At 34.1% G+C, this 72,089-nt stretch overlaps 2 protein-coding genes across 2 annotated transcripts in view; both read right to left on the minus strand.

The window, feature by feature from the left end:
* The window catches only part of LOC110724248 (protein CASP-like), an 18,341-nt gene extending 3,997 nt beyond the window's left edge, over positions 1 to 14,344 (minus strand). The window contains exons 1-10 of the mRNA XM_021903661.1: positions 13,974 to 14,344; positions 13,706 to 13,816; positions 13,430 to 13,608; positions 12,583 to 12,732; positions 11,806 to 11,894; positions 7,872 to 7,981; positions 5,155 to 5,249; positions 4,824 to 4,879; positions 3,832 to 3,997; positions 2,009 to 2,101 (exon numbers count right to left, since the gene is read on the minus strand). Coding sequence (XP_021759353.1) covers positions 2,009 to 2,101; positions 3,832 to 3,997; positions 4,824 to 4,879; positions 5,155 to 5,249; positions 7,872 to 7,981; positions 11,806 to 11,894; positions 12,583 to 12,732; positions 13,430 to 13,608; positions 13,706 to 13,816; positions 13,974 to 14,061 — 1,137 coding nt within the window. The 5' untranslated portion in view covers positions 14,062 to 14,344. The remainder of the gene's footprint in view (positions 1 to 2,008; positions 2,102 to 3,831; positions 3,998 to 4,823; positions 4,880 to 5,154; positions 5,250 to 7,871; positions 7,982 to 11,805; positions 11,895 to 12,582; positions 12,733 to 13,429; positions 13,609 to 13,705; positions 13,817 to 13,973) is intronic.
* A 24,668-nt stretch (positions 14,345 to 39,012) lies between these two features.
* LOC110724083 lies at positions 39,013 to 39,948 on the minus strand. The gene has a single exon (XM_021903480.1). The coding sequence runs from the start codon at positions 39,946 to 39,948 to the stop codon at positions 39,013 to 39,015; it is 936 nt and encodes a 311-aa protein (XP_021759172.1).
* Between the last annotated feature and the right edge of the window lie 32,141 nt (positions 39,949 to 72,089).

The following is a 72,089-nucleotide window of genomic DNA, read 5'->3' on the forward strand; positions in this document are numbered from 1 at the left end:
TAGAGGTAGAAGGCTTTTCATTCATTGTGGACTCTTCTGAGAAATAATATTTAAATAAGAAATATACACTAACAATTGCATAGATCATCACTTGGAGAACTTGATACAATAATGTAATAAAATTGTCATGCAGCTGAAGCAATAAAATGAAAATCTACAATTCCACAAGAAAAAGAGTCTATTTAAGGTGACAGCTGTAAGTTTCTTCAAAAGAAAGCTTCACATTTCAAATTTCTCTCTTCAGGTTAAGATCATTGTTTGCTAGATTCAAGAGAACCAGAAATTTGCACCAATTACCAAGATGGTAACATGTCATCAATTCAAAACTCGAATAAAAGAAACCACATGGTCCTCATGTAATTAGTTGTGGTGATAAGAGGTTGATCAATTTTCTATGCTTAAGCTTTCTGACCACTTGTTTTTCAGATCATAGGGAGGTGAAAAAACAGATTCTTCATGCCAATTGTTTTGGGTATTTTCAAGCTTCAACAATGAGTTTCAGGAAAGCAAAACAAGGAGATCCCTCGGCAAACAGCTTCTTCAGCCATCTTGTTGGCAATGTGGTCGTAGCTAAGAACTCCTATACTGGGGTGCCCTTGGCAAATTTCCTTGAGTGAAAGACTGTGTTCCAGCCTCCCTATGGGCTCATTGTTTCTAACGGCCCATATGGTACACATTACAATAGTGGTAATGAATTTCAATATGATTTTTGGAACACAAGTCTTGTATAAATGTCCATCTAATGGAACTCTATCCTCATTTATGGTTTTCCTTGAGCCATTCATACTCGCCCCTATAGTCTAGTAACAGTAATTTATGAAGAGGAGACAAGTTTGGGGATGGACAAGATTTTCCCTTAGTTTTAAAAGGCGCAAGGCGCAAATGGTCCTTGCAGCCTAGGCGCGAGGCGCAAGGCGAAGGCACGCGCCTTTTGTATGCAAGGCGCATGTATTTAGATATTTATTTCAAATTATTTTTTACTTTGATTGTACTTAATACCAATTAAAAAGATTCATAATAAATTAAATAATGATATATGTAAAGCTAAGGTAGTCTGAATTTGAAAAAATGTCCATCATTCTTCAATTTATAACTTAAATATTAGTTATTTTCCTTCAGGCGCAAAGGCATGCCTTAATAAAGGTGCTTTGAGGCGCACGAGGCGCGCGCCTTCCGTAGGTGACTGAGCCTCGCCTAGCTAAAGCCCATTCCCAGGGAGCGAGGCGCGCTTTTTAAAACCAAGGATTTTCCATGAGCGTTGTCATGCAAATTTCCTTTGTTCAATAAATATTGCAACATGTAAACTTTTAAGATTCCCAACACACAACTTTAACTATTATCATCCTAGTAATCTTTAAGTAAAAGTTATAAGACTTGAATAAACTGAAAGTATCAAGACCAATCTAACAGGATCCACATGACTGAGTTTATACATATAAAAAAGAAAAGATGGTCAAATGAAAGTATGTGTATGTATTAATGGTCAAATGGGAGTATGTGAATGTATTAATGGCCAAACGTTGCAATGTTTATGGAACAGAGGAAGTGTAAATAATTATCACTACCACCAAAAAAGCAAGCTATCAGGACATCACCTAGATTCTATTTGCCTGAAGTGAACACAATTGAAGCTCCATATATTCTTGTGTAAGAAGTGTTCTACCCTCCTATAGGCTCATAGGTCTAGGGTCATCCCCTCAAATGTATGTGTCGACGTAAAGAGATTAAGGTTACTTGTTTTTCTCCTTAATTGGAAGACTCTTGGTCCTATCACTTCTAAACATTTATTTTCCAATATTTTTAACCTTAGCTGAATCTGTATATAGACGCTTAGGTGCATAGAGACAGCAATAGCATTTAATGCTTATAAAATTTTTCAGCAAAGGCTGCTTGGCTTTTTATAAAACAAAAGGAGGTGGCATGGGGCTGTAATAAAATATAATGTACTAGTGTATAGATTAGCATATATATTATATCAGTCATCACAATAAAGTAGAGATGAAATAACCTGCAAAATTTTGACTTTTTTGCGCAAATCTTCAACCAATTTAGAAGTTGGTCGAGCCTGCAGCTCTTTCTTTAGCTCCTCAAGGGCAGTCTCCTGTGAATCCAAGAGTATTAAAATCCAATAAACAACCAAAAAGGTCCACATGTGATATTAAGGGAGGAACAAAAAGATATTGGTTAATAATGATATTAAGAAAATATTAAATATGGAAAATGAAAATTATCAACATTGAAAGATATATTTATGCCCCAAGTCGATCTAAGATAATAAAATTTAAAACCGAGGCCTAAACTAAATTACACTAAACATATCATTCATTATAATTTTCATCTTCCTATCCACAAAAACCAATACTTAGGAAAGTACTTTGAGCCTCAGAGGACCTTTAAACATTATGACCATTCCACTAAGGCTGATTCGTCAGCTAATAAGAATTTAAAGTATGTTGAATATAGACCAATTAATCAGAAGCATTGAGCCTATTCCACTTCATGAAATGAATGGGGCACATGTATCAAATTCTTTCACCAAAAGATTAAGTTTGGTTCTTCTTGAAAAAAATTAATCAAAAGCATTGAGCCTATGTACTTGAAGAAATTGTCCTAAAAGGAAGGCATAAGGCTCTGTTTAGTTCACCTAAATTATCCTAATATGATCTAGTCTAAGTTTTTCCTGATTTGATCTGAAATATGAAATAAGTCCAAAAATAAGGTTAACTAAATAGGCCTAAGTTTGGTTTTCCTACTTAAAAATCTTACTTCTACCCAATGTTGTTGGAAATTTAGGAATTTGCATCTTCTTTTTCTACTGCCTACACGTATCCTTAACTTCATTTCCAAAGTTCACTCAGAATTCAATTTATGGAAATCTCATATATGGGTTACAAACTTACAATCCCACTTTCTGATGCCAAATGGTAGGGAAGTGTAAATAGATTTATTGTTCAAAATTTTAAAATTTTAACGAACTCCGTTACACTATAGAATTTATTTAGAATCGACCTCTTAGTTTATTTTGTATATCAACAAAACCAAAATAAAAGGCAAAATAAACAAATCAAATGCCCCTTTTCACCTATCTTCTCTCCCTTCTCCTTTATTTCGATTGACACACTCTTACTACCCCACTTCTATAAAAATGTTCTGCTGTCCTTTCACCAGTCACCAGAAATAGCCACCAGCTACAGAAGAAAACAAGCAAACCCTTATCAGTTGCAATCCTGGAGCAACCATATGCCTGAAGGCTTGCCTCTTAATTTCTATCAAGCAAAGCCTTGATTAAACAAATCCAGGTTTTCCGTGAAAGAGATGGACTGCAATTTGTGAGAAGCAAGAGAAGAAAGTTTTTTTTTTTTTTTTTACAGAGACTAAGATGTTCCAGGATGGCAGTTGCTAGGGTTCGCAAGCAAGAGTAAAGATAAAGGTATGGTTAGTAAATCTTGAGAAAATAATGCACTAATCAACTCTTTTAACTTAGGTTTGTAATTAATCTCCAATGACTCCAACCAGCTTTGGTTACTAACATGTTCCTCCTGCTCAAGAGCAAAATAATGGATTCCAAGCAACGGAATGGAATTGTTATTTTTTTTTCGAACCTAAAACCAGTTATGAAATGCTATAATCCAAACATTTATACCCTACGTTGGCCACAAACAATATTCATTATCAAACAAAAATTTCGCTTCATTTCAAAAATCATAAACTGAAATTTTCGAAAACAGTTTCGGTTTATGAAAATGAGAATTTGTTAAAAAAACATGAATAAACTAAATTACCAGAACATTTAGATAATATAATGCAAATTTGAAACTATGACACAATTACCTTTTCATGAAGGAGAGCATTTAGTTTCTTGGTTTCAGAAATATGATGTTCCCTCTCATTTGATAAAGTGGTCTCAACTCTATGAAGTTCCATATTCAATTCAGATATAATCTTCTCCTTTGCACTCAAAGAGTTCTCAAGAGCACTATTTGGATCCTCAGTGTCACTGCAAACAAGAAAGATAGAATAGTTTGGACAATATAAAATTAAAATGACCTTAAAATAAAATTGCATTATTATAAAAGCATTTCATTATTGAGCATATTTAAAAGCCTTTCCAAATTTGATTAAAAAATAAAAAATAAAAAATAAAAAAAAAAAGACTCAAAGAAGGGAAGAAGAATGAAATCCATCACTAAAAAAACAAGGACATGTAAGGCAAATTTCCCCAGAAAGCCATATAAAAGTAAACCTTACCCTTCCAAATTATCAGGTAGTAAAATATCAGTGGTCAATTCCAAAGTCCCAAAATGAAATGAAAAAAATCCAAAATAATTCATAACTGATTCTTTTTTCACTTCCTCTCTTTTCAAATCAACTTGTTAGGAGGAAAAAGGGATCGTCGGAAGTAGGGTAAAAATACTTATTCCAATTTTTTGTGTAGTTCCACATAGAGGCTTGAACTTTTTAAAACCAAACACCACTTTCCAAAAATTCATATTGATCCACTCCAACCATGAAATTCTAACCATCATCAAGCAGGGCGGGTAAAAAAACAGCTTTACTGCCCTTATTTCTCCCACAACAAACAAACAAGAACGATACAAAAAAATAGATAATGCCCTTCCAAAAATGGAACATAAATCTCAACCTAGACAATTTGACCTTTCTGCAGTATATCATGTCTATGATATCCAAGTTTCTTTCAAACCAACTAAACATGTCAAATATTTCCCTAGATAAACTGACAATTTCATGGTAAATGATTTATTTTATTTGAAATAATGTATGGTAGAAGTTCACAATAAAACAGATTAAAGCCTATTGCTCACCTTTTCTTGTTTTCACTATCTTCATTTGCAGACTGTAATTGAGATCGTAGATGTCCCTGAAATGAAAATGTGGGACAGAAAGTTAACATGGAGATATCCTTAATAGAATCAATGAATTATTATTCTGGTTTAAACTAGGTACATAATTAAAAGAAGCATGCACCACATGGAGATACCCTTAATAGAATCAATGAATTATTATTCTGGTTTAAACCAGGTACATAATTAAATGAAGAATGCGCCACTGCTCAAAAACTTAAAAAACAACAAATGAGATTCTAGAGTAATCAAAATACTCCAGATTTCTCCAGTAGCACATGAGATGATTTACCTTCTCTCTCTCAAGACTTAGAAGTCGGCTTTGAGCACGTTCAACTTCATCCATCAAAAGACTAAGTTCTGACTGCTTTGTTGCTGTCTCCTCCTCTGCAATTCAAGTAGAGTTAGAGGAACAAATCTCCAAACAAAAGCATGCTGATAAACAGTATTCATCATAAACCCAAAGAAAACATAAAATCAACAGAACAAGTGTAAAATATATGTAAATCTACACGTACTTAAGTAATACATGGCTTACACTATCAAAATACATGGAGCCTAAGCAGGCATAGATTAAGGTTAGATGCTTAGAGCTATCTAATTATTTACTTTAGAACCATTAAAAAGAAAAAACCTCAAATGCAAACTTCATAGGCTAAAAAAAATTTGCACACAACTACCCACAATTTTTGAATTTTTATGCTCACTTGACGTAATTATTTATTTTCCATCTCTTCCAGCATCATCAAATAATTTTGTTTCATTACTATTTTTATATTAGATAAGTTTTTTTAAATTAATACTCTCTCCATTCCTTAACGTTCGTCCCATTTAACTTTTTTGCATTATTTCCAATGCACGTATTTGAGCTTGAACACATCTAAACAAATCTAACAAGATCTCGTGAGATTATTCTTATCTAATACTTCATCTGATTCTATTTACTTAACTAACATTTTTAAAATGGAGATGTCATATTACTTGACTCATACTATATTTGGTAAGCTTTGGTAGACTCGTTATCTAAATTACCCTCATAAAGTGCATATGGGGAGAACTTTTGGGGTAATCAAATACGCCATGTGCAACAAGGGCCACAAACTACAATTACTCTCCTCAAATATTGTACCAAAGGCTATGGGACAAGTAAATAGAAATGGAGGAAGTATTTATTATAACTTTCATTGTTAAAGTTTCTCTCCTCAAATTGAAGATTCCAAATGGGACAAACTAAAAAGAACAAAAGGCAAAGTTTGATGTTTAGCGTGTACTGAGTTACTTGTATGCCAAAAACTTAGAGCGAACGATACATGTATTGGTTTGATGAGTGATCATGGTTTCATATCTAGGCTGATAATGTAACATACATATCAACTTCCCAACTTTACAAAATAATATTTCTTAGGGAAATTCTCTTTGGTACTCGTGTTTGGGGTTGCGGGGTTTAGGTTTGGAGTTGGTAGCTGGCGGTGGAGTTGGTGGCTGGGCGTGTGTGTTGGTGGCTGTGTGTTGGGTTCCGGTGGGCGATGGGGATGGGGATGGGGTGGTCTGAAATGGGAGAGGGTGGGGCTGATTTTCTGAAAAAAAAATTTGTTTTTTTGTTTTTGTTTTTTTTTTTAAATTTTTTTTTGTTTTTTAATAACTAAAAAATAATTAACCTATTAATGGCTAACACGTGGCATATAACTTACAATAACCGGTCATCAATAGGTAATGAATCTGTTGGAAAAGGTGGGGTATAAAGGTTGGATTTTTGAGGAATAAAACGAAGGTTGGGATTTTTAGAAGGAAAAAGTGCAAAGGTTGGATTTTTCTTTTCCATTTTTCCTAAAATATATCATTAATGTTATGGTTAATATATTTTAATAATTAATGGTTGCCAAAGATAATTAAGTTTTTTGCATTTCACCAAAGAGAAAATTAAAAAAATTAGAGTACCAAAGAAAATTTCCCTATTTCTTAAGTCATAAACTCATAACTCACAACGGACTATTACATATAGATTTAGATAGAACTGAGAGGACCTAATTGAAAACCAATATGGGCCAATATAGGCCAATAAGGCTAACACTACCAACTCTTTCTATATTTTCACAATAAAGCACCACTTCTTACAAGTGCAGCCATTAGTCCATTAATACAACAACAATCATTACCACAATTCAAACCCTGGATTGTTAGATATGAGATGTGCAAAAACTTCATCTAGAATCGACTACATATATAGGTTTTAGTAAAATATAAATATGATACAACAGATTTAGATGACCTAATCCCCAAAAAGATGAAGTGTTGAACAACTGTAAGCTACACTTTAGCTTAGTCACGAATGAGGATATTTAATGGTTCAAATCAAAGCAATTTCATGTAAATAACTGATGGCTTTTAATTTAGGGCTCTAATAAATGTAATTTCCAAGTAATTAAATGAGGGCTTTCACTAATTTTGACTTCAAAGCCGAGCTTTAGTGTAGAGAAATTTCTGTCTTTTATTAGTTCTAACCTTTGTCTCTTCTCACTCTAATATGGACAACAAGAGACATTGAACAACTGTAAGAGGTGCCTCTTGAACAACCAAGGACACCAAGTGTGCAAGATGCAAGCTGGTAGTTCCTCGCACTTGAGGCACACTTTAAAAACTTAAGGAAAAAAATAAGCTCTTCTTTAGAAAGTACGAAGCGAAATTGTCATCTTAGTGTCACACTGTCACTTAATGTCTTAAATAATGTCTACCAAAGAAATACTTCAAGGATGATAAAAAATTAGCCTATATTATTATTTTTTATCATTTCATTTTCTCATTAACACCGACATTGGTAGTGCATTATCTTCCCAAGGAACAAGGAAGAATGGGGTAGGGGAATGGAGGCTAACATGAAAAAAAATTATGCTGCGTTAAACCATCTAGATCATGCTCAAATACAATTTGCACGGTAAAGTCCAAGCAGTGCAATGAATATTTTCCTTGGCAAGTAAAATAACTTTTATGATCTCCAGGAAAAGAGAGTACCTGATTGAGCACGGAGCTCAAACAACTGACTCTGGGCAAGTTCATGCAACTTTTGCATTGTTGTGACACTTTCTTTAGCTTGCCGCAATTGGTCCTGTAGAGACTGTTCTCTGCAACGAATAGGAGATAACAAGTCTCAATGATAGTACAAAGTTAAAAAGCTTGCTTGCATCATGTTTGCAACATAAATCTAATCAGAATTCAGAAGCAGAAATTTTAAGCCTATTTCTGCTATCTTTTGGCATTAAAAGCTTGCTTGGGGAAGTCAATAAGAACCTCAGCTCACAACCTTAAGGTCACGGGGTTGAATCCTGCTAGCTACAGAAGCTAGAAGGTGGCAAAGCCCTTACCTTGGATGGTAGGGCCCTGGCCCTGGCTCCTCTGGCCTGTTCATTACCTTTTAGATTTTCTTTTGGAATTTATACCCTTAATCCCAGACAACAGTCATATATCATGCTTAATTAACAACAGCAATGTAAAAACATATAAATTCCAGATAAAGGAAAATTCTCTTTTTCCACAATGTGTCTATTTGCCATTTTGTTTTACCTCTTCTATAGATGTACATGTACTTATAGCTCTCTAGCAGTCATCCATTATCAAAGAAGGCCATCTGTATTCTTCCCTGCCCAAACCATTTGCACCAGGTGGTGTTACACTTACACTGTTACTGCTTCTATTAACCAACTTTTAAGAAGTAAGTTCAGCCAAGATGTTTCATAAGGCTCTGATTATATGAATGTAACAAAGAAAATAGAGAACACACATGGTAAAGCTACAACATAATTCAATCAATTTCTTAAGTTAAACGAGAACTTTTATATTTGTTAATTAAGCCTACCAAACGGCTACAAAACGGGTGACAGAAATTAATGAGAAAATGGGCCTTGTTGCATTTCAGTTCATTATTTCCTTCAACAAACAAGGAAAGATCTGATTACTAAGGTTGAACTTCATAAACACACTCTAATTTTGAGGGCTCTAATCGCTCTGCAAGAGATGATACATAGAAGACCAATGGAATCAAGAATACACACAAATTAAAGCATTAAGATACAACTGAAGAAATTATACAACAAATGATAAATGAGTCACAGAATTGGAGGATTACTTCAAGCACATTTGTGAGACAAGCATATCGAGTTGCCATATGTTGCATGATATTTCATGCTAGAATACTGAATAGATACAAGTGATTTGCAACCCAATAAGGTGATTTTGTCAGAGGTACTAGTGACCTCACAAATAAGGTGACTAAAGTGATCTTAAATGGATAAGAAAAAGGAAAAATTGACAGGAATAATCCCAACTTTGCCTCATTCACTCAAAATAATCCCAACTTTGCCACAAAAATAATCCCAACTTTGCCTCATTCGCTCAAAATTATCTCAAGGCGAAGAAGGTCAGATCCGACAGCAACACCTTGTTTTTCCTCTTCGTTATCACGCCCGGTGGTGGTTTCGAGTTTGTTGGTTGATGGGTGGGAGCTTTCGGGTCAGGTTGTTGTGGTTGGGATGTAGTGTTTGGGTTACGATGGTTGTGGTAGAGGTAGGTGTGGAGCTGGTTGTGGCACAGGGGAGGTAGGGTGGTGGAGGTGGCTGGGTTGGTGGTGGCTAAGGTGATTTGCAGTCTTAATTTGGTTTTTTTAAAATATTTTGAAAGTAATTATTTTTAAAATTGTTAGTTTTAAATTAGTTAATTAAGTGTTATTTTATAACAAATAATCATTTAAAATAAAATCTTATTATTGACCAATCACGTGGTGATACATGTAAAATATTTTCTTTTTAAAAAAAAAAAAAATTACCCACTCAACAAGTTAACGGTCACTTGGGACCATTGGAAGCAAATTCATATTAAAGTTCAGATTGTTAAAAAATAATCGAAAGTTGGGATTATTTTGGGCGAATGTGGCAAAGTTGGGATTATTCTTGTCAATTTTTCCTAAAAAAAATGATAAAAGTACTCTTCGATAGAAGCCACTAAAAAGGTAGAAAAGACGCAAGAAAAGTACAGGGTAATGTACTAATGTGAACAATCAGAATTGAAAGATGATCTCGTGCCAAATATGTCCAACAATGGCCCTTGATAAATTACAAGGCACCCTAAGATCCACATCCAATGTTTTAGGGTGGTTTGCATGCCTCCTATACAAGTCATAGAGCCACAGCACGTAATCCAAAAAAAGGAACCCAAAATGGCCAATGCCTTCTTTTTATCTCTTGCTCTTGTGTACTCACCAACTCTCTATTTAGCATAATGCCAAATTTTAGATATACTCCATATTACGTTGTGAGGATACAGAATTTTTTTAGAATTTTCCTTTTCATGTAAACCGCTGAAGTTAGGTAGCATAAAAGTTTGTTAGAAATGTTAGAGAGCATGACTCCCTCTGGTTCTTTGGATCATAGACTTAGGCTATGGGAAAGGGATTCTTTTAATACTTTTGGTGTAGTTCCATTTACAAACACCCAATAGCAACTGCTAATGTTAAATTTCGTTGTCTCGAGATTTTAGTTGTGAGTTCAGCTCCAAGTGGAATTGGCAGCCACAGCCTCTAAGAACATCTCTCTTAAAAAGATTTTTTTTTTTTAAAATCAAATTATGTACTCCCTCCATCCCTTATCTACAAGTCTATTTCCCATTTTTCATGGGAATTAAGAAACTTACATACTCCTTAAAACCCATGATTGGGAAGTACAAATATGCATGTGGGGTTAGAGAGAGATAGAGAGAAAGAAAAGGTAGTCGGTAATTAATGAAGAGATGGAGAGAGAGAGAGAGAGTTGAAAAATAATGTCAAAAGTTCAAAAAAAATAAAAGAAAAATAATGACAACTCATCAAAAAGAGGGAAAATAATCAAAAAGTACATTCTTTAAATAGAAATAGGTATTAAGGGGTGGAGGGAGTAATTATCTTTTTTATAAGAGGACACTTTGTCCACTGGATGGTAGAACTTAATCGCTTACTAGATCTTTTACATAAGTGCTATTCCACAACACAATGAAAAATTATGGTGCAACAAAGATTTACATTCAACACTTCTATAGAGATTTACTTCTCAAGTAATTTTGATCAAAGAGAAGCCTAAAGAATTCATTGTCAAACTTCTGAGCACTCATTATATTACAAGAGGATATGCACAACTGTTATCCCCATGGTTCGAAAAAGCGGTTTGAGCATGGTTTCGGTCGCGATCGCGGTAACGTGTCACGGTAACGGTATTGATGCGGTTATCGCGGATGTGGAGACTGAATTTCAGTTTTATAATTTTATATGTTTTATCAATATTACAACTCATAAATTTTAAAAATTAATATTTTTATCTTTATCTAATAATTAAAGTTAGTACTCCATATTATTTTCAATTATTAGTTCAATTCCTATAAACTAAATTGTCTTAACGGTAAGTTATGGTAACACACTAACACATAAATAAAGAGTAAAAAGAAAACAACTTGTTAAGTTACTGGAGTAGGTCAAAAGTAAAAAGTAATGGTTTATAAAATGACGCTTGTCCCACATGGGCCACATCCCAACTCTCACCTATCTAACAGCTCATTGGTCACCTCACACCCCTCTCAAAGCACCCCTCTCTCTCCTTTTCTTTCTGTTTTTCAATGGAGTCAGAAGAAAAAATCACGAATTTATGCGATATCTCAGACGATTCATAGTTATATCGGTGTACCGGCCGATTCAGGCCAAAAATGCGGTGTATTTTAATAACCCGCATCAAATCACTCAATCTCGGTTCGGTAAAATTGAAAACCGCTACATCTCGGCCGATACGTTATGATACGGCTGCATTTTTGAACCCTGGTTATCCCACCTCTCAGTCTCGCAAAAGAGAGTTCAGCAGTCGTATAGATCTAGATGACAGGTACTAAAAACCAAATTTTAATATGTAATAAATATATTAGATTATCTAAATACCGTTCTTTAAGGACTTCCATCGTCTTCTGGTTCTCTTCTGCCAAACTTCGCTGCTTCATTTCCACTATTTCCTTTACTTTTTCTTCCATCTGAAGGTTTACCAAACAAAAGATAATAATTGGAAAAAAAAAAAAAAAAAAAAAAGAAAAGAAAAAAAAAGGATACTAGAGGAAACAAACGTAAGAAAAAAAAAACCACAATTTTTAATTTTAATTTCGCAAATGATTTTCCATATTAGAAGTGAATGTTTCACCTGCTACTCTACCATTGATATGCAAACACATACCCAGGCTTCTCCAAAATTTTATAAACTATCCATCATCAACAGCATAAGGATATCCATTTTTCCTTCTTTACTTTGTAAATATAGCCTTATTTCCAGTGGAATAAAGATTCCGACGTTAACGTAAACACACAAGGGATGAGGTATGTTAGATCTGGCATGTGGCATTAAATTTGGCAAGAGAGAAATATTTGATATAAATAACAAATACTTCCTCTTTTTTAGTTGACACTTTTCTATTATCACGTTTACCAACGCATGTTTTTAACACTTAATAACTTCAATTATCAACATTGTAAAATTATAAAAAGTGGATATTAATAAAATATACATATAGACGATTCAAACAAGATCCCACGTGATTATATTTTATCGTATGTATGAATCACAAAAGTGGTCAAAGTATAGCGTGTGAATAGTGTAAAAGACAAACAGTGTCAACTAAAAAACGGAGGAAGTACACTGCAAAAGAGAAAGCATCCTAAAAAATACACCTGTTGCTCTAATTGACGATTGCGCTCTTCGAGCCTCCTTATTGTTGCCTGTTGATTTTTCAAATGTGCCGATTCAGCCCTAAATTCCTCAAGCTCAACTTTCATTTTTCTGTTCTCAGACTCCAGTTCAGAAATTTTAATATCTTGGTCCTGCACGGAGTTAGATATTAGTGAACAGATACTCAACAAACATAAGCGTGAGACCAAACAAACATCATCAACTCTGAATAAGATACTAGTCATGGATAGAAAACCACTAATCCCAATAGTACTTTGTATAACATAATAAATCTTAAAGATCAATTCTTAGTTCTTACGAAGTGGTGTTGACCACTCACAGTACTTACCAATGCAATTTTTAATCAAAGAATATTCTTCTCATATACAAAGGATAGGCATGCATAAGACCCACAAACTAGATAGGCATATGACACAAAGAAAGTGACCGAATCCGCAACAAAACACATGATTGCATTTGCATATATAGACTACAGAGAAGTACAGTTATAGCAGAAGATTGCCTCGCCTGATACAGAAAGAACAATGTAACAACTGTGAAACTTTTCCATTTAAAACCTATGGTCAAGGCGAACATGTTGGGGAGTGAATTTACAAATTCGGTGAAAACAATAAAACCCTAAAATATGAAGAAGATGAAAGGAATTTGGACTCGAAAATATAGAAAAGACAAAGGAGGAAAGAAAACTCAAGTTAATGCACTACGAGTCTATGAGGGCTAACTTTCCCACACATTAGTCCAAAATCTATAAATTAGCATAAATTCCATATGACACATTCAGTGAGGAGACTAAATTATAAGATCTTAAAAGATCAAATAAGCACTCACAGCAATTGATGCAAGAGCAGGAAAAGGATCTGGAGCCTCATAGAGTTTCTGGTAGATATTAAGAAACGCATTTTCTCCGAATTTCGCACGCTTAGTTAGGTTATCAACTTCTTCCTGATATCCCTTAAGCAATGAATTAAATAAATTCAGTTTTTCCTCAGCCGAAGCTTTCTTGAAGCCTGCCCAAGTACAGTACAAACAACCATAAACCTACATGTTTCTACGAATTCGAATACAATTACTACAATTTCAACAAGTAGTGAGAGAAATTACAACCTCGAGTGCTCTCGGCGAGTTTACGCCGATTCTTCTGGCTATTCTCCTGATTTTCAGCAATTCGAAGCCCTTGTTCATCCAACAAACTCTTTTCCTTCTCTAAATCAAATTCTGCATTGAATATTCATCCAGTAAAACCCTAATTAAACGATCAAACTAACAATTTCCTCTACACTAACCCTAAAATCAATCGACGAATCATAAATCATCCAATTAAATCGAAATGCAGCATTAAAAATGAAAAAAAAAATGAAATCAGGAAAAATACCTTTCCAGAAATTGGCGACAACAGAAACAGGAGAAGCAGAAGATGAAGTCGAAATTTCTCTCTCCAATCCACTCGGTGGAACCTCCATTGATGATTTCGGATCTGCAACAAATGGAGGAATCCAAGGGTTTTGTGATCACGATTGATTCTGACTTAGATCGATTAATCTCCAACAATGTAAGAATTTCTGGATTTGTGAGTGAACTTCGAACGAGAATTAGCGCGGGAAGTTAAAAATTAAGATCTGATTGAAGAATTAGGAAGGAGTTTTGGCTGTTTTGGCAACAAAAATGTATCTGGGCTGCACTTCATCGTCATATTTTGGCTGCAAAATGATCCTTACTCATACAAAGTGTTACTCCGTCATTAACTTTTGCGTTCCAAATTTTAACATAGGTTGTCAATCGGGTTAGTTAAGTCGGGTTGGATTCGGATTGGTTCATGTGTTGAGAATTGGTGAATTACTATTAAGTATTAATTATGACTCTATGAGTAGAGATGTCGGTGGGGTGGGTCAAATAGATCTCGGTTTAGCTGGTAGTGGGGCGGAGATGTGGATAAAAACCATACTCATCGGATGATGGGTCGGTGGTGGATTTTAGGTTGTACCCGCCCCATCCCTACCCTACCTCGTCCCGCCCTATTCCATACCCAACCCTTATAAGATTAAAAATAAAATTATTGTTGTAAATTTATACTATTATTATGGATGTTCATTATGGCTTGTAACTCCCGCATCTTTATGACTCCTATTGTAACTCTTTTGTAACCCTCTTATATAATGACTACTTTACTACACTTTGTATCTCTTCATTGTCTTATAGGTTATCATATGCTCATGTATAAATATGGCATAGTTTAATGAAATTGAAGATAGAACACATTGCATTACCATCTATATCTTTCTCTACATTATTCTGTATTCTCTTTATTTCATAACACGTTATCAGCACCAAATCTCTAAAACATAGATTAGATTAAAGTTTTAATAATATATAATCATTTCCATAATTGTCTAGTATCAGAAGGTGAACGATGCATGTAGATCCATTCGATTCATTGACGAATAATTATTCGAATCTAATGATTATCTATTTGCCACAATTGATGACAACCTCCAAATTAGAGAATGTCAACTTCAAATTGCTATTTGTGTTGCTAATATATGTTGAATTGAAATCATACCTCAAAAGGTACGCATTTACCATCCTACCTGTATTATTAATTGATTTTAGATTGTCATGGTAAAATTTGCAATAAGAATTAATTGGATAGTGATTGGTATTAGTATTCTTTTCATATTTGTGTCGATATGCATATCTATATTCATATTTGTAAGTGATTATAAATTTGTGATAAATTGATAATTTGTAGTTCTTGTATTAATTATTGTGATCATAACATAGATTAATATTATATTTTAACAATTGCTCCAATCCGTAGGCCGTAGCATAAATTCCTCTTCAGTACTAATTCCTAGTTCAAGATTTTGAGTTGATGCATAAATTTTATGATATATAATGAGTTATTGAATCAAACTGAAAGGGTTTGTTAAACGACAATAGCTTATAATTTGGTATTTGAGAATACTAGCGTAGACCCATGTGCGCATTGCGCGCACCGATTTGCATTACGGTTGTGGTTGTATATTATGAAATTACTTGCCGAGTAGTTATTGTATTTAATGAATTAAAATTAATTTATTAATTAGTAATACTCTGTAACTTTATTATTACTCCTTGTAGACACCTAAAAATGGCTCACCAAAACCAAACCCGATGATAAACAACCTTTCGCCGCCACTATTGGTCGGGTTCAGTATTTAATCCCGAGAGTGCTTAAAAAATCGTATTTAATTGAATTCAATTTTTTGAATAGTCCATGGATCAGTCTTGATGTTTAGTCAAAGCATAGTTTTTCAATTTCAGCCCAAACTTATTTTATTTTATTTTATTGTTTTATTATTTATTTTGGCCCAAACCTTTTACTACCTCCGTTACAGGTTATGTGCAACGATTTGACATAAAGCAGAGATAGAAAATGTCTAATTGTTGCACATAACCTGTAACGGAGGTAGTATTTATTATTTATTTTAGCCCAAATAATAATAATAAATAAAAAATGGCCCGAGATTATCAATCGGCACTTAAAATGCTGAACGAAATTAGTGTTAAAAATGAAGTTAGACGGAAAAACGGACTACAGACTCCCGCATCACGGCATTTGTCCACCGTGTCACAGGAAACTGCCCCGTCTAACGGTGGGATTCCCCGTGACATGGTGCACCTGCTGTGACATGGGGAATTCCGTGTCCGTTCTGCGTAAACCCTTCACACGTTTTATTCCCCGTACCCTAAAATATTTCCTACGTCACGGGAATGTTCCCCATCTGACGGTGGGATTTCTGACAAGGTAAAGTCGTATCCCCTAATCAAAAGTAATTACCTAAGTCCTCTAACTAAAGTAGATAGGGAAGTAGGGTCGAATCCACAGGGAAACAAGTCTTTTACTCCTAATTAATTATTATAATCTAAATTATCAAGGTAACCAATATTGTTGTAAATAAAGACTTTACTACGAAGAATAAGATCGGAGGAAATAAAGTAGGGAGAAATTAAATATTAAAAGACCTAGGGCATAGGTTCACTAATAAACAATAATCCAGGACAAATCATAATAAGCAATCATCAAGCATTGATTAATCAGATTATAAAGGGCTTTTGCTACGTATTATAATCACAGAGTTAATTTACCGGTATTAAATCTCATCTGTCGAATCTCGACTTAACCATTTATAAATTAGTCCGCCTATTGAAACTAAGCCTAACATCAATTCTCATATGTCGAATCTCGAATTAATATTGCTAAACTCATACAATTAAATCTGGCCAATCCTAATTGCATAGCTTTAAATCGATCAATAGGAAATTAACCAAGCATTGATAATCAACAATCACAAATTTACCCCTTCATAATATTTATTAGATCCCCATAAACCCTAGAAATAAAACTACTCAAGCATCAACATATCTAAACTAATCAAATAAATAAAGCAAGACATAATCAAAGAAGTAAATAAAATAACTGAAATTAAAAGAGAAGAAATTGTTACCAAAAGAAATCTGGATTAATGAAAGTAATTAAGAACAAAGTTGAGAGAGAATTTAAGAGAGAGAAAATCTAAAAGAGAAGGTAATCCAAAATTACGTACATAATTCATACTTAAACACTCCTAAAACAAAAACTAAAACAAAACTAATCAGCTACTTAGAATAACACGCGCCCGATCGGGCCCGCCTTTTTACAACGCCCATTGCTGGTATGCTGCGCCTGATCGAGCCTACACTCACCCGATCGGGCGCGGCTCCTTCCTTGAGGCTACATTGCGCGCACTCGCCCGATCGGGCGTATGCTTTCCCGACCAGGCCCGGCTTCTTCTTCGAGGCTTGGATTTCCATTAGGCTCGATTCCTCGGCCCATTCCAGATTTCCTCATCGGGTCTTGATTACTTGATCCAATAGCCCCGGTATCACATACCGAGCCCTTAATCACCGGCTCTCACCGATCCTAGGCTTCAAGAATGGTTGTGTCCTTCTAGCTTCCGTAGTTGATCCATGAAAACCCGGAAAAATGCTCCAAAAGTGTAATTTCCTGTAAAACTCAACCAAAACTACGAAAACACTAGAAAACACAAATTAGTAATAAAAGTGGCCCTAAAGAGCCAAAAACACTACTAATTATGACCACGAGACGGGAGTAAAACACTATATAAATTGGACATATCGATTTCCCGTTCCACGGTGCCCTTTCCCGTGTCGCGGCACATTTTTTTTAGGGTTTTTATCTTTTTAGGGTTCTGTGTGTTCCCTCAATACATTTTTTCTATAAATACCCCCTCATTTCTGATGTACGGGGCATCAATTAATTCTCTATTTTTCTCTCCTCTATGCTCTAGCCTAAACACTAGCCTATCCTTCTTCTTTCAAAATTCCTTCTTCAAGCCTTCCAAGGAGTCCATACTTTACTCGTGGTTCTGTCCTTAAGCCAAGGCGTGAAAGTTAGAACTGTTTGAGGGTTTGGCCCCAAATCAACTCTATTTTTTTTTAATTTAATTTAATTATCGTTTTATAATTATTTCCTTGAAGTTACTAACTCGTTTATTATTTTATAGTTGCAAGCAACAGAATCAAAGTAAGAATTATGCTCTTTTTATTTCTATTATCTTTCTAACGATTTTTTATTGTTGGATTTATTGTTGAATTGCTTCAAGTATTAATGTTAATTCTATTATTGTTATTATGATCACAACATTGCATGTTAAAGGGAATATGTAATTGAAAATCACGCCTAATAAGATAATTTGGAAAACCGGTTTAGGTTCCTTTTTAATCTTGTTATTAATTCAAGTGATCACTAATATTTTAGAATTATGTGTTGCATTAATATTAAACCAATTTAGCTTAATAATAGTTTGGAGCAAATTGAATTTTTGTTTGTATGCCTTTGAGATCGCAAGAATGCTTTTCGCAATAAGAATCGAGTAGAGGCCAATACGGGCGAATGTGACTCCATAACTCACTTTGTACCATCATCCCCGATCCTCCTTTCGTGGTTCCGAACCATATGGAGTTAGTAATCTCATGGATTATGAATGGGGTGTAACCTTCACGGGTCAATCGTTGTCCCTTATCGTGGTTGCCTTTTTATGATCTGTGAACGGTTTACAAGTTCCTTAAAAACTTGTTGACGGCTCCCTACTTTCCTTGTCCCTAATCGTGTTATGTCAATTCCCACTTCCTATGAGTGCCAAACATATTCACACATGCTTTAACGTAGGCGCACTTCGAGCGACACCTACACTCCTTTTCTTGAACTTTTTTTTTATTATTTTATAATTAAAGTTCTATTCAAGTACAGAGAACAATCAACAAAAGTTGAATTGTAACTGCATAAAAACACAATCAAACGAACAAATATATTTTTTGGGAAATTATATGTAAAATTTAACTCAATTCGAATATCATACAATTCTACGATAAAAACCATATTGAGTTTCGCGGTGAAGAAGAAGGTGATGTTTCCATTGTAATCGAGATCGAATCGACAATAATCGGTTGAATCAAGCAATTAAACAACTCCGAATTTAATTTATCACTTTCACTTCATTTACTCTCCTCCTTCGTGAGCTTCAATTCAAGAACATTCTACTTGAAATATGCGCTAAATTGTATTTTTTTGGTTAGGAAAGGTTGTCGAATTGCGGAAACTTTGTTCGATTAGCTTCTCGACTGACCGAGTATTAAGCCTCATCCAATACTTTTTGTTTACTTATTTAGTTGCCATAATGCTATTTGTGGCGAGGGACTAAGAAAAGAATTTGCACATTTTGTAATGTTTTTTATGCTAATTACCTTAAGTTACATAAGTTAATCGCCCTAGCTTCTTAAGTAATCTTTCTTAAGTACTCTATCTTAGTATCTTTGTAGCATTTTATTAAGTCTTTCCTTAAATATTGCACACATCCTTTACCTCAACACTATTCAGTAGTTGATGTTATTCCGATAGTGAGCTTTTGAATCTTGACAAAGAGTAAGACATACAATGATCAACATGAAAAACTATGCTCAAGAACTTGATTGTTCACTAAATATGGCCGAGCAGTTGTTATTTGTGATTTCATCATCGATAGCTCATAAAAAGAAATTTTTTTTAAGAAGTGTTATATAAAGAAATGGTGTGAGGAGACTGATTACACAGCTTGGTTAAAGTTAGACAAAATAAGTAAGGAGTCTGAGAGTAATGATGGAAGATTTATTATTTCTAGCAAGTGAATGTATTAACTCAATTTCAAATTATACGCTATATGCCTAATTCACAGTACTAGTTCATTTCAACTTAAAAAGTTAAATTACTAAGAAAATGTAGGCATGTATCTTGATACTAAGCAAAGAAGAGTCGCACTTCCACCATAAAGAAGGCATAAGTTTCTTAGTTTGAGCAACAATTTTTAGGGCAATAACCACAGGAATAAAATATATCAACACCTCGTATGCTGGCACCAAAGGCGATGGGACTTATTTATGGTCAATACTCACTAATGCTTAATTGAATCTAATAATATTTGACCAAAATTAAGATAATTTAGAGTGAAATTTGACATTCTACAGCTCAATTAAATCAAATTGGAAATTAAATTCAATGACCTATGACAACTCAATTAAATATAATTGATTAGTAATTTCAATTCATTTACAAGAACATTACTCCATTTATAGTTTAAGCACCCAATTCAGAATGCTCAACAAAAAGAAATCAAACAAACCCCCCAAAATATATAAAAATAAGCTAATTATATCAATTTGTTAATACTTACCTAGAGGTAACTATATATAAAAGTATGGGAAGGTCACTATATATAAAAATAAGGTAATTATATCAATTTTAACAAATATTTACAAGGTCACTATATATAAAAATAAGATAATTATATAAATTTTAACAACATTTACAAGGTAACTATGTATAAAAATAAGGTAATTGTATCATAATAAATAAAGGTCGTTACATAAAAATAGATTATTAAATAGGACATACATGTAATGGCTAATGAGTCACTATAAGTTTATGTAGGATTTTAACCTACATCCTGTGAAATCACAGTGCTCGACCAATTGTGATAATAAGCTTCCAACACAACAAACAAAAAGACTACCTCATTTATTGATTACCATCCCCTCTTGCCAAAGAAACTCTAGCCTCTGCCACAATAGATGGATCACTTAGACCAAATAGACAACGCCTTTGTTAATTTGTAGACGTCAACATGGGAATGAACCTGCAAACCATGAGCAAACAAGCAAGACCGGATGATGAGTACAGCCATGACCAACAATCTTGAGAAATTACAGATTTTTTTTTTGTGAATCTAGATTAATACTCGGTAATATTCAAATAACACTTGTAATGCAGTAATATTTTTCAACTAATGTTTCCTTGTCAAACTGCATCACCCAAAAGAATTTTTAGAGTGACAAACTTAATAGTATAACATATCTAATCGAATGCTATGGAAAATGAAAGGAATGGTTTCCTTCAAACAAGTGTATTATTCCGATAGAGGGTTCGGAACTATTCAAAAGTTAATTATTCAGTAAGGTCAAGTGATCAGAATGCCTAGGTGGAGGTCGCTTTCGATCAGTAATATTAATGAATAATTAATATTACAGCTTAATCTTGACTGAATCCTTCGGGTCACACCCAAGAAACTAAAGATCCAACACGACGAATTAATCCGGAAGGAATTAATGAGTCGCTCAAGTAATATGAATTAAGATGTCAGAAATTGAGCTACGAGCGTCAAGCCTGAGCGTTGCAAGTCGAGTCGAATTAATAAAAGACAAGACGGTAAAATCAATAATTAATCAACAAGTTACCAAAATACCCCTAGCATCGGAATGCCCCGAGCAAACCGAGTGCTAGGGGCACTTGGGATAAAATGATGGCTAGCATGCGCACCACACCAAGCCTAGGCTGGCTGGTGCATGGTGCGGCATGCTAGCGCACCTTCGCTAGCAATGTTGCTAGCATAAGGCTAGCAAGCATCGCTAGCATGCGCAAGCAAGCAGCAGCATCAAGTTGTCATAACATTGAGCTAGCAGCATGCTATAGTGCTAGCACTGCTAGCAATGCGCGCTAGCTGGTGCAGAAAGGGATGGAAGCAGCACCCAGCCGCCCGTAGCAATGTGAGGCTGGCGCTCGCTACTAGCCCGTGTGACCAGCTGGCAGGCCTAGCAAAGGGGCCAGGCAGCCAGCTGAGAGCCTTGGCGTCCAAGGCTGGCTGCGCCAACTAGCGCGAACTGGTTGGGGCGTGCGGCAATGTGAGAGCCGGTTTGGGGAAGCTTGGGGAGTTGAGGAAGGCATTGTCCCTTCCCCTTATGGTCCTTACATAACCCTTCTTCCTATGAATGCCACTTGTTGATTAATTAGTTGTCGGCTATTTTCTTTTATTTTTGATTTAAAAATATTTTGGGTGGACGGAGCAAAGGTCATAATAAACCTGTCAATTTTTCCTTTTTTTTATTTGTTTAGAACTACCCGCAAGTTTGGAAACTTTTGGGTAGCATTACCAAGTAACGTTTTCTGTCTATTATAACGTTACTTTGGCCTAATTTTTCACTTTTGTCAACTACAATGGCCAACTAATGCTAAAATAAGCAAAACCCGAATTCAATTAAACCCCCAAACCTTAGAAATCAAAATCCCTAAATAATACTAAACTCATGAACCTTAAAATTAATCCTAATTAAAACCTAATTAGGTTAATTAGGGTAAATTAAAACCTTTAAACAAATTGGGGGGATTAATTAGTGGCAAAAGTGAAAAAAGTGGGCTTCAATAACGTCTTAATTGGACAAAAAATGTTACTAGGTAGTGCTACCCAAACATTTTCAAACTTGTGGGTAACACTAAACAAATAAAAAAAAATGGGTAGTTGTTCACAAATGACCCTATCTTTAGGGTAGTTCTACATAAAATTTCCTATCTTAAACATCATAAACTCATAAATTGGCAATCTTTCCCAATCTATTTACATAATTAAATCATAATAACAATTTTTCACTTTAAAAGATTTTTTGACTTTTACCACCCAAAAAAATCACGAAATTGTTTTTTACTACCAAAAATTTTAAAAGTTGTATTTTACCACTAAAAAAATTTTCTAAAAATTGTTTTTTCACCACTTACCGTCAAGAAAACCGTTAAATTTAACAGTTAAAAAAAACTCTTCGATTTTCATGTGCAAAACATGTTGTTCATAGGTTTAGGGGGCATTTTGGCCCTATGGATCTAATTTGAAGTCAGAATTGACAAAAAATGATCAGAAATGCCTCGTTTTGCGTGTTTCACGCAAACTGGGGTATTTTTAAACACAAAAAAAGAAGCATTTCCGATCATTTTTTGTCGATTCCGACTTCAAATTGGGTCCAAAGGGCCAAAATGCCCCCCCTCCCCCCAAAATCCCTAAAAAATTATGTATGTGGCACAAAAATCAAAGAATTTAAAATATTCCGTTAGGTTTTTTACGGCAGGTAGTAAAAAACAATTTTTAATTTTTTTGGTGGTAAAATAAAACTTTTTAAAAATTTTGGTAGTAAAAAAACAATTTTTTTTTTTTTTTTTGTGGTAAAAGTAAAAAAAATCCTAATTTAAATTCAAGATTATATAATGGTTAGGACTTGAAATAATATATATAAGAGAAAGAAAGAAGAAAAGAGAGGAGAAGAATATACAATACCCACGGCTGGCAGCAGGTGCGACGTCCAGACGGTGGTGGTTGTTTTCGGCCAGCAGGTGCAACGGTGGTCATGGTGGTGGAGCAGCGAAAACTGTTTTTTTCCTAGTGTACGTGAATGTATAGGGGAAGCAAGGATAATTTATTTATTTATTTATTCTACTGTGCATGAATCAGTAAGAAGTAGTAGCAGTAGTATTTTGGGGAAATTTTGTGGGTTTTAGTGGGGAGTTAAGGAATTGGTTTAAAGGCTTTAATGTTGTCAATGGGTTTTCTTAATCCTAGTAGGACTAGGATTCTTACTTGGCTCAAATTAGTGGGTTTTAGGACATAAGAATACATAGTACAAATAGATTAGTAAAATTAAATAATTTCTCATTTGAGTATTTCTCATTAAATATACATAGATAATTGCTTAAATTATATAAAAATAACTTATACAAATACATATTTATAAAAATATTCTCATAATTACAATAAAAAATAATTATTAATTTCACAAAATTGTGGGGGATTACATGTATGCTTTATAAGGACACCAGCCATGTGAATTGGTCAATCACAACAAAATGCTACTAGACAAGTAGTCAAGTTTCTTCAGGAAACATACAATATAGATGTTTGTGACTACTAACATTATCAATTAAAATTGGAACATAATCATGAACAACTTTTGTAACAAATGTCCACAAATTTTTACTAAACTTAAATTTTAAATTATATGCATATATATGTATGTCTTTAATAATGAATGTACATATATATAATTTCAACAGTACAACTTGTTTTATGTATAATATATTTATATAGGAATAATGCCACCATTAATCTCAACTTTGCTCCATCCGCCGATATTAATCCCAACTTCCGTTTATTCCCTATCACTCCCAACTTTGCACCCTATTAATTTTTATCACACTCAACTGACTTAAAGCCGGTCGAAGAGGTAAACCTTGCTGACTAAGGATTACTTGTACACGTGTTGCAACCTGATTGGTTAAAAAGTTCAGAAAAATTTAAAAAAAAAAACTAAAAAAAAAAAACAAAACCACCCAACAACTATCCCCCGTGGATCTGACCCCACCACCAACAATAGGCCCCAGCCACCCACGGCCAGCCATCCCCCTTACCCCGGGGCACCAGTCACCAAAGCAGCATCCCCATGCCCCCATCCATCTCTCTTCTCTTGCGCACTAAAGCCGGGGAAAGGAAAGGGGTGGAATTCAACAGGGAAAGGGGGCGGAATGCAACAGGGAAAGGTGGTCCAAATCCAATGGGATGGAAAGTGGATGGTCGGAAATCGACGGGAAAGGAAATGATGGAGAAATCTGGTGGAAAAGGGGACAAAAATGGATGGGGAAATGACAGGAAAGGGGGCAAAAATGGTGGGGGACTAGGGAAAGGAGAATGTAGGTGGTCGGAGTTAGCAACGGCTACCACCTCGAGGAAGCATCAGCGGCCACAGAAACTGCCACCACCAAGGCAGCAGCAGGAGCGGGTTAGTGTCGGAGATGGACAGGGAAAGGGGAGGGGGCAGGTAAGGTGGCAAGAGGAGGCAGGTGTAACACCCCCAAATCTCCCTCTACAGAAATACCAGTATAATACGTATAATTATACCGTAGAGATAGACTTGGGCATATTACCGCCGCGTAACTACGCAAGGCTACTCAAAATACTTAACTTGACAACAAAACTTGCAGCGGAAACTCAATTTTCTGTTATTAGTACTTATAAAAATAGTAACATTGTGATGAGTACTCAAAATAAAGACAAGACACATTCCTATACTAGGTGAAGCAAATCCCGGGACTCCCATATGCTCATTCATGACTCCACCTGAAAATAGTCAACACTGCTTACCATTACAGTAAACAGGGCGAACCAAAACAAATAAGAAATACAGATTAGCAAATTATGCTAAGTACAATAAGTGCAAGATAGTGCAAACTCAATTTGTTTGCAAACATGCTTTTAAAACCAATTCCAATAATTAATCCAATAAATTCAAAACTCATTATTTCAAAACCGATTCCAATGATTCATATTCAAAATAATAGTTAATAAAACCAATTTCTTTTAATCCAATTCCTCACCCAAGTGTGCACACCCCCCAAGCTAGTCTCCTTATATTACAAGGCTATTTTTGAGGAAAGACCCGGTCATACAAAGTCCAAGGCCTTATCAATAAACCAAATCCGCATATTGAGATTACTAACATGCTTAAAAAGCATTAATAATAATAATAATAATAATAATAATAATAATAATAATAATAATAATAATTCAATGGTTCAATAAATCCTTTTTATATCCAATAGTTCCAATATAATTCAAAATCCTTTTTAATTAATTCCACATGCTTTCAAAATCAAACCTTGTAAATAAATACTTGTGAATAAAATCTCATATTAATACTTTTCAAAATCACAACTCTTCCTTGAAAAACCTTTATTTAATTCAACAAATATTTTAAAATCAATTCCTTTTTTTAAACACGATAAGTAATCCAAACCATTCAAAACATGATTTAAAAATCAATCATTCAAAATACTTAAATTAAAATAAATACCTTCAAACATAATTTATTTCAAAATCATGATTCAAATCAATTTAATTCAATCACCAATCAAATCATGTAAAATATGTTATTTAAACCAATCACTTTCAAAGGTATCTAGCCACCTAAACGTACCTTGATCCTTGCTAGAAAAACCACACAAAAAGAACCTCAAGAACCTTGATTCCGAATATCAATCAACACTTCGCACTTTCAAAGTTCAATCACGAATACACCTTGCAAATAAATATAACCTTAATCAATATAAGGTTAACAAATAATTAAAAACCCCCAAATATATGTACATGAACCTTTTAAATTAATTTCTCATAAACATCATTAAAAATATGATTTTATATAATTAAAACTACTCAAAATAATTATTTATAAATCCCCCATGATAATAATAATAATAATAATAATAATAATAATAATAATAATTGAATAAGAAAAGAGAATAAGAAAAGATAAGAAACCAAGGAAAAGAGAAGAATTGGATTTGCATAGGAAAGAATAGGCAGAACTTGCAGAGGCTATAACTCCTTCGATATAACTCCGAATTGGGTGATTCTTTGGCCTATCCTCAAGGATTTGTTTAGAGGAACAATCTTTTGTGAAATGTCAATACCCCAAAACTGATCAAAAGTGTCCAAAATTCGGATTCAAAGATAAACGGGATGATTTGTGTAAAATTGAGGAGAAGAAAAGAAGAGAATTGGTGTGAAGAATGTGAGAGGTATGAAGGGGTATTTATAGGCTGGCTCATGCAAGAATTATGGCAAGAGGATGTGGGAAGAATTATGGGAAGTAGGGTTTATGGAATTACTTGGAGAATTGAGTAAAAGAATTAAGGAAAGTTTGGATATTAAGGTGATTGTGTATACTTGAATATGGAAGGTATGTATGTCGTGAAAAATAATAAGGAAATTATAATTACTTGGGGAATAATTAAGAAGAATGATTGGCAAGAAAATATGATGATTAGATATTAAAAAGATGGAGAATTAGAATTAAGGAAAATAAGAGATTTTGGGAGATAATTAAAAATATAATTTTACCAATTAAATTCACCCAAAATAATTCAATAGGGCCGAAAATATTGAGCTTACCATAGCTCAAATTTTCGAACCTCTATAAATATATTTAGGAATATTTTGCTCAATTTTTAAGGAATAAAATAATTGTGTAAATAATATAAAATAATTAATTAACTAAATATCAACTATTCACCAATAAAATAACTAAGAAGAATCATATTTCCTACACATAGGAAATCCGAAATTCCTAGATATTTAATGGGAATTTTCGGACATATTAATTAATTAATAAAATATAGTTTTTGCCTTAAATAAAATACCCGAAATATATAAATAATTCAATTTTTAAATAGAATAAATGGATAATAAATCTTATCCAAAATAATTATTAGTTTTCAAAATGCTTTTGGCGCCAAAAATCAAATATTATTTTGGCTCCAAATAATAAATTTACTAAAATACTCTTTTTATAAAATATTTCTTAATTAATTAATTAGACAATACGTATGAAAATACGGGGTATAACAGCAGGGGCTATCGCCTATCGCTGGTGGCAGGGGCTGCCACCTGCTGGGGTAGGGGTTAGGGTTTTAATTTTGGTTTATTTTTTTTTAAAAAAAAAACAAATTTCAACCCAATCATACAGTGACACGCGCGTCTTGTAACATGTAATATTAGGTTGGATGACCGGTTAGGGGTGATAAAAAATAATAGGCTACAAAGTTGGGATTGATAGGGAATAAACAGAAGTTGGGATTAATATTGGCGGAGGACGCAAAGTTGAGATTAATTGTGGCAATTTTTCCATTTATATATGGATTTGTATAATACATACTACCTCCGTTTTTATTTAGTTGACACATTTTGACTTTAGCACTATTCACACACCTCTATTTTCCGTGTTTTGTACTTTATACGTAATGAAAAATATATTCATGTGGGATCTTGTTAGATTCGTCACGTTATATAGTTTCAAAATATCAACTTTTCATAATTTTTGTTTATCTATAATTAAAGATATTAATGATTGAATAAGTGCATTGTCAAACATGACTAAAGAAACGTGTCAACTAAAAAAGAAATAGAGGAAGTATGTATTTAGGTTAATGTTTGTATATTTAGCTCGTTTTTTAAAAATATCTAAAATAGTTTTACAACATTTGAATATATGTAATGCAACAAGCTTTTGTCACATTAGGGACTATGTTCTGTCGATCACGCTGCACCAACCCAAAACCACCTCTGGAATATATTAACTTAAATATTAAGGATATATAATGGATAATGACCCTTCGTTAACTATAATAATTATGTTTTGTACATTTATTAGCAAACTCTTCAAAGCTTATATCATTTTTAATTACTTGAACAATTTATAACCCCGTTTCTAAAATCAAAACCAGGGATGAGCAAAACCGGGTCCCCGATTGATTTGCTGGACCCGGAATCGGAACTGGTCATATCGGGTCCCAAGTTTCTAGATCTGGAATTGGAACCGGTTATTCCGGGTCCCAAAATTTTGGAACTGGCCAAAATCGGTTCCAAAACCGGGTACCCATATTATTATTATTATTATTATTATTATTATTATTATTATTATTATTATTTGTGTTATAGTCATATCTTATTTCTTTAGACTTGAATTCTCTCCAAAATTCAAATACAAGAATATATTATGGATTACATTGTGCTTTTTTCACCATAAAAGAATCCTAAAACATCAAGAAATTAGAAGGAAAGTTACTGGAAAGAATAAAATAAATAAAAAAAGATCTACTTCAAAACCCTCAAAAAAAGAGACAAAAAATTGGCATTCAAGGAATTCCTCTTCTAAAGAATTATTGAAAATGCCGGTGAAACTATTAGTAGACTTCGTAGTGTTGGTTTTAGTGAGATTAACATCACCATTGATAAGACTTGTTGAATCATTGGAGAAGTTTAGACAGAGAAAAAAGGGGAAAACAGAGAATAAGAACGAAAATAATGACTAGAGAGTGAGAATATGGAGTGAGTTTTTCCATTGTTACAATAGAGACAAGGAGAGAGAAAATGAAGGGAGCTGTGAATGAAGAGGCTAAGGGAATGAAAGAATGTTAGGGTTTTTAGATCAAGTCTTAATCATTTATATATTAGGCTTTGGGCTATGAAAAATTCATAAACTCCCTATAAAATCCATATCCAATACCACGTACCAGGTTCATTATTGTATAGATAGGGTACCTGGTTGGTACCGAGTACTAAATATTCGGACTTGGAATTGGAACTAGTTTATATCGTGTCCTATTTTTTGGAACCGGACCTGGATCCACCGGGACCATTTCTGGGTATGGACCCGCCGGGTCCTTACCGATTCCAATTCCAAAATCGTGTACCCATATTTTTTGCTCACCCCTAATAAAAACGGTTGGTTATCCCCTCGCGTACAATTTCTAATATGTCACACTTGTTTGATATACACAAAATGTATAACATGTTTGATACGTATATTACAAAACATTTTAGGTTTTAACATGTATATGAAAATTCAATACGTATTCAAAAATATTATTACACATTTTTTTTGGGTATGTTTGTAAATAGAAATAAAAACCAAGGTTAGCTCTCCAACAACTACTTTAGACTTATTTACATAATAAATACACCTTTTTATTTACATATTAAAAATTGACTTGTTAATAAACAAAAAGTGGATGAACCACATAGAGTTCTTGAAACAAATATCAAAATAATTCTACATAATATACTACTTCAATTTGACTTACCGCGATCTGAATTTGGTATATATGCTATTACGGACGATAAAATAATTTTTTTTTACTGATATACATGAAATTCTTAATGTCTCATGTCCTGTACATTTTATAAGGATACTAGATATGCGAATTGGTCCATCACTACAAAACATTGCTAGACAAGCAATCAAAATTTCTTTCAGCAAATATACATTATCAATGTTTTTTACTACAATTTTTATCAAGTAAACTTAGAACATAATCATTTATTACAAGTAAGCAGCTTGGGAAAATGATATAAAGGTATTGTTGGGAGGTTCCTTGGGGAAGGGTTTAACAAAACAAAGGGAATATTAAAAAAAAAAATTGTGCTACTAACATGCATGTAAGCTTCCTCATCAAAGTTAAAAAAGTTGGCACTCATAATAATAATATTTATATAGTCCTAATTACAATGTACATGATAAAGACTTACATTAATAATATAATCTTATTGTAAAGTTTTAAGCCCTAGGAACAATTCTATGGTTGATTAAATTGTCATTTGCCATATCTATACTACTCATGGTAACATATTGCTAATAATAACTAAAACAAACTTTTAAATATAAAATGGAGAGGAATACAAAGAAAATGACCTGATCATCCCCCACAATATTCAATGTTTTGATCTTATAACTTTTTATTAATAGTACGAAGATGTTAAGAGAAATAGCCAAAATATTGGAACCCACTATAATGACATTAAGGATAAAACTAATTGATCATTGGAGGACAAATTCAATGAATAATGTTAGCTTTTTTGATTTTTTTATTCCCTCATTTTCTACTTGCTGAAAGTGTGGACCAATTTTTAATTTTGTAAAATTCATAATTTTGAGGCTTCTAAATGGGACTAAAGTCTAATACAGACCAGGTCGTGGACCATGATCTTGGACCACGTATGATGTTGGGTTTTGTGTTTTAGCTAGCCATGTTTGAAATGATCTCGGGATCATTTGGAAAAATAACAAAAAACAAAAGGATCAAGAAAAGAAGGCCCCTTAATGATTTATATAGTACAAAATACAAATATAAGAAAAAAACATGTGAAATTCAAGTCTTTAACCAACTCTTTTAAGAACCCAATAATACATCTCTAAGGTTTTTGGGACCGTATTAATGCTGAAAGGAAAACACTAACAATAACCGTGAGCCTAGCTCATAGGTTTGAGTACAGAAGAATTATTTTTGAGTCTGACAATGCTTCGTTTATCATGCGTCTAGCTCACAAATGTGTCAATCTATTTATTAGAACTCAATGCTTTCTTGCAGATATTTTTTCACTTTTCTCCCATTATTTTGTTTCTCTCTCCTCTTTCTATTTAATCCAAACCAGCTCAAAAATCATTTCTTATTACTCTAAAATCACAATATTTTTCAACAAGTTCGATAGATTTTAGGCTTGCTAAACTAGATGACTCATGAATAAGAGAATTCACTATAATGAGCAAAAAACCACTTCTTCATTCTCTCTCCTTTTGCTCATGAGCATTTTGGTGGTCATATTTTTATCCCACCAATAATCAAATAAATTTCCTCACCATTATCTCTACTACTTAATTCAATACCCCACCAACATTTCTCTCTCTATACACATCACCATTTTTGGCGTGGAAAAAGCAAAAACAAAATGTTGCTGGTTTTCTTTGTTGTAGGCCCCATATGCTACTATTTATTCTTTTTTTTTTGTTGCTCATAGGATGAGCAAATCTAGTTTAGCTCATAGCAAATTTAGAAATGTTTATTGATGTAGTACATTAATTTTGGTCTTTGCTCATAAAATTTGCTCATGAGCATTTTTTTGTTCATTGTAGTGAATGCTTTAAGAGTAATTTCTATTAGTTGTTTTTTTTCCTTCAATTTATTGATTTATGTAACATGTTTTTAGTTGAAAATTGATAATTTCTTGAACGTAATTTAAAGTTTTTAATTTTAAAATGTTATTTTAAGAGAAGATGATATTAGTTTGCTTAAAGAAGAAGATTGGATTGTTTTCGATCTTCAAGGCGAAGGTCCTAGGTTATTGTTGACACCTGATTGTGTCTCCCCCAAAAACCAAACTCAATGATGAATACCTTTCTCATCATTGACTATCAAGCGAGATGAAACGTTGAAAAGAATCGTCATTTCCTTTGTTTTCTAAAATGTTTTAATAAAAATAATTCATTTTTTATTTGAAAAATCATACATTTCGTGTAATATTTAAGAAAAACGTCCAAACCATTTTTTTTGGTTTATAATTTGGGTCCAATAATTGTATAGTTGTATGGAGCTTAAAAAGACCTTTTCAACGATATATTATAAGCCCAATTTCGAGTTATAACGAGAAAGTTATCGTCTAAATACAAAACTGGGCCTAAATTGAGTTTTATATGCGGATCCAATGATCATTTGGAGGGTCCACTAACCTTAATTATATTCCTAAACCAATTAGGATTAATTGGAAGCTTCTATAAGTTTCTAAAATATCTTAATTATCCTTTTTGAAAAGATAAGATTAATGAATTTGAAATCACCTCCCTCCCGGTATCCCCATTAGTTAATATACAAATTAGAAAAAAATTCCGAGTCATTCAGATTGAATAAAACTTCTCTTTTTGAAAGTCCTAATTTTATTCGAATTGGATGACGTTGAAACAGTCAGCTATTATATTCGTGCCTCATAATTTTTTTCCAAATCTTAGATGACTGGATAGACCTTGAAATCATCTTTTTAATGATATATTATAATATTTTCGTGCCTCATAATTTCGAGCTATAACGAAAAAAGATATGAAAGAAATACAAATAAAACTCTATCCAAAACTGACACCCTTCTACTATTTCAATCATATCTTTTATTCTAGAAAATATTTTATTCTGATTCCAACAGTGTTTCAAAGTAGACTTCAAGAGCTTTCCAACGACATAATATTAAAATCCGTAAAAAACTGTTTTATCGCGTCGCGATAGAGTCATTGTGACACGATAAATCTATCGCAATGCGATAAAAGGAAGATAAATTTGTTATTAAGGTACTTATATGTTCACTTTTTTGTAAAGAAGGACCTTACATGTTCAAAGTGGTGAAAAAAGGCCTTATAAGTCACTTTTGTTGTGAGGAGGGACCTTAACATCAGAATATGGCCATTGACTTTACTTTTCCGGTGTTGACCAACACTCACATGGCACGTGATGTTTTAAAAAGGCCATTTTGTTCATTTTTTCCCCACGTTTTCACATTTTCTCTCTTACTATCCCCAAATTTTCTCTCAAAATCCCTTCTCTCTCCTTAAAATCAAGTGAAAAAAAAGAAGGAAAAGACATTTTAAAACATCATGTACATATTACATGATGGTCAATGCCGGAAAAGTGAAGTCGGCTGTCATATTCCGATGTCAAGGTCCCTCCTCATAACAAAAGTAACTTATAAAGACCTTTTTCACCACTTTGAACATATAAGACCCCTTTTCACAAAAAGTTAAACATATAAGTACCTTTTAGACAAATTTTCCTAAAAGGAATTTGAACCCGATTTGAATTTTGACTCTTTTTTATATTTTTTGGTCGTTTTTCTCTATAAATAAGGTCGATTTCATACATTATAATACACCAACAATCCCCCATACTCATTAATCTTTTCTCTTCTTTCTCTATGTAATTTTTTTTTTCTTTCTCTCTCTCTTGATTTCTAAGTCTTCTACACCTTTTTATAAAATACATCATTCTTCACTCACGAGATTTGAATATACTTAGTCAATCTCGAAGTTGACTTAGACTTCGACGTAAAAGGTTGATAGTTTTAAGGATTTGGTCCCACAAATCTAATTTCAATTCATATTATTACAAATTTTTAATTAGATTTACTGTTTAATATTTTCATTGAATTTTCTAACGTGTGTATCCTTTTAGTAAAAAGAGGTACGAGACTTTAAAGTAAATAATTTAATAAATCAATTAATTATTATTCTTTTTATATAGAAATCATGTTTAAATTATTTTGTTAATTCCTACTATCATGTTAGGATGTCTTTATTGCATTCTATTATCATGTTATGAAAAAGCTTTGATATTTATTATTTAGTGACATGTTAGGATTTGTTATTAACCATGTCAATATCATGCCTAAGATCTTGTAAACATTATTATGCTTTGATGTGATTAATATGATAATTATAATTGTTGTGTCAAATTAAATGTATAATTTAACGTAATTTGTTAATTAATAAATTGTTTTATGTTATTTGCTAATTAACGAATTATTTCACATTATTTATTAATTAACGAAAAGTTTTATGTTTTTTTTAATCATGAATATTTTCCATTATTTGTTAATTTATAAATATTTATATATTATTTGTTAATTTACGAATAGTTTATATATAATTTATAAATGATTATATATTGCTTGATATATTACTGTAATTGCTTGATCATGCTCTCTCTTGTAGGTTTTAAGGGAATTTGTAATTGAAATCACACTTAATAAGATAATTAATAATTTGATTTTAGGCTAATTTGATTTTAATTCAAGTGATCGCTAATAAAAGATTTATTTGTGCATTAATAATCAACCAATATAGATTAAACAGGTTTATGATTAAATTAATAACTATATGTTGATCGAAAAGGAATATAAATATGAGAAGAACAAAGTAGAGGCCTATTTAGGACAGGTTTAACATCTGTTAGGTTGGATTTGTAGCTTCATTTTCGAATATCCAGTCATGGTTCAGGACCACTATGTAGTTAGCGATCTCTGTGATCTTGAATGGTTTATAAGTTCCTAAACTTGTTGGCGACTCTTTTGCTCTAGCTTTCTTACCTTTGGACGCTACCATATTAAGTGTATGATCGCAGTGGGGATCAAATGTGGGATGTTTGAAATATTCTTTACAATTATCAAATTACAGTTCTGCTATAAATCAAGTTAGAAATGCTTGTTGTAGGGGTGGTACGATGGCAATGGGTATACCTTCTACCTTTAAGGATCTTAATCATCTTATTTTTGTTTTGACAATAGTGGGGTATTACGATGATATTGATGTCATCGCCTCGTTTATAGTTTATAAACTTGATTCTTATTTTTATGGTTATACACATCATAATATAGACAAAAATATCCGAGATGAAGATATAGATTGGTTTATTTATAGCAGTTGTAGAATATTGTAATCTCATGCGAAGGGAAATGAGGTTGGTTTTGATGTGGAATATACCTTTGATGTTGTAAATGAATTCAGAAATAATAATATGGGTGCTCAAACTATGTTAATACCACTCTATACATTGAAGTTTAAGAATGTAAAAAGTTATGTTTTTATGATTACATGTCATTTGTTTGCAGAGCCACTTAGGTTCATAGATTTTTATCAAGTTGTTGCACATGATGTGTCGTTGGATACCTTATATTTTGAACTAGGTGTTTTAATTTAGATGCTACTACATTGGAAAAGTTATCGAGAAATGTGATACATGACTCAAGGAATTCAAAATTTGTTATGATCTAAAGCGTTTAAATATGAATAATTTTAAATAAAAAATAACAATGTTGTTGAGGGAAAATCCATGGACATTGTAGTGGAAGGAGATGATGAAGAATCAAAACCTTCAAAACTTTCTCTTAATATGTAAATCATTATTTAATTGTATTTGTCTTTATTTTATGTAGTAGTCTAATAGTCTATACTTTATATTTATTTTGACTGTCTTATTTTCTTATTAATTTATATATATATATATATTTATATATATATAAATGTTATGTAGGTTAGATAAAGAGAGGGATCAGAAGGCGACAACCAATATAATTGGGGACTGGTTCATCAAAGGAGAATTTGATGAAACTTAAGTGCGATTTAGAATATCAACAATATCAAACAAAGAAAATGTTGATTTCTTCGGGCGGTCTACCATTGGTTTATACTACTCCATATATACGTATTATGTGATTTTTAAATCTTATTTCACACCCATTACTAGCTACTCGCATGTAGTGGTTTTGTATCCGTAATTGAACTGGTTCTGTTTTGGTGCAAATTAGTTTTTAACCCAATCAAATTAAACTCAACCTGAATATAAATTAACAATTTAACCCAATCAAATTCAACCCAACCAAAATTTAAATTAACAATTTAACTCAATTAAACATTCAACCCAAACAAATTCAACCCAGCTAAATTCAAATGAACTGTCAAAATTCATCAACCCTCATTCAAACCCACCATTAGTTCCATTGACATCAACACTTTTTTTTTGTTAGTCCTCTACTTATCAATATCAGCGTTGAAATTCATTACTTGAATTGTGAGTTTAATTCTATCAACCAAAAAGTGACCAGATTCATTTCTTCAATTGAGATTTTTATTTCGTCTTCCTCAAAAAACACCGAAAACAAAATATGAACCAAATTTAGTTTCATTTTCTTCCTTTTTCCTTCGTCTTCTTCTTCTTGAACTAAAAGGTAATTTATTTATTTATTTTTTTCCTTAATTAAAGTTAATTAGGGTTTTTGTTTTTGGTTTGGGGGGAAATAAGGGTAAAGATTTTTGTTAATGAAAGTCTTTTTGGGTTAGGAAATAATAAAGCATTTAAATTCAAATTTCACTTGTTAGGAAATAAATTTCATGTTAAATCCTTTATTAGTGTTTTTTTATAATACGCAAGAATTCAGTTTGATTCACTTATTATTAGTTTATGCTCAAATAACTATTAATTATTTCGTTTTGCATTTGTTGTGAATCTTCAAGTTGTTGTTTTTGTTATTCATGTTCTACATTTTTTTTTTGAAATATTCAGTTTTACTTTACGCAATCAAAAAATTGATTGATTGTTCATGTTTTATAGTTATGTGATTGTGATCATAGGGTTTCAATTGTGAGTTTAGTCTTCTTTTTTGTAATGTAAGTTAATTTTTAGTCTTATTAGTTTTTGTGTGTATATTTCATATGTGAAAGATGATACCAAAGCTCAATTAAAAAACACAAAAGTGGAGAGAGAAAATACGAAAAATGTGACTGTAAACCATTCTTCTCTTTTCTGCGTTCTTTTTTATATATATATGAATTGATCATTGGTTCTTTTTTGGTTTGAATAATATGGGTGGTAACTTTTGTATTGTTTTGATTTAATTAAGTGTGAACTGATGAATTTTTATTGTGGGGTTTTCTTATTCCAATGATGCTATAGATTTTGTAATTATTGTTTAATTTGGGTGAAAAAGTTTGTAACTTGAAGGTTGATTGTTATACTTATTCATTATTTGACTTGTTTCATCAATTATTCTGGGTTTTACATTGGAAAAAGTATGTTTAATTTCTCTGTATTAGGGGCTTTAAATAGTGGATTGCATACAGAATCTAGTAATCATGTTGTTTTCTAAAGCTAGTGCATTGCTTCTTTGCTAGTCAATGTTATTTGTTAGATTAGATTATCAACAATGAAATATGTTACTTCCTCCATTTTTATTTTATTGCACCATTTGGACTTTGACACTATTCACTTAATGTTCTTTGACCATCATTTGTGATTTAACCATTAGGAAAAATATAGTCATGAGAGATCTAGTTAGATTCGTCACGAAATCTTCTTTTCAAATATCAAATTTTTATAATTTTTACAAAAGTATAATAGAAGATATTAACAGCTAAAGCAATGCATTGACAAGCGTGAAATCCCTCATGGTGCAATAAAAAAAAGAACGGAGGAAGTATTAAAACCCAATGATATTTGTGTCATTTATGATGTTGTATTAGTGGTTGATGTGCCGCGGAGTCTAATACTCTTAACTTCTCCTCGATAGTGCTCGAAATCTGGTGTCAATGGCTATCGACATACTGAATGTAGCCCTCGAACGCAGAAAATGATTTCTGCACTCCCATAGTTCATATCTGCACTCCAATTTACTTAAGAAAATTGAAATGGTGATGAAGGGAAATGAAGTTAGGAATTTAACAATGGGAGTGGGGAAATCACTTGCCCTCGAAGACTAGTCATAGATTAGAAGGAGGCTGATACTTGACATAAATGTTGCATCTATAGATATGCTGTAGGCAGTTGTCTTACTTTCAAGTCTTACATCTTTTACTTTCAAGTATGTCTTGCATGTAATTTGGTAACACGTACATCACTAATTGGTAATGGTTAATCTTTGTAGGGCTTTTCAATGGATATTGACGTTTGTGATGTTTTCGATTAATTGCTAATAATGGACATATTAGGACTGTAATGCTTCGTATTTTTATAATATTTTACATATAAAATATTTATTTTATTTATAAATTAAAATTATTCATTTTATTTTAAATGAAGTAATTATTTAAATATAGATAACTGTGGATAAAATAATACTTCCTTCGTTTTTTTTTTATTTTTTTTATTATTGCACCATACATGTTGGGTACACATTTTTTCGTAGTGGGAAAAATAAAGAGATAAGGGTAAAAATACAAAAAAAATCCATGTGAAGTAAACATAAAGTAGAGAATCACATGTTAAAAGTAAGGGTATATTGGATATTTGTAGTGTGAACACCACATATTTTGTTTTTTAAAAGGAAATGGTGCAATATTTGTGAAATTTCCTTAAAAGGTAAGTGGTGCAATAATAAAAGTATGGATGAAGTATAAGTTATTAATTGGGTATAAAGTATTTCAAATTAGATCAACATTACTAAAAGTATTGGACTAACTTGTTGTGAATAAAAGAGTTTTTAAGAGCCCAACAAGTTAACCCCAAAGGTGAATTTAAGGAGGACTAGAATTAGTAGTGTAGGTTAATTGTTTAAATAAATGTTTTTGTTTTTAAAAGGGGATATAAGAGCACCAGCATCAATGAGTAAGCAACAATCCTTTCCCAATTTCTGTCTCCTTTCCTCCACTTGACACATCACACTCTCTTTCTTCCACATCACTTCCCACTATCTCCATCCTTTTACTTATCCTCTTTCTTAAATATTTCCAACATCAATGAGTATCCTTTTCCATATACTCTCTCCTATTTACATATACCCCACCATATATTTCTCTCCTATTTACACACTTATTTATTATTTTAGTTTGTAAAATATTATTATTATTATTATTATTATTATTATTATTAATTGAACAAAAATACGTCAACTAATACATTTTAACATTAATATAAAAAATTATTAACATATGAAATACATGAACTAAAAGACATAAATTAAAAATATGAAATACACGGATGAAAATAAGCAATGAAAATAACACACATAATTTAAAATTATTAAAATGCTAATTTTCAACCAAGCTCCTTGACCTTACCCATAAATGCTCAACCAATTCGTTCTTTAATGCCTCATGAACTTGTCTATCGCGAATCTCCCCTCTTGAAGCTAGCAATCTACTAAAATTATTATGATCATACTACCTAGGAGTTACGTTAAATGTTCAGTTGAGGACGACCTTGACATATTTTTAGGCTGTTCTTGGGAGAATTCAATTGGATCTTTATAATTTAAATATGTATCACGCTGGTCTCCAACTATCATGTTGTGGATGATGATGCAAGTCATCATGATTTTCCACATCAACTCTACACTCCCTGCCAAAGAAGGCTTCCTAATTATTGCAAACCGAGCTTGTAACACACCAAATGCACGCTCAACATCCTTTCTAGCACTCTCTTGACGTGTAGTGAACAATTTATCCTTTAAGGTTTGTGGGACTGCAATAGCGTCTATGAATGCAGACCATTTTGGATAAATCCCATCTGTGAGATAATATCCTTTGTTGTAATTATTTCTATTAATAGTGAACAGAACTTGTGGAGCACGATTATATATTATATCATCAAACACCGGAGAACGTTGAAGTACATTAATGTCGTTGCAGGATTCAACAGACGTCCCAAAGAAGGCGTGCCAAATCCATAAATCTCTGGACGCAATATCTTCTAAAATAACGGTCACCGTTTTAGATCTTCCTTGATATATTCCTTTCCATCCAGCTGGACAATTTTTCCAGACCCAATGCATGCAATCAATGCTGCCCAACATGCCAGGGAAACCTCTATCCTCTCCTTCTCTAAGGAGGCGTTGGATATCTTCCAATGTTGGCTTGCGAAGGTACTCATTTGCAAATTGAGCTCCGTCGACAAACTGTGTAAGACATTCTCTAGCAGTGCTTTCACCGAGCTTCAGATACTCATCTACTTGATCAGCAGAACAACCATAAGCTAACATACGTATGATTGTTGTGCATTTCTGAAGGGGTGAAGCACCAAGACGCGTGGTAGCATCTGGGTGTTGTTGGAAGTAACGGTTAGTTGCACTTAATGTGTTGACAATGCAAAGGAAAAGGGGTCTTCGCATACGAAACCTCCTTCTAAATGTGGTTTCATCGTATACTGGTTGGTCACTAAAGTAATTTGAAACTAAATTGTCGTGAGCTGCTTCATAATTTCTCGGCACAGTTACTCTTCGTTTTCTTTGACGTTTTTGTTCATTTTACTAGACTGAATTGTTTACGGCTACAAGTATTGCATTTGCATTACTTGTAATCGATGACTCTCGTTGATAAAATTCATGACCATTTGATCATAGATTTCATTAGTTGAACTTGAAGACGAAGAAAAAGAGCTTGAAGAGTTTGAATCGAAATTCATATTATGTTTATTACCAAACAATATTTGAAATAGAAGGTTTTAAGGTTTTTTTTTTTTTTTTTTTTTTTTTTTTTAAATGCTTAAGGGAAAAAAGGTTGATATTGATAGATGTAATGTTATTGGGAGTAATATTATAAATTTTATAGATAAAAATAGGATAAGGTTAGTCAGATGATAAGATTTCTCCCAAGGATATGTGGTCATAAAACAAAGGATGCCAGAATATAAGATTTTAGTTAGATGAAATGTCATGGGAGCAATCTAATAATTATCTAGACAAAAAACGATAGGGTTAGTCAGAAGATTAGATTTCAGATAATGATATGTGGTCATAAAACAAAGGATGTCAGAAAATAAGCTTTAGGTTAGATGAAATGTCGTGGGAGCAATCTGATAAATTATCTAGACAAAAAACGATAAGGTTAATCAGAAGATTAGATTTTAGATAATGATATGTGGTCATAAAAAAAAGGATGTCAGAAGATAAGATTTTGGTTAGATGAAATGTCATGGGTAGCAATCTTACACATTATCACAATAATATAAAGTAACATTAACAGACTTGAACTCAATTTAGTAAACATAAAGTTCATATTAATACATAGAAATTACATTCATATTAAAAAGGTACATTGACAATAATTCTGCAAAGTTACAATAATAATAAAACATACAACTCATGATTGTAATAACAAATCATGATTACTCGGTACAATCAGGTAAATTAAATCAAATCAAATAAAAAATCTACTACTGAATTCATCTCTAAGTTTCTTATACATTTCTTATTCAACTTCATCAAGAACAGGCTTCTACATTAATCTTTCTAACATTCTAAACTTCATGGCCTCATCCTTTTGCCTTTTCTTTTCTTCAACTTGTGCTTTTTTAATTCAATCTCTTTCCTTCAACTGATCCAAAAGTCGCCCACCCAAATTGTAGACACCCAAATGTGTATCCCCAAAACCAAACCCAATGATGAATACCTTTCATGTCATTTGATTATCGAACAAAGAGAAAGTGTGAAAAGTCTAGTGATGAGTATGTTTTTATTAAAATATCTCTTCTTTTTGTTTTTGAAAATATTTCTTTTCTTACCTTATTTATGAAAAAAGTGCATTCCAGTTTAGTTTTGTCCATGATAAGGGTCCAATAATAATTTAGTTGGATATGTCTTGAAAAGACCTTTCCAACGATATATTATAAGCCCAATTCCGATGAATAATGATGAAGTTATGGCCAAAATACTAAACTGGGCCCGGTTTGGTTTTTATATGCGGCCCAATGATCTAGAGGAGGGCCTATTATTAATTATCATTCCTAAAGCTATTAGGATTGATTATATTCTTCTATAATATTCTAGAAGGTTCTCTTAAGTCCTAATGGAGTTAGGATTGATAATTATGTTTCAAAGAGTTTGAAATTGAATAAAACTACTCCTTTTTAGAATCCTTGTTTTATACGAAGTGGAATATATTCAGATTTTATTTTCATGCCTCATAATCTTTATCCAAATTTTATATGGTTGGATAGATATTGAAATTACCTTTCCAATGATATTTTATAATATTAAATCCGAGTTATAACGAAAAAGATATGAATGAGATATGAAACCCTATCAAAAATTGACATCCTTCCACTATTTCGGCCATATTGTTTTTTCTACAAAAGATTTTAATTTGATTCTAATTTATTTGTAAAATATAATTCAAGAGCTTTCCAACGACATATTATATGACTTATTTGAACTTCTGGATCAAAAGATATGATAAAAACAAAATCCGCAGAACTATTTTCCAGCGTTTAACGACAGAACCAGCGCCTAGCGCCATACCTGGCGTCTGGCGCTAGAGTCCAGCATTTGGCGCCACGCGCGTGTTTGACGATGCGATCGTGTTTTATTCTTTTTGAAACTCTGATTCGTTTTTATTACATCAGGCTGATTTTCTCAATAAATAGCCTCCTAAAACCTCCGTTTTCAATCATCAATTTTTCTCATCAATTCTCTCTAATTCTCTCTTCTCACCAACTCTCATCAAGAATCTCTTGATTACTCTATCTCTCTCTCTTTTCTAAACTAGACTTTTGCATACAAAATTTCGCATTTACAAGATTTAGACACACCTAACATAGTTTGAAGTTGCCTTCGCCATAGACGTGAAAAGTTTGATTTATGAGGGTTTGGTCCCAAATCTAGTCTAAACTTTCTTAATCTCTATTTCAATTATTTGATTTAATTGTTTTATTATTATTTTCCTTGAAGTTACTACCTTGTGTATTTTGTTATTAGAAAGAGATACGAGACATCCAAGTAAGTACTTTAAATGATTTATCGTTATTATGATATAGAAATCATGTCTAGGTTGTTATTTTGATTCCTAGTATCATGTTAGGATGTTTTTCTTAATTTGATGTTTAGAATGACAACAATAAGTTCCTAGTATCATGTTTAGGGTAGCAACTATAATTTCTAATATCAAATATGACAACTGTGATTCATGTGATGCTTTATTCTTGTTCTAATATTTATGATAGTATCATGTTAAGGCTATATATTTGATCTTTAATGTTTAGTGACATGCTAGGGTTTGTTATTAATCTTGTTAGTATCATCCATAGGATCTTGCTATTAGTATTATGCTTTAACATGATTATGATAATTATGATTATGATTATGATTATTGTTGTGTCGAATTATATACTTTAACGTAATTTGTTAATTTACGAATTATTTCATGTTATTTGTTAATTGACGGATAACTTATATATAATTTGTTAATATCATGTTGCTTGATGTATATTTATTGTTATTGCTTGATCACGCTTTTTATGCATGTTTAAAGAGAATTTGTACTTGTAATAACGCTTAATAAGATAATTAATAATCTTGTTTAGGTTAATATGAACATAATTCAAGTGATCGCCAATAATAGTTTTATTTGTGCATTAATATTCAACCAACATAGATAAACAGGTTTAGGGTTAATCCTATTGATTGCATGTTAGTCAGAAAGCGCACATGAATACGATCAGAATAAAGTAGAGGCCTATTATTAGGGCAGGTTCAATCTTTTTTAGGTTGGATTTGTACTTTCATCCCCGAATTACCAGTCATGGTTCCAGACCTATTAGAGTTAACGATCTCCTGGATCGTTAAGGGGTGTAACCTTCACCTCGTGAACGGTTTACAAGTTTCTAAAACTTTTTGGCAACTCTTTTGCTCTATCTTCTTCCCCTTTGGACGCCACCATGCTTAAGTGTATGATCACAGTGGGGTTAAAGTTTGGGGTAATGCTTGAAATATTCCCTATACAAATCATTCAATTTATCACCAACTTCGTTAAAGTTTGTGTTTAACGCTTCAAGATTTATACTTGAAGATGAATTAGTAGATGCTTTCCCTTTCATCTTTGTTTGTTTTATGCCAGTAGGTCTTTTTACCTCTTCCTCTAACCTCGGATAGTGAATCAGGTTGTGATATTTTACCGCTTCCCCCACTTTTGGTTGACATTTGTTGGCCATCGTGTAACATATTCGAGATCTTTGGCCAAAGATGGATCCCATTTCGTATATTTTCTCTATTCCTCAAAACAGTGCAATAAACAAAACATCTTGTTGTTAGTTGCGTAATAATCTTCGTGAGAAAATTTCTCCAAATTTTGCTCGGACTCACCACTACCCTTGGTTCGATAATGATACCCATATGCATCTACCCATTTACTACAATGTGAATTGATATGATCCCAACGATTTTGCATAGATTTAATGTTTCTTACCTTTATTTCATCGGGTTTTTCTATTCTAGAACGTTTGTAGCGGTTATAGATGTCAACCCATAACCCACTTCTCTTTGTCTTCGTTCTACTCACTACATCACCTCCTGCGTTTATGTAGGCCGATAGAAGTGCTTTGTCTTCAGCTATGCTCCATGATTGGTTTTTCCTTTACCCGGTGGTGTTGACATTTTGTTCGGAAACAATTTCGACATCAACATCGTTAATGTCTTCTAGATGTTGTGCCCCCACTAATTGTTCCACATGTTCATCACCACTCTCTTCTATTGGAGTTGCATTGCTACCACCAAAACCTCCCGGTGATTGATCCATGTTCTGAGTGAAATGTTCATAAATGGGAAAACCCGGCATATTACCAAGAGATTGTTGAGATGACGAACTACTTTGAGGAAAAGGGAAAGAAGGTTGACATTGTGGAATATTATTGACATTTATTGGTCTTGATTGACTATTAAACCATTGCAAAGCAGCTTGAAAATGAGGATTACTCATTAAATTTGGGTCAAAAGGAGGATTATTTTGATTATATTGAAAATTTGGATTATTAAGAAAATTCATATTATTCCCGTAATTTGAATTATTACGATCCATATGAAGGATATTTGAAATTGGAAGTGAAATTTGTGAAAAAAAAAATTTGTTTGACTGATATTAGATGTTTTCGACAATAGATGAGATTAATGGGGAAAAATGCAAAAAATGAAAGTGTGTGAAAATTGGAAAAATAATACTCATTTTATACAGAAATTTTTTTTATAACCGTTGGTGTTTTTGGTTTTCTGAAATAAGTTAGCGTTAACAAGTTATAGCCGTTTTAGAGATTTCAGTCACAAAAAATACGTGACCTCTAAAGTTGTGACAAGTGTCACAACATCACTCATTTGACATTTGCTCTTTGACGTTGGTTTGGCTTGTTGCTTCCAACGGTTACTTTTCCCTTTTTATCTTTTTCTTTTGTTTGCTTTGGCACGTGGGTCGAGACATTGTTTATTTTCCACAGAAAGGAAATACTACTTTCCTAATAAAAAGAGGATCCTTTTAGCTAATCTAGCATTCAAGAGGAATCTAAAAAGTAGATAAAAGGATGGCTAAAAGGAGAGTAATCCTCTCCATTGCTAGTGCTCTAAGTACCCAAAAACTTAGGGATTTCACACTCAAAAATCAATTGTCAAATTTTACAAAAACCCAAGCCTTTTCTCACTAGTAGAAAATAAGTGATGGGAAGCCCCAAATGGCAAGCGGTTTTAAAAATCCGCTTGCCATTTACCTAATTTTTTAAAAATAAACCTGTAATATTAAATCGCAAGCGGTTTAGGGTTGAACCGCTTGCCAATATATATAATGACAAGCGGTTTGGGTTGAACCGCTTGCCATTAGATATATTGGCAAGCGGTTCAACCCCAAACCGCTTGCCATTTTTAAAAAAAAGCGGGATTACAATTCACAAACCCTAAGCCCATTATATCCCTCTCATGACCTCTCTCTCCTCTTTCCTCTTTCGCCCCTATTCTAGCTCAGTTTTCTCTCTTTCCTCTCATTCACTCCCTCACTTCTCTCTCTTCTCACACCTCCATTGTCACGCCATCTTCTCATCTCTCCTTTCTCCATCTCCTTCTCTTTCTCTCTCATCTCTTTCTTTCCTTTCTTAGTGAAATCCGGTGGTAGTCCGGTGGGTTTTCGACCCAATTCGAGCATGGATTTTCGACCCAATTCGAGCATAGATTTTCGAACCAATTCGTGTGGGTTAAACTGTGGTAGTCCGGTGGTGGTGCGTGTGTGGGTTTTTATGATCGAATTCGACAATAAAAACTCTAGTTCTAGAGTTTTTATGGTCGAATTGACCCTTAAACCCAAATTTAAAGCCAATTTCGATTTTTTTTTGGTGGTATTCAAGGTATTTCCTTTTTTTTTTATCTTATTCTTTTTTTTTTTGTTTTTTCAGGTTTTTTTTATTTTTATTGTGATGGGTGGTTGAATTGGTTTGTTTAGGTCGATTTGTTGTTGGTGGGGGTCGTGGTGGATGGTGGTGTTGGCAGGTGTTCTCGTGTTGGTGGGGGTTATTGTGGGTGGACGGGTGATGGCGGGTGGTGGTGCTGGCAACTTTTCTGGTGTTGGTGGGGGTCGTGGTGGGTAAGTGGCTGGGGGTCGTGGTGCTGGTGGTGGTGGTTGATGGCTGTTGGTTGGTGGTGTAGGGTGGTGGCTGGTGGCTAGTGGTGTGGTGGCTGGCGGCTGGTGGTGTGGGGTGGTTAATTTATTGTTGAAAATCAGAAATTGTAATTTTTTTTTGTTAATTTATTTTTTGTTGTTGTTGAAAATCAGAAATTGTAATATTACAACAATTAATTAATAAAAATATTAATGTTTTTATATATATTTTTGATTATGTATCAATTTAAGTGAAAAAAACAAAAAAAAAATTTATTTTTATTTTTAATACCCCTAATGGGAAGCGATTTGGCGCCAAAACCGCTACCCTTTCACTACAATTGGCAAGCGATTCTGAACCGCTTGCCATTTTAAAGACCAATTGGCAAGCCCCCTAAGGGCATGCGGTTCAGAACCGCTTACCATTAGGGGGTTTGAACCGCTTGCCATTACTTATTTTCTACCAGTGTCTCTTATTTTTCTCTCTCTCCTATTTTTTTTCTTTTTCATCGCCCTTCTCCACACCTCTCTCTCCTTTTTTCCACGCGCCACTGGCGTCACTAGCGGCCAGAAGCAACACCAACATCCCAGCCATGTCCTCTTTTCTCATCTCCTTGATTTGGTATTAAGAAAAAAAAACTATTTCTCCTATTTTAAATTTCTAAGCTTGTTTTAATTAATTCAATGCATGACTTTAATTATATTTTGAAGTGGATTTTGGGTATTTGATGTTGTTAGTTTATTGTTACAACTTATAGATTTTAATTAAATAAAAAACCTTAATTTACAAACCTTAGAATTTGGGAATTTAATGTTTATAATTAGGTTTTAATTATGGGTTGTCGTGGTTGTTAAATTAGCGGGTAAAACATGTTTTTAATGAGTTTTAAGCCCTAAATTAATGCTGAAATTCAATTATACACACTACTTTTTAATTATTATGTTAGGGTTTGATTACTTTAAAAAGGAAAAAGGTTCTTAATGATTTAAATATGATTCTCTGTTTAAGTAATGATGTTTTATCTTAAATAAGTATGCTGGAATTTTATTCAAGTTAAGAAAACTGAGTCTTATTGAAAGAGTTTTAAGTTCCTATTTGAACCATTATATTTGGTTAATTAGTGAGGTTTAAAGTATATTATAATTGATGGAAATTTGTTAGAATAGTGGATTAATTATGGTTATGTTTTTTTTATTTGTAGAAATTTTGAGCTAGGTGATTTCTAACGAGTGTGGCCGAGTTTAGGCATTATTCAAGGTGCATATGCACATAAGAATATTTTTGTATGCGTATTTCATGCTAGAAATGTAAAGTATGCATTAAGTGATAAATTATTAGTATGTTTGGCTGATTAAATACTTAGATTTAATGTTAATTAAACATGAATTATAATGCAATTCAAGCATGAGAACGTGTTAATTGAGGCATGATACAAGTTGAACATGTGAGAATTATGGAAGTATTTTTTATTATCAAGTATCAAGAAAACATGAATATAACAACCAAGACTTATATAAGTTTAAAATAACTAAAGTTAGAATTATTGATCTTGATTCATGATTTATTTCTCACCCATATATTATTGGATTTGAGTCAAGAAGTTAGTTTATTTATTTACTCACTCATATAAGTTGAAATTGAGTCAAGGAAGTCTATTAGTGCATCTTACGAACCAAGGTAGTAATAGTGCAACTTTGTGTACAAAACTAGGCAAGGAAACTTAATTAAAATAAATAGTGTTTGCTCACTAATTAAATTGAGGTATGTGTTGATGGTTGTTATTATGTTTATTCTTCATTCATCACTCTTGGAACGTATACACCTAGAGTATGAACATATAGGGGGTTATGAGGTTTTACATTTAACCATAGCCTCTATAGGGGTACTAGATACTGTACTTACTTACTTATTGACATTGTTGTTGTTATTGTTGTTGTTATTGTTGATGTTGTTGTTTTGGGAGTTTTGGGTGCATTCTGGTCCCTCGGGAGAGTTATATCACCAAGACTAGTCTCACGCGGTTTGTACCTCCAAAACACGAAAACTCCGGTTGGTAGGAGCTCCGCCTCCGACGATCAAGTTAGTATTGGTCGTAAAAGATGAAAAAAGTTGCGAAAAAGGTAAAAGTGGGTTCTTCTCGGTTTCCAAGATAAAGTGTTTCTATGATGTGAGAGAATGTAGGTATATTGTAATAATTGAATGTGTCCCGAAAATGGGGGAAATCTCCCTATTTATAGGGTCGTTGGAAAATGTGCCTTTCATTAGGTCTGGATGACCTATGGAGAGTGGTCCACGTTGGGGCTCTCCGAGAATGACACGTGCCCCTCTCTAATTGGGCCACGTCTCTAGGGTATTTTACCCTAAACATTTGGCCCTTACAAGGGTGACGTGGCAGGCCACGAGGCGCCTGTGACACACGTCCCCCTGTAAGAGGTGAACAGTAATAAACAGTTTACCTTTGGTTAAAGTGATAGGGATGCCCCTGTTTTAACCCTTCTATATATAGGGTTTTACCCCCCTTTTTCCTTATGGTTGACTCATTTACAAGTCAAGAAGAGAAAGATAGAAATTTTTCTAGAGAGAGTTACTCTGTTACCTCCTGTAGTTGTTTTCTAGAAAATTTTCCGTCTGCAACTTGCGTGGACACAACCGGTCACAGCATATGACATTTTTCAGAATCTCAACAAAGGTGACCGTCTCTCCTGTTCTCAATTTTATCAAAATTTTATCGCTTGTATATATAGTTTTTCAAATAAAATGGATTCTTCAACGACACATAAGACACAGCCTAGGATAATCAGCCGGTCTCCTGGTACGACTGTGTCTAAGACTGGGGGTGCCGTCTCTGGACATTTGGACCTTCTTTGCTCATCTTTAAATCCCTCCGTCTCTGTGTCTATGAAGTAATCTATGGCTAGAGTAAAACAGACGGCTACCTCTAGGGAATATTTCAAGCATCATCCCTAGCTTGAACCCCACTGTGATCATACACTAAAGTACGGTGGCGTCCTAAGGGAAAAAAGTTAGAGCAAAAGAGTCGCCAACAAGTTTTAGGAACTTGTAAACCGTTCACAGGGTGAAGGTTACACCCCTTTACGATCTAGGAGATCGTCAACTCTAATAGGTATGGAACATGACTGGTGTTCGGGGATGAAGGTACAAATCCAACCTAAAAGAGATTGAACCTGCCCTAATAATAGGCCTCTACTTTATTCTAATTGTATTCATGTGCGCTTTCTGACTAACATACAATCATTAGGTTTACCCCTAAACCTGTTTAATCTATGTTGGTTGAATATTAATGCACAAATAAAACTATTATTGGCGATCACTTGAATTATAAACATGCATAACAATAATAAATAATCAATAATAATCATAATAACAATCATAAGAATAATAATCTTAATAAAAATCATAATCATGTTAACAATCATAATAGTTAAAATAATCATGTTAAAGCATAATAATAGCAAGATCCTAAGCATGATACTAACAAGCTTGTTACTAAACAATAAATATCAAATATATATCCCTAACATGATATTAGGAAGAAAATAGGAAGCATCGCAGGAAACACAATTGTCATATTTGATATTAGAAATTATAGTTGTTACCCAAAACATGATACTAGGAAGATCAAAACACCCTAACATGACACTAGGAATCATAATAATAACCTAGACATAATTTCTATATCATAATATCATAAATAAATTAAAGCACTTACTTAGATGCCTCGTACCTCTTTCTAATAACAAAATACACGCGTTAATAACTTCAAGGAAAATATAAAAAAATTAAATTAAATAATAATTGAAAGAGAGATTAGGGACCAAACCCCCAGAAATTAAAACCTTTCACGTCTAGGGCGAAGACAACTTCAAACTTGGCTAGGTGTTTCTAGATCTTATGAATGCGGAATTTTGTAGAGAAAAAAACTAGTTTAGAAAAGCGAGAGAGAGAATAAGCTTTTGCTTAGAGAGAGAAGATATTTAGAGAGTTGTTGATTATTGATGAGAATTGATGATTTTTGATGATTGAAAACAGAGGTTTTAGAGGATATTTATAGAGAAAATCAGCCAAACGGATAGAAAAACAAATCAGAGTTTCGACGAGGATAAAATAGGTTAGCGCCAAGCGCTGAACATTAGCGCCAGGCGCCAAGCTATAAGATTTTTATAGTCCATGCACATTAGATTTGAGTTTATGTTGTGATAACCTTATGGTTATGTTATTTGCAAGGTGTTTTGTGATTGAACTTTGAAAGTATGAAGTATTGATTGATAATCGGAATCAAGGTTCTTGAGGTTCTTTTTGTGTGGTTTTGCTAGCAAGGATCAAGGTATGTTTAGGTGGCTAGATACCTTTGAAAGTGATTGGTTTGAATAACATGTTATATATATATATGATTTGATTGGTAATTGAATTAAATTGATTTGAATTATGAATTCGAAATAAATTATGTTTGGAGGTATTGATTTTAATATTTGTTTCAATAAAATTATTTTGAATGATTGATTTTTAAATCATGTTTTGAATGGTTTGAATTACTTATTATGTTTAAATAAAGGAATTGATCTTAAAAGGTTTGTTGAATTAAATAAAGGTTTTTCAAGGAAGAATTGTTGATTTTGAAAAGTTATTAATTAATATGAGATTTTATTCTCAAGTATTTATTTACAAGGTTTGATTTTGAAAGCATGTAGAATTAATAAAAAGGATTTTGAATTATATTGGAACTATTAAATATTAAAAGGATTTATAACCATTGAATTATTATTATTAATGCTTTATAAGCATGTTGGTAATCCCACTATGTGGATTTGGTTTATTGATAAGGCCTTGGACTTTGTATGACCGGGTCTTTCCTCAAGAATAGTCTTGTAATATAAGGAGACTAGCTTGGGGGGTGTGCAAACTTGGGAGAGGAATTGGATTAAAAGAAATTGGTTGTTAATAAAGGAATTGGTTTTATTAACTATTATTTTGAATATTGAATCATTGGAATCGGTTTTGGAATAATGAGTTTGAAATTATTCGATTAATTATTGGAATTGATTTTAAAATCATGTTTGCAAATAAATTAAGTTTACATTATCTTGCTCTTATCGTACTTAACATATTTTGCTAATTCGTATTTCTTATTTTGTTTTGGTTCGCCCTGTTTACCGTGATGGTAAGCAGTGTTGACTATTTTCAGGTGGAGTCATGAATGGGCATATGGGAGTCGCGAGATTTGCTTCACCTAGTTTAGGAATGTTGGTCTTGTTTTTATTTTAAGTACTCAAAACAATGTTAATATTTTTATAAGTATTAATAAAAGAAAGTTGAGTTTTTGCTGCAAATTTTGTTATTGAGTTAAGTGTTTTGAGTAGCCTAGCGTAATCACACGGCTGTACTACGCCCAAGCCTATCTCTTACGGTATAATTATACGTATTATACTAGTATTTCCGTAGAGGGAGATTTGGGGGTTTTAAATAACGACATTGAAAATGCCGACAATAATTTTGACTGCTATAAGGCTTTAATTAGAGCCGGTCTCCGCGTCCCTCTCCACAAGGGAATTAGAAGGATTTTGAAGGGATATGAGCTAGGCGTCAGGCAACTCACCCCCAACTCATGGATAAATTTACTAAATTATATTGCCGCATGTGAGTTCTAGAACATCGAGCCAAGTTTTGAGGCTTTTGCTCACATGCATTACATGAGGCCGGGCTCTAGGCTGGTAAGGGGCGTGGTATACTTTGACCACACACCCGCAATATATGATGACGTTGGACAAGTCGTCTAAGTGGAACGCTTAGAAGGAGAAGTTTTACTTGATCTCCTTGCCCTCTTTAGGCCACAACCGGTTCTTACGCTGCTACAATAAGGATCGTCCTTGCTCGAAAAAGTGCGTCCTCCCTCATATTCCATCCAAGGCTTAAGAAAAAATTATTGAGCCAGGGTTTTTTGAGACAACCACCACCCCTTTGGATGATGGGACTCAAATAATCGTACCCAAGAATTGGGTACCTCACCCGGATTTTTTGAAAGATGAGGCATTTCTCTCAGCATGTGGTCTAAGCACCATGTTTGAGAGACGTATGTTGTTTATTCGGCTGTCATTGTCTTAATTATTGTTTTAAACAAACTTGTTATAAATTATCTTACCTATCGGTTTTCTTTTTGCAAAATAATCTTTAAGTATGGTGGACGCCAACAAGACACCTGCCAAATCGGCTGCTTTACTAAGAAAAGAGCAGGTGGACAAGAAAAAGGCTGCTCAAGGTAAGGCCCTCCTGCCGTGCTTTCTTGCTTTGAATCAAATTACTTTTATTTGCCGGCTGTAACCCTTTCACTTGATTTGCAGAGTGGAAATAGAACCATCCCTCATTGTATTTCCAAAATGCTAAAGCGGCCTGAGGAAGAGCTAAAGAAAATCCCAGCAAACGCGTATCTTGCATCGTCGAGCACACGTCTCTGAAAGTAACTGATTTGCTGCTGCATTGTTGTTAAATTTTTGTATTTTTGACGACCTCCTGCAAGCTAGAGAATGCCGCCTGAAGACTGCTACGATTGTAACTGCCTCCAATTTTGCCATGATAGACTTCTGCAAGCTAGAGAATGCCGCCTGAACACTGCTACGCCTGCAACTGCCTCCAATTCCGCCGTGATAGTGTTCGAAAAGACCACTGCTTGTTGATCCTTAATGCTGCTATGCCAGTACGTCGGTGCTTTGCTGCTTGTGAACCAGTATGCCGGTGCTTTTGCTGTGATGACAATCCTCTTTTCTTTGGGAATAGTTGCCAACACAACTCTTGTATGATGTATGACAATCCGTATCTCGGAAAATTTGCCAAAATCCAATTTTTGGGAAAAGTTGCCAATGCTTCGTAACAATCTGTCATAAGAATTTTTCTACTATCGACAATCCACATCTTGGAATATAACTCTTGGAAGCAATCCACCTTGGAAATTTGCCAATGCTATGCGACAATCCTTTTAGGAAAATATTGCAACAAGTGACAATCCTCATCTTGGAACATTTGCAAAAAAGAGTCGACCTACAATCCACTTTGGGAAAATTTTCCACTTACTGAAATGAATGAAAATCCACGTTGTAATCAAGTCGACTACTAATCATGTCAATTTGCTTATAGGGGCTAACTGGCGTACCAAGGAACCCAAAATTTCTGTATGAGGTCGAAATAGCCGTTCTGAGAGGCTTCGAGCTCTGTCGCTGCTGAAATATTTCTGGCGCCAGGAATTGGCTTTGTCACTGTTGAAATATCTCTGTCGTCAAGAATTGGCTCTATCGCCAGACGCTGGGCTCTAGAGTCAGGCGTTGAACTCTGTTGCCAAACGCCAGATTTTGTTGCCAGACAATAGCCTTGTCGTCTGGTGCTGGATCGGAGTCGGGTCTTCCCTATTCTGCTCTTGCTGCCGCTATTGCTTGGTTTTGCTCCGAACTTTGAGCTTGGTCGTTTCCTTTCAACCAAATCTGCTCAAATCTTTTGTAAATTACAGCTCTTCATCTCTAATTTACTAATCTATGTAACTCCTCTTATCTTGGAAGAATCTCCTGTGTCATATTTGGGGTTTTTTTTGAAAAAAAATCCGGGGAATTTCCTCGCTTGCTGCGATGCACCTGCATTTATATCTTTGACCATAGGAATTTGCTTATCTTTCTTTAGGGTTGACCTAAGACTTAGTGTTGCTTGACTCATTAACTTGTCGTGACTCAAGGTATGAACTTGACTCGTTGTGATTGACTCGAGGTTGACTCGACTCAAAGTGTTTGACACATGTGTTAGACTCAAATCAGGGTGATATCATGACATGACTCAACGTGTACATGACTCGTGTGTGCATTGTATTGTGATTGTGGGACTCGAAAATGCAAAAAAGCAAAAAAATTTCCGTCATTTTTGTGGAGGGTACCGACTTTATCCTGAAAAAGAAAGACACGAAAAAGAATCGAAGTGAAGTTTTTTTTTGAAGATGCATGTTGAATGAGCTTAATCCGTTAACGTTGTCTCTCACAGTACAAGGATTGTAAACATCTTTAACTATCCTAGTTGACTCGATAATGAAAGTATTTAGGTAACTTAGGCACGGAAGCTAAGCACTTCATACTTCGATGCAATGATGATTATGATTGATGAGTGATTTTGTTATGACGAAGTATGCTTCAATGTTGTGTTAAGATTTCATGACAAAGGGTTCCTAAGGGAAGGACTATTTGGTCATGTATCTATGATGTGTGTGATAGTGATTCTAAAAGTTAGGCCGCAAAGGCCAAGTGTGTGGAAAGATATTATTTTTTAAAAGAGTCAAATGGTGGTGACTCTTAGGCTAGGTAAGCTAATGATGTAAGGATCAAGCCCCCAAGTCTAGCTCTAAGTGAATAGGGATGAGCATTGGAGATCCCTTGATATGACCATGACGTGTGAATGTGAATGTATTTTTATTACGGTTGCACCTCGATGTGAGGTTGCCTACATATCCGTTAGGAATCAGGTCGAACGTAGCTCTAGCCGAACCTTGCACAAGTGTGTGTATACCTCAAAAAGGTCTTTTTAAGGGTTGTAACGTGGTTAGGCTAAAGGTTGAAGAAGAAGGGGAAAAAAGGCTCAAGACCCTCGATAAGCCCCCAAGGACTTTTTAGCTCTCTTTTCTCTCTCTCTCCCTCTTTTTTTTATTTTTTTATTTTTATTTTATTTTTATAAGTGTGGGCAATCCCGATTATGCGGTCTATCACTCACTTGACATTAATTTTTCTCAGGCACGGTACCGAGCACTCGATAAGAGACGCAATCTGAGACGTGTTCATAACAAAGACATGTTCATGTCAATGACATTGGAACACTTACCCTTTTGTACACTTTTATTATTATTATTTTTATTTTTGCTATTTTAATCTTTTGAAGTCACTCAAGCTTTTTGAAGTTACATAAGTTACACACCATCCCATCCCAAAGTTAGGTAGATGTAGATTGAAAACTGAAAGGTCTATCATTAGACGAGGCTCAAAGAGCTTTACCAGAAAAGGATTGCATATTTGAAGGGTGAAAGGTAATATGATGTGGCTACAAGGGGTGACTGAAATCATTATGCTTAGTTTGACATGGATTTTTTTTTATTTTTGTATTTATTTTTTTTCTACTGCAGTGCAATGCAATGATCATATGCAAGGAAATAAATACTCATTTTATTAAAAGGGAAAAAGAAAGATTCTACAAAATTAGTCTAACGGAAAAGAAAGGTTCCTATGATAGACTTATTGGGGGGAAAGGGTAAATAAAAAAAAGAAATAGAAAAAAGAGGTCATGAAATCTCGTCGTTGAAGCTCACCTCTGTCTTGTGTTGTTTGTTTCATCATCACCTAGTCTTCTCGCTAGCTAGAGGCAATGGGATCTTGTTTGCTTCTATGAGATCTTGAATGATATTTTGAAGCCTGTATCATTCATCAGTGGTATGACCGTTTCCTCGATGGTACTTGCAATAGGAGTTGGGATTCCATCTCAAAGTTCGATTTTCTGGCGTTGGATCCTCGGTAGGGCCAATAGGTTTGATTAATCCTCGATTGTAAAGACGGTCGAAAGCAGCATCGTAGGTCATTCCAATGGGTGTGAGCTCTCTCTTGGGTTTCTTTTTATATCCTTGATTGTCCATGGCTAAGACACAGTTATGGTCAAAGGTACTAACATTATTACTAGAGTGGGCGTTTTCGGAAGAAGAAGGATTGTCGTTCTTCTTTCCTTTCCAGCCACCGTTGTTACTATTGTTAGTAGCTTTTTTATTTTCAAGGTCGTCTTCGATATCGATACCTATGTCATAGACGGCTTTGAAAGTATTCAAGTTGTGTTGATATTTTAAGTGCTTTGAATACTTTTCTTGGAGATTCTTGATAAACCTCCTCACAAACTCTTTTTCGGTGGGGACCTCAATCATCTTAGCGGAAGTTTCCTTTCACTTATTGAAGAAAGAAGTAAAGCATTCATTCTCTTTTTTTCTTAGCATCTCAAGTTGTCTATAATCGGTTTCGACTTGAATATTACACTTGTATCTATCAATGAAAGCGTTTACTATCGATTCCCAGGTAGAGGTTTTCTCTTTGTCAAGGGAGAAGAGCCATTGTTGACAAACGGTTTCAAGAGATAAGGAAAACAAGGAATGAAAGACTTTCTTATCAATTCCCTTAATGTTCATTATAGTTTCAAAGGCTCTTAAGTGAAGATAAAGATTATCTGTTACCTTGAATTTAGGGATATCAGTGGTATTGAACTTATGCGGAAGAAGTTCCTTGTCCAGCGATACCCCTTGTGAAATAATGCCTTGGAATTTGTAGTCACTAGATAGCTTGCTCAAGCTCTCTTGCATGAGCTCCATTTGTTGTTGCTTCATAGGTGTCATTGATTTTGAGGGTTAAAGCCTTTAACGCCTCAGTCACATCAGTCAATTGGTTCCTGAGTTCGTTGACTTCTTCTTGAGTTGCCATTATCTTCTTAGCTTTCCTTTTTTGACGAATTGGTTTATCAAAAAGTAATACTTGAACAAAGGTGTTGTCCTTGATTAATCGCCCTTCTCTCCTTGACCAAGTACTGTGGAAAGGAAAATTAGGGATATTCATTGTTAATTATTTGACTCAACTCTATTCAACATGCATAGATGGAAGAAGGTAGGAAGGATGAAGGTTGTTATATGGAGAAAGCGTGTATAAAATGGAAAGATGATGTAGATGGGGATATATAGAAGAATTTAGGAATAAAGTGGACCCCAACTCAAATGACGGAAAGAGCGACTCATGCATAAACCTATGACATGGTTATGGTGACATATACAAAGCGTGTGCTGAGACTAGTGAGTGTAGGTGACATGTTAAGACTCGTGTCATGACCATGTGGCTAGACTATGTGACTAGAATCAAGCAAAGACTAAGTTAAGACCTCACGTATATGCATTAAACTGGACAAACTGTGGTATTTTAGTCATAACTTTCTATCTGTCGCTCTGATTGGGATGAAACCAACGCCAAATTAAAGATAAAACTCGGGGCTACAGATCCATAGGCTTTAAGACTCGTAGTTCTTCCTAGGACTCCGTATATGACCAAAATAAGTTGACGCTTGTGCAGTATACGGGAATAAAAATCCGGGTTGACTTAAAGGAACTATGACTCGATTTTAGGTATATTGTTTAGCTCAAATTAATTAATTAATTAAACAAAGTCCTTTAGTCACTAATTATTTTATTTAGTCTTAATCCCAAGTCAAACCAAACAATTAGTTTAGTCACATAATAAGTATGCACAAGTAAGAGATGCACAAGTAGTCAAGTAGTCACAACATGATGCAATGAGTTTGCAACCTAACCATGGCTCTAGTTCTCTAAAGTTCGGGATATGGGTTATCAAAGAGGGTCCATGGTTAATTGTCCGGATGCACCGCGTAGAAGCCTAATCGTGAAGGGTTGGCGCAAGTGGATGGGACACCGCGAGTCAAAAAATCGCTTCCATGGTTTGGTGAATTCAACATTCTCGGATGTACCCTTTGTTGCACAGAGCGTGCAATCAGATAGATGGAGCATGAATTCCCAGAGGGTTATGTCCATATGTAGAACACATATGGGTTTCACAAAAGTGAGAAAAACTCAATTAGGAAGTAGGATCGAGCAAACAGTGCTAAAAACTGGTCAAAATTAGAACGTATATTTCTAGTTCGGTATTGGAAGAACTTGGCGCCAGCAAACAGAGGCCGGCGCTAACAATTTGGCTTTGGCGCTTGACGACAGAAATTGTCGCCTGGCGCTAGAGTCAAATTAGTGGCGCTAAACTCTGTTTTCTGACGCTAGTTCCTAAATGCCTCAGCAGCTTTCTGTGCTCGATAAAATTTTCCAGTTTCGCGCAGCATTATTTCGATTCTAGTTGTGAAAGATATTCCTCAAATTTTCTACGTGTAAAAATCCTATGTTTTAACTCATTACGGATGGTCTTTCCAATGAAAAATTACGCACATGAAATACTTAAAACTTTTCAAGTCTCATCCAATCATTCTAAATCATTGCCGAAATAAATTTCAGGAATTAAAATAGAAATCCTCCCCAGTGGAGTCGCTAAAAACTGTAGTAAATATTTCAAGCATTATCCCTAGCTTGAACCCCACTTTGATCATACACTAAAGTACGGTGGCGTCCTAAGGGACAGAAGATAGAGCAAAAGAGTCGCCAACAAGTTTTAGGAACTTGTAAACCGTTCACAAGGTGAAGGTTACAACCCTTAAAGATCCAGGAGATCGTCAACTCCAATACGTATGGAACATGACTGGTGTTCGGGGATGAAGGTACAAATCCAACCTAAAAGAGATTGAACCTGCCCTAATAATAGGCCTCTACTTTATTCTGATCGTATTCATGTGCGCTTTCTGACTAACATACAATCATTAGGTTTACCCCTAAACCTGTTTAATCTATGTTGGTTGAATATTAATGCACAAATAAAACTATTATTGGCGATCACTTGAATTATAATCATATTAACCCTAAACAAGATTATTAATTATCTTATTAAACGTGATTACAAGTACCAATTCACTTTAAACATGCATAAAAGGCGTGATCAAGCAATAAAAATAATAAATAATCAATAATAATCATAATAACAATCATAAGAATAATAATCATAATAAAAATCATAATCATGTTAACAATCATATTAATTAAAATAATCATGTTAAAGCATAATAATAGCAAGATCCTAGGAATGATACTAACAAGCTTGTTACTAAACAATAAATATCAAATATATATCCCTAACATGATATTAGGAAGAAAATAGGAAGCATCGCAGAAAACACAATTGTCATATTTGATATTAGAAATTATAGTTGTTACCCAAAACATGATACTAGGAAGATCAAAACACCCTAACATGACACTAGGAATCATAATAATAACCTAGACATAATTTCTATATCTTAATATCATAAATCAATTAAAGCACTTAATTGGATGCCTCGTACCTCTTTCTAATAACAAAATACACACGTTAGTAACTTCAAGGAAAATATAAAACAATTAAGTTAAATAATAATTGAAAGAGAGATTAGGGACCAAACCCTTAGAAATTAAAACGTTTCACGTCTAGGGTGAAGGCAAATTTGAACTTGGCTAGGTGTTTCTAGATCTTGTGAATGCGGAATTTTGTAGAGAAAAAAACTAGTTTAGAAAAGAGAGAGAGAGAATAAGCTTTTTCTTAGAGAGAGAAGAGAATTAGAGAGTTGTTGATTTTGATGAGAATTGATGATTTTTTATGATTAAAAACAGAGGTTTTAGGAGGCTATTTATAGAGAAAATCAGCCAAACGGATAGAAAAACAAATCAGAGTTTCGACGAGGATAAAACAGGTTATCGCCAAACGCTGAACATTAGCACCAGGCGCCAAGCATTAGCGCCAGGCGCTAATGTCTGTCGTCAGTCGCTAATTTTTCTTAATTCTAATAAAATTTAGCTGTACAGAGGAGCAAAATCGTATTTTCCTTAAAAACACTCTTTTATTCTGATTAAAACTCTAAAAAGTCAACCAAAGTCAATTTATCAATGCTAATTGAATTAGGAATGAAAAGAACCTTCTAGAAGAATCTAGAAGACTAAAATCAGTTCTAATTGCATTAGGAATGATAAATCCATATTAGGCCCTCCTCTAGATCATTGGGCCGCATATAAGTATCAAACCGGACCCAATTTAGTAATTTAGCCATAACTTCCTCATTATTCATCGGAATTGGGCTTATAATATATCGTTAGAAAACTCTTTTCAAGCTCCATCCATTTACACCATTATTGGACCCTTGATATGGACCAAACCAAACTGGTTGGATGTTTTCTTAAAATAGGTTTACAAAAACAAAGAGAAAATAAAAGAAATTAAAACTATCCGCAACACTAAACTTTCCACACTTTCACTTTATTCAATTATGATTCGACGTGAAAGGTACTCATCACCGGTTTTGGTTTTGGGGAGACACAAATGGGTGTCTAAACTACCAAAACGAAAACAAGGCGTGCTTTGGAAATGCCCGCCAATGAAATTACTCCGGATGAGGAGTATGAGGGACAAGAGAGCAAGCAGGCTCTTCGTCGGGTGGCACCCCATCTACCTTTACTGACATAATCTTTGAAGAGGTAGACGGTGAAGGACTCGCCTCCACCTCTGTTCACAATGACTCAGATCCGAAGGATGACCAAGAAGCCTCCAACAGGTCTGGATCCGAGGCTTCAAGCTCTGGTCAGGCGGAGGCTGGCTATGAGGTTAAGTAGGCGGCTAAAGGCCCGTCCAATTCCAAACGTAATAAGGTGCACAAGTCTGCCTTGGACATACATACCCTAAAGTCTACCTTCAGAGCTTGTTAGGACAAATATCCCCTTGGGCCTGATTGGGTGTTTAACTTCCCGCCTATGGATGCGACTATGGCATGGGATGATGTGTCCCGTATTTGTGAAACGCATTTCTAATTAATTAATTAATTAGTTAATATTATCTTAAAAGGGAATTTTAGTAATTTATTTTACTATTTGAATATTGGAGCCAAAATGATATTTGAATTTTGGCACCAAAAGTATTTTTAAAACTCAATTATTATGTTCGGATTTTGGATAAGATTTATTATTCATTTATTTTATTTTAAAAACAGAATAATTGATATATATTTTGGATATTTTAACTAATCAAAAATTATATTTTAATTATTTAATTAGGAGGTCCGAATTTCCTAAATAATAAGCTACGATTTTCGGATTTTCTAAGTGTAGAAAATCTATTTTTTTTAGTGAATTTATTTAGTGAATAATTGGTATTTTCTTAATTAATTATTTTATACAATATATTTTATTTACATAATTATTTTTAATTCCTTAAAACTAGCAAATTATTTCCCTAAATATCCAAAGGGAGTTCTGAAAATATGAGCTTAGGGAAGCTCAAATTTTCGGCCACCATGATGGATTTTTGGGTGATTTATTTTGGTAAATTGTATTTTTAATTATCTCCTTAAAATATCTTATTTTCCTTAAATTCTATTTTCCATCTCACAAAGATTTGATCATCTTATTTTCTTACCTTATTTCATCTTTGATTATTCCCCAAAAATTCTCTTTTTCCATATTATTTTCATGACAATCACACTTTCCTAAATTCTATTATTCTTAATCACCTTAATATCAAAAGTTTACATATTTCTTTATTCACTTCTCCAAGTAATTCCTTAATTCTTTTTATCATAATTCTTCCTACATTCTCCTACCATAATTCCCTCATTCATGAGCCTATAAATACCCCTTCATACCTCTCATATTCTTCATACCAAAAATCCAATTCTCTTCTTCTCTCTTATCTTCTTTTCCCTAAACCTTTTCATACTTTTCTTCTCCTCTTTTTACACAAATCATCCCTTTTATCTTTGAAGCCAGTTTTCGAGCACTTCTGATCAGTTTTTGGGGCATTGATGTTTTACAGAAGATTGTTCCTCTCAAAATATCCTTGAGTTTAGACTAAAGAATCACCAATTAGGAGTTATATTAAAGGATTTATGACCTCTGAAAGTTCTGCCTATTCTTTCCAACGAAAATTCAATTCTCTTTAATCCTATTCCTTTATCTTCTACATGGTTAGTTTTCTAAAATACAAATACCTATTTCAAAGCTATAATTTTATATTAAAGTATTATTTTAAAAGAGTTTTATAGTCCATGCACATTAGATTTGAGTTTATGTTGTGATAACCTTATGGTTATGTTATTTGCAAGGTGTTTCGTGATTGAACTTTGAAAGTGTGAAATATTGATTGATAATGGGAATCAAGGTTTTTGAGGTTCTTTTTGTGTGGTTTTTCTAGCAAGGATCAAGGTACGTTTAGGTGGCTAGATACCTTTGAAAGTGATTGGTTTGAATAACATGTTATATATATATATATGTGATTTGATTGGTGATTGAATTAAATTGATTTGAATTATGAATTCGAAATAAATTATGTTTGGAGGTATTGATTTTAATATTTGTTTCAATAAAATTATTTTGAATGATTGATTTTTAAATCATGTTTTGAATGGTTTGAATTACTTATTATGTTTTAAATAAAGGAATTGATTTTAAAAGGTTTGTTGAATTAAATAAAGGTTTTTCAAGGAAGAATTGTTGATTTTAAAAAGTTATTAATTAATATGAGATTTTATTCTCAAGTATTTATTTACATGGTTTGATTTTGAAAGCATGTAGAATTAATAAAAAGGATTTTGAATTATATTGGAACTATTAAATATTAAAAGGATTTATAACCATTGAATTATTATTATTAATGCTTTATAAGCATGTTGGTAATCCCACTATGTGGATTTGGTTTATTGATAAGGCCTTGGACTTTGTATGACCGGGTTTTTCCTCAAGAATAGTCTTGTAATATAAGGAGACTAGTTTGGGGGGTGTGCACACTTGGGAGAGGAATTGGATTAAAAGAAATTGGTTGTTAATAAAGGAATTGGTTTTATTAACTATTATTTTGAATATTGAATCATTGGAATCGGTTTTGGAATAATGAGTTTGAAATTATTCGATTAATTATTGGAATTGATTTTAAAATCATGTTTGCAAATAAATTAAGTTTACATTATCTTGCTCTTATCGTACTTAACATATTTTGCTAATCCGTATTTCTTATTTTGTTTTGGTTCGCCCTGTTTACCGTGATGGTAAGCAGTGTTGACTATTTTCAGGTGGAGTCATGAATGGGCATATGGGAGTCGCGAGATTTGCTTCACCTAGTTTAGGAATGTTGGTCTTGTTTTTATTTTAAGTACTCATAATAATGTTACTATTTTTATAAGTATTAATAAAAGAAAGTTGAGTTTTTGCTGCAAATTTTGTTATTGAGTTAAGTGTTTTGAGTAGCCTAGCGTAATCACACGGCTGTACTACGCCCAAGCCTATCTCTTACGGTATAATTATACGTATTATACTAGTATTTCCGTAGAGGGAGATTTGGGGGTTTTAAATAATGACATTGAAAATCTCGACAATAATTTTGACTGCTATAAGGCTTTAATTAGAGCCGGTCTCCGCGTCCCTCTCCACAAGGGAATTAGAAGGATTTTGAAGGGATATGAGCTAGGCGTCAGGCAACTCACCCCCAACTCATGGATAAATTTACTAAATTATATTGCCGCATGTGAGTTCTAGAACATCGAGCCAAGTTTTGAGGCTTTTGCTCACATGCATTACATGAGGCCGGGCTCTAGGCTGGTAAGGGGCGTGGTATACTTTGACCACGCACCCGCAATATATGATGACGTTGGACAAGTCGTCTAAGTGGAACGCTTAGAAGGAGAAGTTTTACTTGATCTCCTTGCCCTCTTTAGGCCACAACCGGTTCTTACGCTGCTACAATAAGGATCGTCCTTGCTCGGAAAAAGTGCGTCCTCCCTTATATTCCATCCAAGGCTTGAGAAAAAATTATTGAGCCAGGGTTTTTTGAGACAACCACCACCCCTTTGGATGATGGGACTCAGATAATCGTACCCAAGAATTGGGTACCTCACCCGGATTTTTTGAAAGATGAGGCATTTCTCTCAGCATGTGGTCTAAGCACCATGTTTGAGAGACGTATGTTGTTTATTCGGCTGTCATTGTATTAATTATTGTTTTAAACAAACTTGTTATAAATTATCCTACCTATCGGTTTTCTTTTTGCAAAATAAGCTTTAAGTATGGTGGACGCCAACAAGACGCCTGCCAAATCGGCTGCTTAACTAAGAAAAGAGCAGGTGGACAAGAAAAAGGCTGCTCAAGGTAAGGCCCCCCTGCCGTGCTTTCTTGCTTTGAATCAAATTACTTTTATTTGCCGGCTGTAACCCTTTCACATGATTTGCAGAGTGGCAATAGAACCATCCCACGCTGTATTTCCAAAATGCTAAAGCGGCCTGGGGAAGAGCTAAAGAAAATCCCAGGAAAGGCGGGGAAGTAAAACCCTTCATAATCAACTTCTTCTGCCCAGCCAGACCCTAAACGCCCTAACATGGGTGGCAAAAGCCTGGCTGTATTGAAGGTATTGAGCGAAAGTTCGGAGCTGGCAGGGTAAATGTCGGACGCCTCAACAACGTCATTGACTGGCGTGCCACTCGGTGCTGCAATCACCATTGCAACGGCTGGGGAAGGAGGAACCTCCCAGACTAAGGATTAAGGTAAGACTAATGTTTTTTAACATCCTTGGTTGCTTGACTTTATGCGAGTCAAAACTCGAGCTAGCCTATATGGAGATTCGGGTAGCAGCCGGTACAACATAGGTGCCGCCCATGCTGCTTTCTCACCACGTACTTCTTCTGGTGCAGGTGCCTTTACCAGCCAACCTAATGTCCAGCAGTTCGCCAAGCGGATGCTTAGGAGCCTTACTAGGTCTGAGAAGGACAAGGTGCCTGAACTGCAAACGGTTAACTTCGATCAGATCCTTGCCTTTCTGGCTGAGGTAACTTAGATTTTTTTTAAGTACTTCCTTTATTTTCTTCTTACATTTCTCATTTAACTTTTAACTTGCCGTCTATATTCTACAGGCAATGCTGAGGGTAGAGAAGCTCAAGACCATGTTTAGGCTGAAGTAGGAGGAGGTAAATGATGCTATGCAGAGGGCCCATGATGCTCTCAACTCTGCTCAATACCAAAATACAATGAGTAAAATTGAAATTAAAGCTGCGGAGTTGAAACAGGAGGAGCTGATCAAGACTGACGGCTGTAGTGGAGGAGGCCAACACCAAATCCACCAACCTAGAGTTGGAGTTAAAAAATACCAAGTCTGATCTGAAGGCTTTGCAAGGGGAGAATAGTGAAAACACTCAGCTCAGGGATGAGAACAACCGGCTCAAGAATGAAATCGTTCGGATGAGGAGCAACCATCAAGAGGAGATTTCTAAAGAGCAAACATGCTGGTGGCGGAGAACAAGAAAGACACTAAAGCCCACCTGAAGCTGGCTAGGGATCTGATCTACCCTAACGCCGACTAGGAGTGCTTCAACCTGAGGTATCAGTATGCCACTGAGGGTATATGATGCCCAACAGCTAAATTACGCGACACCGCCTCCGTTCAAGGTATGGGCCTCTGCTCAAGGCATTGAGATTGCCACAAACGAGGAAAATGAGGGGGAGGAGCCAAACGATCAAGCTCCGGTTGACCCTAACCAGGCTTAACATGAGCAAACTGAAGTTGATCTCCCACCTAGCCAGCCTTAAGTTTTCAGCGGCAATGTGCTAAGTATTTTTCCGGCCTAAGTGCCGTGTATCTTTGTACTTTTTACTGAGTAAGGAGTCGGGTAATTCAACAATTTGCTTTTTGTCTATGCCCGAATGCATGTTCGGTTAACATTATCGTCTGACCATTTGGTCAGGTTTAGTTTATGAAATATGTCAACTGAGTCAATTTTGTTCAATCTGCTCTGATTTTTTAATTTTTGCGTTTATTTTATTTTTATTTTTTGTAAAAAGGTAAAAAATTTCATTAACACAAAGAATATTTACACCAATACAAGGCCCAAAAAGGCCACCCAACCATCAAAAATAGCACGAACTGCAACACAAAGCAGCAACAAACAAGACAAATCCCATCCCAAACAAACAAAAACAACAATAACATCAAGAAAAATAAGTAATCAGACACCTAACCCAATCCCTATTCTTCCTACTAGTTTTCTTGGGCATAGTCACACTAATCCTATGATAAATGTCCCAAAACAGCTTCTTTATAACATGATGAGGACTCTGTAAACAAAGGTCCCAAATAGCCTTGTTTCTCTACTGCCAAATTGAATACAGTAAGCCTATATAACAGCACTACACCACCTGTCTTTTGAATCTTCCTATAATAGCCTTCAATCTGTCATTGCAATATTCCAGAGAACTAGGACCACAATTATAACTAGTCACCTAATCAACAATCCTGCAACATTCTTTGGTGTAATGACACTCAAAGAGCAAGTGATTAGCTGTCTCTTCAGCCAAACCACATAAAGGACAGTCATAAACATCTATAATGCCCAATTTAGCCAATCTTGCCCTTACTCTAGTTCTTTTCCACATAATCATCCAACTAGTAAAGCTATGCCTTGGGAAGTTCATTCTATTCCACACCCAATTGCACAATGGCACGCACATCCTAATTATCTTCCCTTAACCACTTATAACCACTATCAACTGTATAGTCCTTCCCAGTAACTAACCATTTACTACCAGAGTACCCAGATTTGAACCTTTCCTTCAACTTCCAAAACTGTTTCCAACTCCAGCTAGCAGAACTAGAGCAAGGAACCCTTTTCCAGCTTCTATCCTTGATGTATAAATGATTAATCCATTTAACCCAAATACTATCCTGTTTAGTGGTAATATTTTAAATTTGCTTTCCCAATGAAGCTAAATTTCAAAGATAAAAATCATGAATTCCAAGCCCACCTTGCTTCTTACTTCTGCACATAAACTCCCATGCAATTGGAGGGACCCTGTTAGACACAGCCTTCCCATCCCATAAAAATTTTTTGCAGGCTGCAATAATCCCATCCAAAACACTCTTGGGCAAAATAAAGATAGAAGCCTAGTAAGAGTGAAGAGACATAAAGACAGAGTTAACAAGTTGAGCCTTTCCTTCATAAAAGAGAGTTTTCGAACCCCAGGATCTGATTCTAGCTTTAATCTTATCAACCAGATTCTCGAATTTGAAACATGGAATAGAAGAACAAATTCCTTGTATTTTATTTATTTATTTATTTTGCCACCATTTTTTTGAAATAAGAGATTATAAATTCCAAAAAAGTGTTTGTTGCTTTCAGTTTCAGGAAGGGGTAAGAAAGAACAAGAGTAGAAATTTACAACATAAATAATTAAATAAGGATTTCTCCGCAATATATTGTAACCTTCTACTAATAATGTAGTTTTTTCAACTACAAGACAAGAAATTTACCACTATTAGCAACCAACCTGAAGAGGCAACAAAAGTAGCAAGACTTTTCAAAAGCATAAAAACAGACTGCGTATCACCTTTGCTGAACAAAATAAGGTCATCTGCAAACACTAGATGATTCAGCTTCCTACACCTAGAATGAAACAGAAACCTTGATCCTCACCTATACACTTTAAAATTCTAGATAGGTACTTCTTGTAAAGAACAAAAAGCAAAGGGGACATAGGATCCCCTTGTCTTAGACCTTTCTTGCCTTGAAAGAAACCTTCCAGCCCCCATTGATATTAAAAGAAAAGGCAGCAGAAGTCACACAAGTCATCACCAACTTGACAAATTTTCCTAGGAAGCCAAAAGCATTCAGCATTTCCTCAAGGAAATCCCATTTAACTAAGTAATAAGCTTTCTTAATATCTACCTTCAAAAGACATCTACTAGGAGCATTACTTCTACCATAATGAGAAACCATGTCCTGTATAATACTGATATTATGAAAAAATTGTCTGTTCTCCACAAAACCAGTCTGAGATTGAGATATGAGATCAGGAAGAATTGCTTTTAATCTCAGGCACAAAAGCTTAGTAATGCACTTATATACCACATCACATCAGACAATGGGCCTAAAATCCACCACAAAATCAGGTTGATCTATATTTGGAATCAAAGACAAAGTAGTGCAATTAACTTCTCTGAGCAGTTTACCATTCTCAAAGAAATTCAAAACTGCCTCAGTAAATTCTTCACCAACAATACCCTTGGCTTTCTTGAAAAAGCAACTTGAATATCCATCTAGACCTGGAGCTTTATCATTAGGGATTGAGAACAAAGCTGCCTTGATCTCTTTCTTAGTGAAAGGAAGACCATTGAGCTTCACTTGTTCATCATTAAGCACATACCCTTTCTGAACAATATCCACATTGACTTTCACCCTATCCCTAAGATCAGTCCCTGAGAGCTTTTTATAATAGTCCACAAAGCCTTTAACAATACTTTCTGAACTATTGCACTTCACCCCTACCTCATTTTTCACAGTCATAACTTTCTTCTTAAATGTTTTCAACTTTATACTCATGTTAAAGAAAGCTGTATTATCATCCCCCACTTGAAGCCAAGAGATCTTAGCTTTCTACCTTAGCTCAGAAAAGTAATTCTTCTTCACCTCATGAAATTCTCTTAATTTCTCAGCCTCAGAGCTTCTCAAGTTCTCATTTATAGGGCAATGCTGCAACTTATCTTGTATCTCTCCAATCTCATCTTTCAACTTCCAATATCTAACATCCAGCTCAGCAAACTCAGCATTATTCAAGGCTTTTTAAACTGATACTTCAATTTCTTCGGCTTCAGCAGCATCCTATACATTGGAAAACCTTTAACACTAGTTCTCCACTCTTCCTTGACTATATCTTATAAGTTAGCATGATCAGCCCACATAATCATGAACCTAAAAGTTCTTCTATTCTTGCACTTTTGATCCACCAGTCTCAACACAACTGGACAATGATCAAACAAAAGCTCAAGCATGTAATGCACATAGGTCCCAGGGAACTGAATGACCCAATCTACATTAATCATGGTCATATCAATTCTACTATCCATCCCATCTTCATTAAGCTGCTTGTTATTCCAAGTATAATTAAGTAGCCCCCATTTTATTTAAGTCACTCAACCCACAATAATGAACACAATCCTTGAAGTGAACCACTTCCCCTTGAGTTCACTGGCGGATCCACGTAATGACTTCGGGGGGGCACGTGCTACCCCCCCAAAAAAAAATTGTTTACCAAAAGAGCCTCCTGTAAAATAAGATATAAAGATTAAACCTTGCTTACTTTACAAGGTGATTGAAGATGTATCAGTGGTAACTAGCAGGTGAGTAAAAATTTCTATTGTAGTTGCCAGTTGGGGTCTTAGGTTAGAACCTCCCCCTCCATTTTTATGTTTTTTTTTTAAAAAAAATTTCAGTTCATTTCTATATCTTTATTTATTTTTATTTTTGAAAACTATCAATGCTTTATTATTTCTCAATATATTAATTCCTTTCCTATTTCTTGACATTTATATTCAAAATTACAAATAGATTAGATCAAATAAATATGACTTCCATCATTAATTGATTCTTCCCCAGATCACTTTTTACTTTTTTGACATTTATAATTTTATATCTTCAAATCAAATAGTTTAGCTAAAATAACTCTCATTTAAAAAAAATGCTTAAGAACAATTCATAGTATGGAATAAAATTTGTCCGTGAACAAAATTAATAATTTCTTATTAATTTGACTAATTTTATATGATTGTAATATGAAGTATTTCAATATATATTGTACATTATTTTATCCGTAATAATAATTCAGTGCAAAATCTATAGATACTAGGTTAGATCCTGTGCAATAATACACGGTTGTTAAAGTTCTAATATATGTCATATTATTATAAAATAAACTCTTGCTATATTGATTTAGTACAATTAAGGCAATTTACATTTTAGCCAATCTTTATTTATCTTACTTCCTTCGTTCTTTTATTATTGCACCACTTGCCTTTTTAGGAAGTTTCACAAATATTGCACCATTTCCTCTTTAGGAAAAAAATTATTTGTGTTCACACTACAAATACCCAGCATACCCTTGCTTTTTCACATTTACTTTTTAGTTTATCAATATGTCACATGGGAAATTTTGTATTTTTACCTTTCTCTCTCTTACTTTTTCCACTACCAAAATATTTGTACTCAACCCCTATGGTGCAATAATAAACAAACAAATTTAAATTATATAAAACCAAAAAAAAAAAAAAAATCAAAACTAAAAGACACATTAGGAGACGACACATGTCATTGCTGGTGTGTCTTTTAGTATATAGTTATTGATTATTTAAAATTTTGGTGATAACTTTTTATACAAAAATACAAAATCCCATTACATTATGCAAAAAAAATTTAACTTGATGTGTTATTACCGGATTAAATTTAGCTTCTTTTTTTTAGTCTCAAGTTAGTACTCCAATGCATATTTTTTTCCCCTATCGTTTACTCGTTTAGTGCTACCCCTACTTTGAAATCTTGGATCCGCCACTGCTTGAGTGATGCTTTTTCCCAATCTTCTTCAAAGTTAAGAGGACAATTGAAGTCACCAGATATAACCCAAGGACTAGACATGCTATCATTAATACCTTTAATTCCTTTCCGAAGCTCCCTTCTCTCATTCCCATCATTCATGCCATATGTAACTGTAAAGGTAAAATAAACTTTACTTGTTAAATTTCTAATAGATAAATGCATCAGTTGCTTCTCAATATGAACAACATCAACCAGAAAAAAAAAAAAACCAAGCAACCAGGCCACCAAAATCCTTCCCCCTTTCACCTTATTAAAATTAGAAGCTAAACACCATCCTTGAAACATGCTATTATGAATAGCAGGGAAATTCCCTACTTTTATTTTTGTTTCCAATAAACAACATAGACCAATCTTATTCTGCAAAAGGAAGTTTAATTTCCTTCTGCTTATTAGGGCTATTTAAGCCCCTCACATTCCAAACCAGGATATTATCCATGATCTGGGCCTAATTCTATCCCCTTTGCGAGTAGTACCCAAGACCCCAATTCCAGGATCATTCATATCATCAAACTGAACCATCTCATCCATCTGCAGATTTGCAAAAGAGTTCCTAATAGGAACAGGACAGACAACACTCTCTTCCGGCACCTTACTCCTATGTTTTTCCTGAGTGGGAAGCCATTCACCCTTGTCCACCTCCTCATTCACATCATTATTCCTTGTATCAACCTCAGCTTGAGTACCCTGCATCTACGCACCAGCCTACACTTGTACCTTCTTAGGTTGCCAAAAAAATTTCACCACCTTGCAATCCTTACTGACATTCCCTACTTTCTTACAAGCATCACATTTACCGGGCTTCCATTCAAAAACTACTTCTGTTGAAAAATCTCCCCATTTTCAGTAACAAATTCTATAAACTCAACAAAATCTCCATTCAATTCAACCTCCAGTAAGTATCTAGCATAAGCAACTCTATCTTTCAATTGAGTAGCAGAATCTGGCCTAATTGGAGTTGTTTCGGGGTTTTTTGTGTCCCTTGGGAGAGTTACAGCTCAAGACTGGATTCACAAGATCACCTGTACCTGCAAAACAAACGGACCGCCGGATGGTCGGTGGTCCGCATCCGAAGATTAAGTTAGTATTGGGTTCGGAGTAAAACGTGCGGAAATTAAGGTATCTACTTGGATTCCAAGCTCAGGGATTGTGCTGTTTGTTTCTTGAGAACGAAAGCTCTGTAATAAATGTTGATGTGACGTACCCCAATAAATGAGGGAATTGTCCCTATTTATTGGGTCTTTTGGGGAAGTGTTCCCTCCCTAGGGTTTGATGACCTAGGGATTAGGGCACGCCGTTTTGCAGCGCCTCAGAGTGTGGGCCTTTGTAGGCCGCCATTTAAGAGGCAATACCTGAGTGACACGTGTCGCTCATCCCAAGAGGCCATTTGGGCGTCTCTTAGGGCGACACGTGTCACTCTCCATTGGTCCACTTTGGATCATCAAACACCCCAAATCAAGGGTGGTATCTGCCTGACACATGTCACCATCTAGAAGGTCCAAGGTGGCGCCTTTTCCAGTGACACATGGCAGACTCCGATTGGGCCACTTGGCCGGGTATAAAATACCCAAAACAGGAGTACCAATCAGTCTAACTATCTTCTCTAAACAAGATTTCCCCTAATATTTCAATGAAAGACTAGGCAATTGAACCCATACTGGAATTTTAGAGAATTCGAAAACATTGAACTGCATTCCATCAACCCATTGTTTTAGAAAAACAGGACATCTATCAAACATAACATACAATGAATTATTACTTTTTACTATTGGCGAAACTAGGGTTTTAACCCCAGGTTTTCACCCCCTCTATAAATAGGAGGTTGAC

Source organism: Chenopodium quinoa, unplaced genomic scaffold, assembly GCF_001683475.1.
Source record: "Chenopodium quinoa cultivar QQ74 unplaced genomic scaffold, ASM168347v1, whole genome shotgun sequence".
Lineage (NCBI taxonomy): Eukaryota > Viridiplantae > Streptophyta > Magnoliopsida > Caryophyllales > Amaranthaceae > Chenopodium > Chenopodium quinoa.

Excerpts from the sequence above, each read along its gene's own strand:
- LOC110724083 (XM_021903480.1), bottom strand. The coding sequence starts at position 39,948 with ATGCGAAGACCCCTTTTCCTTTGCATTGTCAACACATTAAGTGCAACT.